This window comes from Trachypithecus francoisi, unplaced genomic scaffold (assembly GCF_009764315.1).
Source record: "Trachypithecus francoisi isolate TF-2019V2 unplaced genomic scaffold, Tfra_2.0 Lachesis_group2, whole genome shotgun sequence".
NCBI lineage: Eukaryota > Metazoa > Chordata > Mammalia > Primates > Cercopithecidae > Trachypithecus > Trachypithecus francoisi.
The window spans coordinates 4,442,718-4,514,806 of NW_022681465.1; positions in this window are offsets into that span (position 1 = coordinate 4,442,718).

Genomic DNA, 72,089 nt, shown 5'->3' on the forward strand with positions numbered 1-72,089 from the left:
TCACAAACTGCAATTACTTTTGAAGCAACCTATTAAGCCTGTAAGAAGTCTTCCCTCAACCTCACCAATTTCCATTTCTCAACTTTGTCCCCAATATTTACTCCTAAGTCTGAGCCCTAGAGCCCTAAGTAGAGGGTCCTATCCTCATAACACTTGCACTGTCTTATCAACGTAACGTCACTTGACTGTGATCCTGCAAGATTGTGTACAGCTTTGGGGGCAGGAATTATGTTATTCATTTCAGAGTTTCCAGTGCCTATACCAGACCCAAGAAGAATATGTTTTCACAAGTCTGTTGAATGGTAGAACAAATGACTGATTGATGAAAACACAAATTACTTGATGGAAGAAAAGAGATAAGAATTTAAAAAATATAACCAGCTCATGCAACAGCTTGACTAAATAACTGTAACATATTAACCCATTCAGAATAAATTATATACTTTCAAAGATAAAGTAGAAGCTTCCACAGCCAAACGTGCCACTTAGACTTCTAGGATGCATTTATCCATTTTACAGAAGCATCTACACTACACATCTCCTCAGGACAGAGACCACACCGCTTGATGACGCGCCCGCAAGCTCAAAAAGTGGCCTTCAGAAGTGTTAAACAAATGCTTCTTGATGTTAAAAGTTTGTTCTCCAAATAAAATAGAGACAGGCAGCAGCACCAAGAATTCCAGGGCAGTTTATTTGACAGAAATGTTGCTTCTGAGTACAACTGATGTGATAAAACCAACAAGGAAGACAGCAATTGTATCAGGCTTTTACTCAGTATTGCTACTTTCCCGTGACTTTGTACTAGCAGCCTGTCATCAGTTTATATAATTAAGAACTGGAAATGATTTTGGGGCTCAATTACACCTACAAAAGAATAATCCACCCTTGAACAAAATATTTGGCAAACATTGTATTATTAAGTTCAAGTAAAAACATTCTAATTTAAAAGTTTAAATATTTTAGGGTAGATTTTCTTTTGTTCTTTCTCTTTTAATTGGTGTGAAAATATTCTTTCCTCAAACTTTTTTTTTTTTTTTTTTTTTAGCCATTGGAGCATGCCCAAGGATCATCATTAAATACTAAAAGGTGAGAGGAAGCCATCTGGTCACCTCTGAGGGACTTCCAGATCTTGATGGCACTCCATCTGCATCCGTAACAATTTACTCATTACATCAAGGGCATGGAGAAATTCGAAAGTGGACCTGTATAGGAGAAACTCAGGTCTGAGTGGCGTGATGCCAGGCATACCATGCTCAGACCGCCTTCTCTCAGCTGAGCACACCTAGACTGAGTTAAACATTTTAAACATATTGCTACAGCAAGTAATACATTCACCTAGTAATGCATTCTTTTTTTTCTTTTCCTTTTGAAAAGAGATTCTCTACAAGATGACATCACTTGCTATGCAAAACAGACATGAAGAACGTGTTTGCTCCTTTCACACATGGAGCGTCCTATATCAACATCACACAGGGTTGTACAAGGATTTTTCTTGGATGTTGAAATGGAAAAGCACTCATGGCTTCCCTGAATTTTATGACCACTGTAAACTCAATTTCCAAATAGCTGTTCTCTATGTTAAGACAATTACACATCAAGTGTGGCTACTAGACTTCTGCTGTGCATGTCCACTTCTTCCGTATGTCACGCCACTGCTGCCCGCTCCTGCACTTCAGCTTAGAGTCTCCTTGCATTGCTCTGTTGAAAGGCACCTGAAGTTCACGTCGTTACCCAAGGTTGGTAACCTGCCTCAGCCCAGTGCATAATGGTAATAACAAGAACAGCTCTTCCAATTTTGTGTATGCAAGTCTGCCTAAATCTATAATTTTCTAACCACCCTTCTTTCTGCTTTACTCCAAAATCTGCTGTGAATTAATTCAGTAATCTTTACTTTGCAAATTAATGCTATAGATGAAAAGAGTCTAGCAACTTGCCTAATAGTTCATAACCAGTAAATGGTAAACCATGAATCCAAACCCATATCTATGCAATTGCAAATGCTGAGCTCGTTTGGTTACATCATTGAAAAGATAATGAAGCCTGGGCAGATCGTTACAATTTTAAAATTTACTTAAGCTGTTCAAAGGCATACCATTAAGATAATTAACAAGAGATTTCCTGGAAGTCAATACCTTGAACAATTCATTTTCAGATTTAATGTGTAAATATGTCCTGTTAATAATTAAAGGGGAAAATGAGCAATTATTTCTATCAATCTCTCTTAAGTGACTAAGAATTTTTGCATGTGTTCCAATCACTCTGATTCTTGTGTGTTTTCAATCATAAATATCATTCACATTTATAAGTTGCCGATACTGAAATCCTCCAAGAGTAAAAAGATGTATGTCAGATCAAGGTATTGATTTTTAACAACACTGATTCTTTTTATCATGATAAGTAAGTCTTATCCAATGTTACCTTAAACTTGAAAAGAACCACTGGGCCCTTTGTTCTGAAGAGTCATCATGGAAAGTTGAACTTGACAGAGTTCCAAGAGAAACCAACATCCCAGAGTTGAGGGCAGCTCATATAGTCACCCAGAGTGCACCCTCAGGTGAGAGCCCCTGACTCCTCACAGGTGCCCCTTCTCTATCTCATCCTCAGCATCCCTACATACCTCCTTCTACCAGATGAGGCCTTAGAGTGAACAAACACTTGGGTGTGTGACTTTGAAAACTGCTGTCGGCTGAGTGCGGTGGCTCAAGCCTGTAATCCCAGCACTTAGGGAGGCCGAGACGGGCGGATCATGAGGTCAGGAGATCGAGACCATCCTGGCTAACCCGGTGAAACCCCGTCTCTACTAAAAAATACAAAAAAAAAAACTAGCCGGGCAAGGTGGCGGGCGCCTGTAGTCCCAGCTACTCGGGAGGCTGAGGCAGGAGAATGGTGTGAACCCGGGAGGCAGAGCTTGCAGTGAGCTGAGATCCGGCCACTGCACTCCAGCATGGGTGACAGAGTGAGACTCCATCTCAAAAAAAAAAAAAAAGAAAAAAGAAAATTGCTGTCAGTGTCAAGCCTGTTTATATATATATAAAAATCAGTTTATGCAGAAATTATATTTTTAAAATAATGTCAGTGTTGTAGAACACAAATAACAGGCATACTCCCTTTGCAAATCATTTTACTTCAATGAATCTAAGGAAAAAAAGCTATTATATCATGGTAGCTGTGGACCAAACAGGCTGGAGAAAATGTAGTGCAATGTGGACCTCATGTATTTTCTTCCTTCCCATTGTCAGTGCATTTTTCAAAGCCTGTATATCTACATAATATACATTGGTATATATCTATCACTAAGGCAATCAGCATAGCTTGATTACATTAGCCAACAGACTTTGTGTTTTATAGTACTAAAGGAAAATAATGGTATAGATTAAAAGTGAAATAATAGCAATGTTTACACATAATGGAATATATAAAAGCATATTTCTCAGAGTATATTTGTGAAATCAATCAATTCTCATTTTTATAAGCAATAATTAAACTAGGGGAACTGAGGTGATTATAACTCTATAGAGAATTCATGACAGTCAAGGAATCTAAATTTTGAAATCACAGCTTCCCTAAGACGCAGATGATGGTGGCATGCTCTAGAACTTGACTTCCCTGTCTGTGCCTCTCCACACAGGCCAGGACTACTGCTGAGCTAGAGGGATGCACCCATGCAGGCTCCATGCACTTCTCTAGAGCACCCTTCTGGGGCTTCCCTTCATTTCATTCCCAACCATGTCACCTAGCTTATTTAACTCACTGGCACACAGCTGTTCATAGGATTCCATTATAATACTTCTGATTTCAATAAGGTCAATAATAATGTCTCAGCCGGGCATGATGGCTAACACCTGTAATCCCAGCACTTTAGGAGGCTGAGGCGGGTGGATCACATGAGGTCAAGAGTTCGAGATCAGCTTGGCCAACATGATGAAACCCTGTCTCTACTAAAAATGCAAAAATTAGATAGGCATGGTGGCGTGTCCCTGTAATCCCAGCAACTCGGGGGGCTGAGGTGGGAGAATTGCTTGAACCTGGGAGGTGGAGGCTGTCTCATATAATAATAATAATAATAATAATAATAATAATAATGTCTCCTCTTTCATTCTCGATTTTTGTAATTTGAGTTTTCTTTCATTCTTTTTCTTGGTCAGATTAGGTAAATGTTTATCCATGTCATTGGTCTATTCAAATAACTAACTTTTAGTTTCATTGACTTCGCCTATTTTCTCTTCTCTGTTTCATTTGTTTCTGCCATCTTTCAGCTTTCTTATTTTTGCTTGCTTTGGGTTTCCTTTGTCTTTTTGTTTAGTTTGGTAAAGTGGAAGTTTAATTTATTTATATGATTTAAAAAAAATACTGTAGGCACTCACAGCTACAAATTTTCCTCTCACAGTCCTTTAGTTATCTGCCATGAATTTTGTGTGAACATTATGAGTATTGTGTTTCTGTTTTTATTCTTTTCAAAGTATTTTTATAATTTTCCTTTTGTTGGGGACAGGTCCTAAGAAATATGAATTTCTTTAGAATTCATTAAAGAGAAAATATATTTGTCATCCGATGCTGTGAAAAATCTGCTTATCAGTTTATTTGTCATCTCAAGTTTTAAAAAATAAAATTCAAATATATGGGAAATTTAAAGAATTATTATCAAGATCTTTATAGTAATCAAACATTGTGTTTTTCTTTCTCACTTTCTTGCAGAGCTCTTGGTATAATAGCGAATGCATATTTATTATGTTCACACTATATGTGCATGTAATTATGGCTGCATTATCATGAAAAGTGTTCCTTTACATGCAGGAGAGTTCTAACACTTCTAGAGACTCTGAAGGGAACTTCTTGGGATAGAGTCGGAAAGTTCGCTTTCTTACAAGAAAGGTTAGTACACACATTCTGTTCTGGTGGAATGGCAGCACCTATGGCCCCTTTGTCTCTGATGAATTACAGCTTTATACACCAGGAATATGCCTGGTGGCCCTATTTTATATCTGTTCTTAAAATACGGTAATCACCTTCATGATATACATAAATTTATTGTCTATGTTGTAATAAGACACAACATAGAATGACAGGCCAGTCATGGTGGCTCACACCTGTAGTCCCAGCACTTTGGGAGGCCAAGGTGGGTGGATAACCTGAGGTCAGGAGTTTGAGACCAACTGGAACAACTTGGCAAAATCCCATCTTCTACTAAAAATACAAAAAAAATTAGCTAGGAGTTGGGGAGCATACCTGTAATCCCAGCTACTCAGGGTACTGAGAGAGGAGAATCGCTTGAATCCGGGAGGTGGAGGTTACAGTGAGCCGAGATCCCGCCACTGCACTCCAGCCTGGGTGAAAGAGCGAGACTTCATCTCAAAGAAAAAAAAAAAAAGACACAACATGGCATGACTAAAATCTCAGCTTTCATCTCTAGGAAGACCGCACCAGCTTTTTGACAGTGTTAAGTTTTCATGGTGACAAAGTCTACAGAGTCTGTCAACACTGAAGGATGACTTTCTGAGAAGGTCACAGCCTCAAATGCCTTAACAAAAAGATAAGGGATATTGATAGCATTACATTTATAAATCAGAAGAAATGTCTCAAATCAATAACCCAACCTTCCACCTGACAAAACTGGAAAAAAGAAAAGCAAACTAAATGCCAAACAGCAGATGGAAGGAAATAATAAAGATTATAGCGGAAGTAAATAGAGAAAAAAAAAGCAATCAAGAAAAATCAATGAAACTTGAATTTGATTCTTTTGGAAAAGATGAACTCGTGTCATGGACCTACCAGTTTTCTGTTAGTTCTTTTTCTCCAAGACTTCCCATGGTTTTGACAATGTCCTTAGCAATTAACAAGAAAATACAGATACTAAAAATAAGTTAAAAAACAACACCTTAAATAACAGCAGACACATCCATTAATAATAGGATTTCCGGCCGGGCGCGGTGGCTCAAGCCTGTAATCCCAGCACTTTGGGAGGCCGAGATGGGTGGATCATTAGGTCAGGAGATCGAGACCATCCTGGCTAACACGGTGAAATCCCGTCTCTACTGAAAAATACAAAAAACTAGCCGGGTGAGGTGGCGGGCGCCTGTAGTCCCACCTACTCGGGAGGCTGAGGCAGGAGAATGGCGTGAACCCCGGAGGCGGAGCTTGCAGTGAGATGAGATCCGGCCACTGCACTCCAGCCTGGGCGACAGAGCAAGACTCTGTATCAAAAATAAATAAATAAATAAACAAATAAATAAATAAAAATAATAGGATTTCCTACTTAATTGAAAGAGGTTAATATTCTTGACATTTATATTAGTCCTTTCTTGCATTGCTATAAATAGCTGTCTGAGACTGCATAATTGATAAAGAAAAGAGGTTTAATTGGCTCACTGTTCTGCAGGCTGTACAGGAAGCATGGGTGGGGAGGCCTCAGGAAACTTACAATCATGACAGAAGGCAAAGGGAAAGAAGGGCACAATCTACTGGCTGGAGCAGGAGAAAGAGAATGAAGCAGGACATGCTATACACTTTTACAACAACAAGGTCTTGTTGGAACTCATGCACTATCTTGAGAACAGCAAAGAAAAAATATGCCCCATCATCCAATCACCTGCCTGCAGATCCCTCCTCCAACACTGGGAATTACCACTTGATATGTTATTTGGGCAGGGACACAAATCCAAATTATATCAACATTAAAAAATCAGTGTCCTTTTCACACTCTTTTGCAAATAATGAGTCCAATCAGGCAGAACTGTAGCAGGAGCAGTCCTTATGCACTGTCTTTCCTCTGGCAGAATCTCTCCTGAGCAGGGCATGCTCTTGTCATAGACATCATCTTTACTCTATGTGTAGGTGCCAGCATTATGATAAATAATGTCATCCTGGTCTTTTCCTTTGTCTTTCCTAGTATGGGAATTTCTACTCCGCAAGGGAGCTGGGCAGGGGAAATCAGAACCCAGTAATCTCAATCTGCCATGCAGAGTGTAGAATCTGTGCTGGTAGGAGAAAGGTGTCCCAGATCTTTTGGAAGCGGGTATCTGGAATAAAACTTCTGCAACACAGATCTGGAAGAGATGTGAAATCATAATGGCCCGCCTCTTCTAGGGTAAAACCTCATCCTGAAGAACCGTTCCCACACCTTCCTGAATAACAGCTTTGCTATAGTTTGGCTCTGTGTCCCCACCCAAATCTCATGTCAAATTGTGATTCCCAGTGTTGGAGGAGGGGCCTTGTAGGAGGTGATTGAATCATGGGGTATACTTCCCCTTGCGATTCTTGTGATACAAGTCTTTCAAGATCTGCTTGCTTAAAAGTGTAGCACTTCCCTGCCCTCTCTGGCCAGCCAGGTGAAGAAGTGCTTGCTTCCCCTTTGCCTTCCACCACGATTGTAAGTTTTTGAGGTCTCCCTAGAAGCAGAAGCCTGTACGGTCCACAGAACCATGAGCCAATTAAACCTCCTTTCTTTATAAATTACCCAGTCTCAGGCAGTTCTTTATAGCAGTGTGAGAAAAAACTAATACAGAAAATTGGTACCAGAGAAGAGTGGCATTGCTATAAAGATACCTGAAAATGTGGAGGCAACTTTGGGACTGGGTAACATGCAGAGGTTGGAACAGTTTGGAGAGCTCAGAAGAAGACAGGAAGATGAGGGAAAGTTTGAAACTTTCTAGAGATTTGTTAAATGGTTGTGATCAAAATGCTGATAGTGATGTGGACAATGAAGTGCACACTGAGGTGGTCTCGGAAGGTGATGAGAAACTTATTGGGAATTGGAGTAAAGGTCACACATGCTATGCTTTAGCAAAGAGACTGGTGACATTTTGCTCCTGCTCCAGTGATCTCTTGAACTTTGAACTTGAGAGAGATGATTTAGTGTATCTCACAGGAGAAATTTCTGAGCAGCAAAGCATTCAGGTTATGGCCAGGCTGCTTCTAAAAGCCCATACTCATTTGCATAAACAAAGAAATGACCTGAAACGGGAACTTATATATAAAAGGGAAGCAGAGGATGTAAGTATAAAAGAATTGCAACCTGTTCACGTGGTAGAAAAGGAAAACCTATTTTCTGGGAGAAATTCAAGCCAGCTGCAGAAATTTGCATCGCTAAGAAGGAGCTGAATGTTAATAGCCACGACAATGGGGAAAATGCCTCCAAGCCATTTCAGAGACTTTCATGGCAGCCCCTCCCATGACAAGCCTGGAGGTCTAGGATGAAAAATGGTTTTATGGGTCAAGCCCAGGGCACCACTGCTCTGTGCAACCTCAGGACATGGCACCCTGCATCCCAGCCACTCCAGCTTCAGCCATAGCTAAAAGGGCTCCAGATATGTCTGAGGCCTCTGCTCTAGAGGGTAAAAGCTGAAAGCTGCCAAGGCTTTCATGTGGTGTTAAGCCTGCAGGTGTACAGAGGGCAAGAGTTGAGGCTTGGGGGCCTCTCTCTAGATTTCAGTGGATTTATGAAAATGCTTGGATGTCCAGACAGATGTCTGCTGCAGTGGGGAGCCCTCATGGAGAACCTCTACCAAGGCAGTGAAGAGGGGAAATGTAGAGTTGCAGCTCCCACACAAAGTCCCCACTGGGGCACTGCCTAGTGGAGCTGTGAGAAGAGGGCCACAGTTCTCCAGACCCCAAAACAGTAGATCCACTGACAGCATGCACCATGTGCCTGGAAAAGCCTCAGGTGGTCAATATCAGCCTGTGAAAATGGCCACAGGGACTGTACCCTGCAGAATCACAGGGGTGGAGCTGCCCAAGGCCTTGGACTTTTGAGTTAATTAGTTGACTTTGGGGTACAGCTGAGAAGGGATGATTACATTTTACAATGTGAGAAGGACATGAGATTTGAGATAGGCCAGAGTGGAATGATATGTTTGGCTCTGTTTTCCTACCCAAATCTCATGTAGAATTGTAATTCCCAGTGTTGGAGGAGGGGCCTTGTGGGAAGTGATTGAGTTATTAGGGGGGACTCCCCTCTTGTTATTCTTGTGATAGAGTTCTCCAGAGAGCTGCTTGTTTAAAAGTATGTTGCACCTCCTCCATCTCCTGCTGGCCATGTTAAGATGTGCTTGCTTCCCCTTCACCTTCCACCATGATTGTAAGTTTCCTGAGCCCCACGCCAGAAACAGAAACCTGTTTAGCCCACAGAATCATTAGCCCATTAAACCTATTTTCTTTATAAATTACCCAGTCTCAGGTAGTTCTTTATAGCAGTGCAAGGACGGGCTAACACAAACTCCCATAGGGGTTTCCATGAAATAGAGCTTGGGGTGGGGAGGAAGTATGCAGAAACTCTGTTGTTGGTCAAATGCTGTAGACTCTTGCCATTCTTCCCGACATTTAGTAAATGTTCTTGAATAAATATTTCTCCATTTGCAGTAGGCATTTAGGTCAAATTCTAAAGATCAGAACTTATTTGTTTATATGTTTTCCTCCAGCTAAATGGTTGTCTGTTCCAGAGAAGGAGTTGATCCTGTTACTCATGCCACGATTCTGGAAGTCAGTCTCACCATTGCATTTAAAAAAAATAATTGATTAAGGGGCCCTTTGAGTGGAAATGTCCAAGGTCACTTTGATGCTCGTCTCCCGAGTCATGCAAATTGTCATGAATGATTTCTTTTAGAAGCAGAAGTTGAATACAGCAAATCAAAGAATATTTTAAATTCAATTTACCTCCCTGGAATTTTGAGTCCCACAGTAACACTGGCATACTTTTCAAAATTAAGGCTATTAAATTACCTAAATATGTCTATCTCTAGTCATTGTTCCTTTTTCAAATTTGATATTCAGTAGGAAATCAGTGCTTCTCTTTCCCAAGGTACTTACCCTGCCATGTCAGGCCCTGGGAAGGAAGTAGACCAGTTTGTATAAGGAATCCAGGCACCAACACTTGTTCCAAGATTCTTATTCAGGAAATTGTTTCCTGAATCATGATAAATTCAAAGAAGCAGAATTGAGCCAGAAAAATCTATAAATAAACCAGGAAAGCTGTGTGGTAAACCTAGTAGCAAGGAGAAAACCCAAGTGTCTGAAATAAATGTAGCTTATGGAAATAGGCTGTCTACACTAAGACGCCTGGATTGACACAAGGAGAAATGGCCATGGTGGAAGCCTCGCTGAAGTGACTGGGGATGCAGCCATTCCTGAGTGTGTTATAGGAGCACGATGGAAACACACAGAATTGTGCCCATAGACCCTGGAGACCACTTCCAGAGCAGCTCAAGTGTGGGTGTGGCTGCACCAACAGCATTCTCCAGTAGCTTGGCCTGTGGACACAACAGCCTCATACTCCTTCCCTTTGATCTGGATCAGCTACAGGATTTCAGGACACTTCAGATTGAGGGACAGAGTCGGTTCATTCAAAGTGAGATTCTGCTCTTCCTAGCAGAGCATGGGCAGACTTTGCCTGGCTGAAATAAGATACAAGCAAGTGACCATGCAGATAGTGCTAGTATCTGCTGCATTTCCTGCCGGTTACCAAAACAGAGATATTATATATCCATGAATTTAATCCATCTATATATGTACACAAATATTGACTTTAAAATATATGGCTATTTACTGCTTATCCTGGATAATTGCCTGATGTATTTCAGCACAAAATAGCAAACAACAGAAAATTGCTCAGGTTGGAAATATTTAAGTAATTTTATAAACTTGATTTTGGCAAGAACACAAGTCCTATTATGGAACTCATACAAATCACAGAGAGGCAAATAGAACTTAAAATATTTCTTAATAATTGAAAGCAATTCAATGAATAATTAAGAGTCAAGTTGTACTAACTGTTGACCTTCAGAGAGGCATAAATTGGCCATCATTTTTTAAATTAATATTTTAGAATCTTGAGATCATGTATTAATAGAGTCACATGCAATTGTAACTAACAATACAGAAAGATCCCATACAGCTTTTATCAAGTTATCCAAAGGCAACATCTGACAAAATCATACTACAGCATCACAAGGAGAACATTGACATTGACACAATCAACAGGCAGAATATTTCCGTCTCCACAAGGATCCCTCAGGCTGCCTGTGGATAGCCATGCTCACTCCTGCTTGTCCTGACCTCCTTCTCACACTTAGCACCCACTAACCTGTTCTATACATCTGTAATTTCATTGTTTTAAGAATGTTATAGAAATGGAATCACATAGTATGTAACCTTTTGGGACTGTCTTTATGTACTTATTCATTGATTTGTTGTTTGTTTGTTTGTTGTTTTTGAGATACCACCTTGTTCCTGCAAGAATGGCCATAATTAAAAAAATCAAAAATTAATAGATGTTGGCATGGATATGGTAAAAAGGGAACACTTTTATGCTGCTGGTGGGAATGTAAACTAATACAACCGCTATGGAGAATAGTATGGAGATTCCTTTAAAAACTAAAAATAGAACTAAAATTTTGACCCAACAATTCCACTACTAAGTATCTATCTAAAGGAAAAGAAGTCATTATATGAAAAAGACACTTGCACACACATGTTTATAGCATCACAGTTCTCAATAGCAAGAATATGAAACCAGCCTAAATGCCCATCAACCAACGGGTATATAAAGAAAATATTATAGACAGATAGATGATAGATAGATAGATAGATAGATAGATAGATAGATAGATAGACAGACAGATAGATAGATGGAATACAGCTCAGCCATAAAAGGAACAAAATCATGGCATTCACAGTAACCTGGATGGAGGTGGAGACAGTCATTCTAAGTGAAGTAACTCAGGAATGGAAAACCAAACACTGTATGTTCCCAGGTATAAGTGGGAACTGAGCTATGAAGATGCAAAGGCATAAAAGGGATATAACAGATTTTGAGGACTTAGGGGGAAGGTTGTAGGAGGAGCAAGGGATAAAAGACTACACACTGGATACAGTGTGCACTGCTCAGGTGATGGGTGCACCATAATCTCAGAAATCACTACTAAAGAACTTTTCCATGAAACCAAAGACCACCTGTTCACCCCAAATTATTGAAATATAAATAAAAATAAATTTGAAAAAAAGTATTACAATTTGTAGAAGTTTTACGTCTATTTTATTGTTTTAAATAATTGTGTACTAATATTATTTGCAATGTTTTAATTCTTAGAGCCTTATAATCAGAGATGACATGAAAAATACAAATTGGCATTGACTTATATAGTTTCTGTTTTACATATATTAAACATAGATACACCTTGGTAAGATGACCTCTAAGGCACTATTATGATAAATATATTTTTTCATAAAAATTCTGGGAAACATGTGTAATGGATTTGTTCAAGGTGGGAAATCAAAGGTATCAATCACTGAGATATCAAACAACATTTACATACATTTTTCTTTTTTTTTTTTTTTTTGAGACGGAGTCTCGCTCTGTCACCCAGGCTGGAGTGCAGTGGCCAGATCTCAGCTCACTGCAAGCTCGGCCTCCCGGGTTCCCACCATTCTCCTGCCTCAGCCTCCGGAGTAGCTGGGACTACAGGCGCCGCCACCTCGCCCAGCTAGTTTTTTGTATTTTTTTAGTAGAGACGGGGTTTCACCGTGTTAGCCAGGATGGTCTTGATCTCCTGACTTAGCGATCCACTGGCCTCCGCCTCCCAAAGTGCTGGGATTACAGGCTTGAGCCACCGCGCCCGGCCTTACATACATTTTGCAAATGAGTATCACATCAAAGCGGCATTTGGATTTTATCAGATACATTTAAATATAGTGTGCCATTTTATTTTTTCATGTTACTATCTGTTATATGCTAAACCACTGAAATGTATACAATATTTCAGATGTCAACTTAAAGTGGTGTGAGTAGATTTCGAATTTCTTTTGTGTTTCTGTGTGCAAAATCATTAAAGGGCAATGGTCTATGTTAAAATAAATATCCCATCTCTCCCTCCTCAGCTGACTCCATGTAAGTTACAGCTTCCTTGGTTCCCTGGGTTATTCTGGAGCTAAGGACTTTCACAAGTGAAAAGATCGTGGTTTTGCCACTGGCCCAGCATAGCCCAGGGAATGGGAAGCATGGCGTTCTTCATAGTTCCTTTCCTGACAGCATGGAATGCCTTCTCAAGTATCACCTTCATGATACCAGATGCAATGGAGAATCATCAGGTTCTTGTTGCATCTTAAAACATGAGCCCTAAGAGTATGAAAGAGCTGTATATCACTTGCAAAATCTGACCAGGAAAATATGTTCACGCACAGTCACTAAGGGACCAGTAGACATTCTCATGTGCAACTCACTATATCCTTCTCCCCTGGAAGCCCTGTGTTTTCTTGCCTGATTATCTTTGGTAGTGGTTGCTTCATCATCTTCCTATCCAATGTTTGCCTTGGAATATACCATTATCCCATTGGGTCCCTATCCTTCGCTACATAGTGGAGCCATACACTAATCCTTAAGACAGTTCATTACCTTGAGAGACCACCCACTGTGGAAATAAATAATGGGTGTTGTCATGGTAGAATTTACCAGGATTTCTTGCTTATTTGTCCTGGAAATGCGGAGAAAATTTTGTTTAAAACACCTATGTGACTGGGAAATTAGATACCGTACAGGCAATTGATATTTGGATAGATGTAACAACAACAACAACAACAACAAACAGCTCTGACGAATGAGAAAAAACAGAGAATCTCTGAAAAACAATTTAGCATATGTTATGAAATGCAAGGAAGGTTGAACCATTGGAATATATGATAGGTGATAAAGGTATAATTTTAAGGATACTAGGAGACTTCTTGCTAGAATACTACTTTTAATGTAATTTGGTTCCAGCAACTCCCAGCCTCTTATCATTTTCAGTTCAAAAATTGAAATTCCTAGGGGAGAGAATCGTCTGGTTAATTTGATTTGGAATAGGTGTCTACCCCTTAATGAGGTATGACTGTATCATAGGGTCATGTACAGACACAGTACTGAGAATGAATCTTCCAAACAGCAAGCTAATTTTAAATAAGTGGAAATTGCTGTGAGCAAGAAAGCTGACCAAATAGAACCCACTTTCTCTTCCTACCATAGATGTGATTAAGGAATGAAAAACCATTATTTGGTTTTGTGTAGGCAGTCATACCCAGCTCTTTTCAGAAAACGGAGAGGTCTGTGGACACTGATATGAGTTGCACTGTGTTCCTTAATATTTATATGTGAATTTCTAACCCCCAGCACCTGTGAATGTGACCTTATTTACATATGACATCTAATATGGTCTAGCTCTGTGTCCCCGCCCAAATCTCATCTTGAAATGAAATCCAAATTATAATCCCCACATTTTGGCAAAGGGACCTCGTGGGAGATGATCAGATCATGGGGACAGTCCCCCCACCCCAAGCTGTTTGCATGATAGTAAGTTCTCACAAGACCTGATAGTTTTATAATGGGGCTTTCCCCTTCTTTACTTCACACTTCTCTCTCCTGCTGCCATGTGAAGAAGTGTTTGCTTTCCCTTCTGCCATGATTATAAACTTCCTGAGGCCTCCCCAGCCATGCGGAACTATGAGTCAATTAAACCTCTTTCTTTTATAAAGTACCAAGTCTCGGGCAGTTCTTTTTAGCCATGTGATAACAGAATAATACAGGGTTTTTACAGAGGGCAATACGGTAAGATGAAGTTATTAGGGTGGATGCTAATCTGATATCTTAGAGGTCCTTATAAGAAGAAGAAATTGGAACAGAGACAGGCACTTGTAGAGGGAAAATTGTAAACAGACATGAGGAGATAGCCATCACTAAGCCTAGGAGAGAGGCTGGAGCCACACCTTACCTCAGAGCCCTTAGAGGGAACCAACCCTGCCAGTGCCTCCATCTCTGACTGACATCCTCCAGAACTCTACAACAATACACTGCTGTTTCTAAGTCACCCAATTTACAGTACTTTGTGACACTCCTAGGAAACTACTACAGTCACTCACGGGCAAGAGTGAGTTCTCAATTCAGGACCAACTGCTTCTGAACACATGTGAGTCTTTCTTCTCTGGGAAGAAAAGATGTTCCTGAGTTCACACCAACGATGGAACTAAGCATTGCTCTTCAATATTGAGCTAAAGGACATTTTGCTAAATGGAGGGCCATAGTTATTAGTTACAGATTTATCCAGTAATCACATCCTTCAAGTGCACTAGTTATGCCATATTGCAGTAAAATTAATGGATTGGTAAGTATTAACTTTAAACCTGTGATAAATAAGTCTAATCCCAACCACAGCATTTCTGATTTAAATGAAGATATAGGCTATTACTCTTCAACCACAGCTTAAATAATTTAGTCAATGGTCATTTCACATTTGCTTTCTTGAATATGCCACATATTTTATGATGTCTTCCTAGGGACTTGACTCACTTCCTCTACAATGAAGTACATTGGCTTGATTCCTAGCAATATCTTTAAGTAGGGTATTAAGAAAAAATATTCATAGAAAACAGAGGTCAGTACTGGGCCTTTCCCCTTCCAGTTAAATTAGAAAGAAGAACAGTTCTGAAATTCATCTATTATGTCAGGGCATTTTCTTTTAAGATGTTCAGTACACTCTTCTAAATTACAGTTACCAACACAAACATGATATATTATGTCCGGAGTATATTTGACATTTTAGATTAACACATTGGTTCCTTTCCTCATTTTCTGATTCGAAGTTAAGCAATACATACATTTTTATTTGAGACAGGGTATCTCTGTGTTGCCCAGCCTGGGGTGCAGTGGTGAAAATATGGCTCACTGTGGGGTCGACCTCCCAGGCTCAAGAGATCCTCCTTCCTCAACCCCACAAATAGCTTAGACTACCAGCACATGTAACCACTCCTGGATAATTTTTATATTTTTTGGAGAGAAAGGATTTCACCATGTTGCTCAGGTTGGTCTTAAACTCCTGGGTTCAATAAACTCACCCACCTCAGCCTTCCAAATTGCTGGTATTACAGACATGAGTCACCATGCCCCGCCTAGCAATACATTTAACAACAAAAGCCCAGACATGTTTTTTTCTCATAACTAGTGAGACAGGCTAAACTTTCTGGGACCTACACATAATTGAGTGATTTAGGGAGGTTTTATGCAGGTTTGGATTAAGTAACCTGACATATAATGTCACCAATAAGTTACTATGTAAAGTCTTACTGTGTACATGTCCCTTAGAGTTTATCCCTATTTTGTAATGATTAAGCACACAAGTCTCTTATGATCAGCTGCATTCAAGTACCCAGGTTGACTCTACCAGGAAATCCCTATCCTGACAGAGATCGCACTAAAGTGTTAGCTAAACCATGTCACGTCTACCTTTCTCCATCTGCTTTAGAAAACGGTGTTAGGGAGAGGCAGTTAGAAATGATGTAACCTTTATTCATTCAATTACATCTTTAACAAACGTATATTTAATGAATAAAGACCAAGTGTTCATAGTTACAAAAGGAATTGGGTTTGAATAGTCTGTAAAAATAGAGATTGGGGAAAGTTTGCAGGTCAGGCTAGAATTTTTGTTTCTAACACTCAGTGGCTTGCCTCCTGTCCACTGAAGTTGGACTTGTGTGGTAGTAAGAGTTGCTTGGTGACATCTATAGGTTTAGTAATTTATACTCACTAGAAGACAAAGAACAGCCACCAAGTCTGGGGATCAGTGTGGGCGCGTTCAAGAGCCAAGATTAACAAAGAAGACGGTGAAGCGGGTACCAAAACTAATGACAAGAGAAACGCCAGAACTCTCAGAAATTGATGTGACAGCACCTATGCTTGCCAAGCCTGTTAGATAATAATAAAAAAAATGCAAATCATTATCTTTAATCCAGGATGTCTCACCCAGAAGTGATGAAAAGTGCATACACTAAATAAAAGTTTTTTTCTTAACTAATGTCGAAACAACAAAGATGGATGATTTATAATATACTTTAAAGTGTACACAGTAGTTTATATAATTTTGTGATGTTTTATGACATCTTCATAAATGATAGCTGTTACAGGAATTGGTTAACGCTATAGTCATCTCAGGAAGGCAGGATGAAGCCCTCACCCCAAAATATCATTCAAATTTTGAGAAAATGATTACATACACAGACACACACATATACACACACACAAAGAGGATATAAAAAAGTATTATTACCTAAATAATGAGGCTTTCTGGGGGAATCAGGACAGACTGCCAGGCAGGTCCAAATATGACTTGAGACAGCCAAGTGGGCCCACGGGCACAGCTTTACCTGTGGTTAGGGTTGGGGTAGTTTGAAGGCTCCTGCTTCTGATTTGAGATTACTCATTTGAACTTCCCACTTTTGCTAAAGGAAGGAACATGGAAGCTTTTTATTGGCTTTGACAGATATGAGGAAAAGGGGGAGAAAGAAGGATGGAACTTAAGCTGTGAACAGCCAAACATTCAAATTAGAGTCAGATTCTTTATTTCAATCAATGTATGATGTTAAAGTACATCATATTTACAGTTTTTCTTGAGATAACTAACAATGTTCTTCAGTTATTAAACCCTAGTTGGAAGTCCTTGCTCCTGACAAGCTCTACAATTTGATCCAGATGATTCCAACAGAAACAAAAATGTGTAAAGTAAGTGCAGGCAACATCATCAAATCCAGAGTGAAGGACTGTTATCCAGCAGCCACAATGAATGAGAGATGCATTTCAGTATTCACAGAGAACTTTCATAACTGAGAAAGACACCGAATAAATAAAATTCAGTTAAAATAGATAAAATTTCTCTACCCAGACCTTTGTTTTTATCAAAATAGTACGATAAACCTAATCAGAGAAAGATAATGGCATTCTGATGGCAGAGGTACACTACAAGACACCTCACATTTTCTCAAGTAATGGTATTGTAAGAGCAAGTAAACAAAAAACAATAAATAAAATTCAAGCAAGTAAGAGAAATCATGCAAATCCAGCCCAGTAGACTTAGATGGTAAGCAAAATAAAGGCAGTCTCACAGCTCATTGAAATACCAAATACATGTCACTTCTAGTAGTGGTAGTAACAGTCAAGTTTTGAACTGGAAAGCAGTGAACAACTAAAGAAATTAAGCAAACTCCTGAGCTCTTCCTGCTATCATTTATTAATATGATAACATTCAGAGGGGTTATAATATAAATTTAAAGATGCAACATATGCACAATGAAGAATCTATTTAGAGAAAAATAATATTCCAACTGCTAAATAATTCATTAGATGTGGTTCAAATATATTAAAATATTTCTTGGTAAAAGTGGTACTTTAATTTTGTAAACCTGATAGTATAGTATAGACTTAAAACCCGTAGCCCATAAAATGCCACTGTGAATATTTCTGGATGGTATAGTAAAAAAAGGTTTGGAAGAGCCATAGCTAAAATAAATAGTTATTAAATGTTTAGTTTCAGTATGCCAGTTGTATAGCAAAGAAAAATTTAAAGTCACCTTTTAGTATTTTTATATCATTATTTAGACACAAATGGCCTTTAATAAATTTCAAACTAAGTAGAACAGTGGTGTGATTTCCAAACATAGAGCATCCATTCCCAGCCCACCACGTGTTCTGTGACAGTCGAGGCATTGCTCTTTCAAACCTTGGTTCGAAGGCTTTACTTTAACATATTGATCAATTAGACCACGTTCTAGGATCTAATTCAAAATCACTATGTAAATCCAAGGAATGCATGTAGGAATAAGAAATGATATGTGACAGGATTAAGGATTCCATTTTTAGTTACAGCTTCTAGTTATAACTTTCTCAGATTTTTGTCAGTCAATCCAAAATAATTTAAGTATGGCTACTCCTAAACAAACACAAGTTTACTCTGTGGAAGTATTCTCCATTGCCCTTTTATATTACTTATAATTTCCAGTGATACACATTTATTTTAAGCTGATTGATTTATTAGACCTTTGTACAAAACACAGAAATCAATACAAGAAAAATGGATGCAAAATGTTAGTGGCCACAAAAGATTGCATGTCTCTAAAGCTATTGTAGAGGGAAGGTTTGACATAAATTTACCTCAGCAGAAACTTCTGTTTTATTCCACGCTTCTGAAAACTTTGTCCTTAACATACAGAAGACAGTAAAACAATAGCATCCAGTAAAACAAAGAAAGCTCTTTAAAGAGTGAAAGCTACTTAAGCTGGTCCATTTGAATATTCGAGCATATTTACTTTTTAAATTAATCATTTCATGTTGAGATAAATGTAGATTCAAATGCAGCAGTAGTAAGAAATAATATAGATACTATGATTCTTTACCAGGTTTCCCCCAATACTAGCATCTTGAAAAAGTATCATACAATATCAATAGCCAGAATATTGACACTGAAATGTTAAAATAACAGGGCGTTTCCATCACCACAAAGATATTTCATTTCGTATTTTTATAGTCATAACAAACTTTCTCCCAATCCACTCTCCCTTCTGAAACATCAGCAACAACCAATTTGTTCTTCAGTTTCATAATTTTCTTATTTCAAGAATGTGATAAAAACGGAATTGTATACATGTGACTCTTAGGGACAGTCTTTTTTCCTTAGCATAATTCTCTGGAGAGTTATCAGGTTGCTGTGTGTGTTTCTATAAATAAGGTACCATTTCATTTTTAGTTTCAAGATTTTTGTCTTGTTTTTGAGATTTCTTTTTGTCTGTAGTTTCAATTAGGATGTGTCTTGGTGTGGATTTCTTTAAGTTGATCCTACTTGGGATTTCCTTGGCCTATATTCTTAGATCTATATATTTATGGCTTTTCTCAAATTTGGGAAATTTTCAGCCATTATATTCTTGTGAGCTTTTTATCCTCTTCATCTTGCACCTCTTCTTCCAGGGCTCTGATGACACAAATGTTGTATCTTTTGTTGTATTTTCACTATTCTCTGAGATAATATGCCCTCTTCTCTGTCTCTACCTCTCACTCTCTCCTCTGTGCTATTCAGAGTGGGTGTGGTAAATCAGTAATGCAGTTGCTGGAAGAGGTTTTCCCTTTGGGTAAGGATCCTGAACCTTGTCTTTGGAAAGCACCTACATCCTCTAAAATTTGAAGTAAATTCTGCATGTGTATGCGTAGTGGTGTGTGTTTGTGTGAGTGTGTGGGTGTGTGTGTGGTGAATGAGTGTGCATTGCATTTTAAGAGGGAAAATGAGCATAGCTCATTTGTTTCTCAAAAAGGTTCCCACTGTTTTCATCTGTTCACACAAAGCCCCTCTTTTCAGAATGTCTTTTGGTCTTCGTTCCTTAATTCCACTCCTAATGTCCCCTTCCATATCCATACTCCTTGCCCATCAAGATGTTGTTTGTTTGATATGCACACAGTGTTTTTTTTTTATTTTTTTATTTTTTTATTTTTATTTTTTTATTATACTTTAAGTTCTAGGGTACATGTGCATAACATGTAGGTTTGTTACATATGTATACTTGTGCCATGTTGTTGTGCTGCACCGATCAACTCGTCAGCACCCATCAGTTCATCATTTATATCAGGTATAACTCCCAATGCAATCCCTTCCCCCTCCCCCCTCCCCATGATAGGCCCCAGTATGTGATGTTCCCCTTCCCGAGTCCAAGTGATCTCATTGTTCAGTTCCCACCTATGAGTGAGAACATGCGGTGTTTGGTTTTCTGTTCTTGTGATAGTTTGCTAAGAATGACATGGATGCAGCTGGAAACCACACAGCATTTAAGTAAAGGATTTCTCCACTCCAGGCTAGATAACCTGTATGAGTGTTGCCAGTCATGGAAAAGATCCATATTTACAACTGAAATCATACCAAACACACTTTTGGACCATGGCACAATAAAAATAGAAGCCAAGACAATGAAAATCACTTAAAACCATGCAATTACATGGAAATTAAACATGCTCCTGAATGACTCCTGGGTAAATAATAAAATTAAGGTAGAAACCAAGAGCCCTTTGAAAATAAGGAGAACAATACACCAGAGTCTCTGGGACACTGCTACAGCATTTTAAGAGGGAAATTCATAGCACTAAATGCCCACATCAAAAAGTTAGAAAGATCTCAAACTAACAACCTAACTTCAAAACCTAAAGAATTCGAGAAGCAAGAACAAATCAACCCCAAAACTAGCAGAGGATGAGAAATAAGAAAAATCAGTGAAGAACTGAAGGAAATAGAGACACACACACACAAATGCAAAAGATCAATGAATCCAGAAGTTGGTTTTTTGAAAAAATTAATAAAACAGGCCACTATCTAGATGAATAAAGAAGAAAAGAGAGAAAATCAAAATCAACACAATTATAAATGATGAAGGGAATCTTACCACTAGCCCCACAGAAGTAAAAATAATCATCAAGAACTATGAACACCTCTATTCACTCAAACTAGAAGAGATGGCTACATTCCTGGACATACACACCCTCCCAAGACTGAGCCAGGAAGAAACTGATTCCCTGATCAGACCAATAACAAGCTCCAAAACTGAATCAGTAATAAATAGCCTACCAATAAAGAAAGCTCTGGATCTGATGGATTCACAGCTGAATTCTGCCAGATGTACAAAGAGGAGCTGGTACCATTACTACAGAAACTATTCCAAAAAAAAAAAAAAACGAGGAGGAAAGACTCGTCCTCAAATCATTCTGAGGCCAGCATCACCTTGATACCAAAACCTGGAAGAGACACAACAAAAAAAGAAAATCTCAGGCCAATATCCTTGATGAACATTGATGCAAAAAGTCTCAGCAAAATACTTGCAAACCAAATCCAGCAGCACATCAAAAAGTTAATCAACCATGATTCAGTAGGTTTTATCTCTGCGATCCTGGGTTGGTTCACTATATGCAAATCAATAAATGGGAGTCATCACATAAACAGAACTAAAGACCGAAACCACATGATTATCTCAATAGACACAGAAAAGGCTTTTGATAAAATTCAACATGCCATCATGTTAGAAACTCTCAATAAACTAGATATTGAAAAAACATACCTCAAAATAATAAGTGCCATCTCTGACAAACCCACAGTCAACATATACTGAATGGGCAAAAGCTGAAAACATTTCTCTTGAAAACTGGTGCAAGACAAGGATGCCCTCTCTCATGACTCCTATTCAACATAATATTGGAAGTCCTAGCCAGAGCAATCAGGCAAGAGAGAGAAATAAAGTGCATCCAAATAGGAAGTGAGGAAGCTAAACTATCTCTTCTTGCAGATGGCATGTTTCTATATCTAGAAAACACCATGGTCTCAACCCCAAAGCTCCTTCAATTGATAAACAGCTTCAGCAAAGTTGCAGGATACAAAATCAATGTACAAAAATCACTAGCATTCCTGTACACCAACAACAGCCAAGCCAAGAGCCAACTCGGAAATGAAATCCCGTCACAATTGCCACACACAAAAATAATATATCTAGGTATACAGCTAACCAGACAGGTGAAAGATCTCTGCAATGAGAATTAAAAAACACTCCTCAAAGCAATTAGATATGACACAAACAAATATAAAAACATCCCATGCTCATGGATAGAAAGAATCAACATCATCAAAACAGCCAGACTGCCCAAAGCAATTTACAGATTAAATGCCATTCTTATCAAACTTCCAGTGATATTCTTCACAGAACTAGGTAAAAGTATTTAAAAATTTATATGGAAGCAAAAATATTTATATGAATTTCCCTCTTAAAATGACGTAGCAGTGTCCCAGAGACTCTGGTGTGTTGTTCTCCTTATTTTCAAAGGGCTCCTTGATTTCTAACCTTGAATAGCCAAGGCAATCCTAAGCCAAAGGAACAAAGCTAGAGGCATCACATTACCTGACTTCAAACTCTACTGCAAGGCTACAGTAACAAAAACAGCATGGTATTGGTACAAAAACAGGCACATAGACCAATGGAACAGAATAAAGAGCCCAGAAAAAAGGCTGCACATCTAAAACCATCCAATCTTTGACAAGGATTACAAAAACAAGCAATAAGGAAAATATTCCCTAACTGGCCAGCCATATACAGAAGACTGAAGCTGAACCCCTTCCTTATACAATATACAAAAATACACTCAAGATGGATTAAATACTTAGATGTAAAACCCAGAACTATTAAAACCCTGGAAGACAACTGAGTCCATACCATCTTGGACATAGAAACAAGCAAAGATTTCATGACAAAGACACCGAACACAATCACAACAAAAGCAAAAATTAACAAGTGGGATCTAATTAAACTAAAGAGCTTCTGCACAGCAAAATAAACTATCATCAGAGTGAACAAACAATGTACAGAATGGAAGAAAATATTTGCAAACTATGCACGTGACACAGGTCGAATATCTAGCATCTATAAGGAACTTAAGCAAATTTACAAGATAAAAGAAAACAACCCCATTAAAAAGTGAGCAGAAGACATGAACAGACACTTATCAAAAGAAGACATATTTGCAGCCAACAAGCATACGAAAAAAGTTCAATATCACTGATCATTAGGGAAATGCAAATCAAAACCACAATGAGATACCATCTCATACCAGTCAGAATGATTATTATTAAAAAGTCAAAAAACAACAGATGCCAGTGAGGTTGCAGACAAAAGAGAATACTTATACCCTGTTGGTGGGAGTATAAGTTAGTTCAACCACTATGGAAAGCAATATGGTGATTCCTCAAAGAGCTGAAAGCAGAACTACCATTCAACCCAGCAATCCCATTACTAGGTATACACCCAGAGGAATATAACGCATTCCACCCTAAAGATACATACACATGACTATTCATTGCAGCACTAATCACAATAGCAAAGACATGGAATCAACCTAAATGTTCATCAATGGCAGATCGTATAAAGAAAATGTGGTACACATACACCATGGAATATTGTGCAATCATGAAAAAGAACAAGATCATGTCTTTCACGGTAACATGGATGGAGCTGGAGGCCGTTATCCTTAGCAAACTAATGCAGAAATAGAAAATCAAATACCATATATTCTCACTTATAAGTGAGAGCCACGTTCATAAAGAGTTCACTTTATGAACACAAAGAATAAAACAACAGACAGCGTGATCTACCTGAGGAGGAAAGGTGGGAAGAGGGAGAGAAGCAGAAAATATAACTATTGGGTACTGGGTTTAATACCTCAGAGATAAAATAATATGCACAAGAAACCCCCATGACATGCGTTTACCTATGTCACAAACCTTCACATGTACCCCAAAACCTAAAATAAAGGTTTTAAAAATCCATATTTAGGAGCATATAATCCTTGAATTGGAAGGATGATGTATTGTGACTTTGGGAGTAGCATTGAGGTGGGGGTGAGTGTGGGTCATAGACCCCAAATGGAAATTCTCTACTAGTGAGGCCAGGCTCATGGCTTTTGGTTCTCCCTCCCTGCGGTGGCTCCAGCCTTACTGAACTCCCTGCAATTCCCTGTGTGCATCGCTCTCTTTCCAGGCCCTGCGCAGGCTGCCTCATCATCTCCCACTCCTATTTCTGCATTGCAATGTGTTGGAATGTGAATAAGAAAACCTTTGAATATGAAAGTTACTCTGTTTCTTGGTAAGTGAGATCAAATTTTGCAAACACTTATCTAATTATTATTCAAAAAGAGAGGCTATACACAACTTAGAATTTTATCTTGGTTTAATGTAAGGCATATCTTCACACAGTCCATCTAATATCCACAGAGAAAAACCGCTCCAGAATAGTCTTACATGTAATGTAATACATTTACTGTGTAGAAGTATATCTTAATGGGTTCAAATGTACAGCATTCATATAAGATAGTGGGATTAATAGGGCATGATTCATTCACTTATTATCCTGTGCTGCTATTTAGAAAATATTGGCTAACTTAGAATCTGAAGATTATTAAAGTTAATAAGGATTAAAAAAGACCTCTATGAAAGTAGATATTATTTTGAAGTTTGAAAATAGAATGGATGAAGACATTATAAAATAAAAGGAAAAGGGTAACCAATAAAATAAAGTATGTTTGAGTAAAGCAGAAGAAAAATAGCTGTTCTAAGCAAACCATTTATAACTGCAATTAAATAATTCAGTAATAATAATGAATTTTAGAATAAAGCTGTTTGGGGGGGGTAAGGGAGAAGGGAGGGTATTTTTCAAATTATTATGTGACAGTGCTTTGAAGATTTGCCATACATCAGTTGAGTAGGAAGGAGCTAATTATACATTTAATTTTATATCTATATTTATATCTATATCTCTTTTTCAAGAGAAGGAGAGAGCAAGAATGGACTTAATATATTCATTGTTTCCTTTGTCTATTTCAACTTTCTGTGATTTTCAAGTTCTTAAGTTTCCATTGTGCCCATATTGTTATTAGACTTAGAAAAGCTTATTTAAAAGTTTGTACTAATAGTTCATTTTTATAACTTGCAGAAATGCTGCCCATTGCAGTGATGCAGAAGTGGGTGCTCAAGATATCAAAGTATTAATGAGTGTGGAACAGAGAAAAGAGGAAAAGTAACTGCCTTTGGCATTCAAACTTCAACCCTGTCATAAAACAGAACATTCTGAAATCCTACAATGGGCCGAAAAGCTTGGCATCCTGAAAGCAGGCATGTTATAAATCAGCTAAAACAGGGGGCCCTTGGGTAGCTGAACACAGGGCCTCCTTGGATTCCAAGGTAACAGTTAGGAGTTAGAGACCAAGTTCAAACAAATATTGTAGAAGCTTCTGGAGTTGAAATTCACACTGAATAAGCACATCGGAAAGCCTGCCTTGGAGTTTGGCATGGTTTCTATTTTATTTTTGATGCTAAAAGAGATACAAATCCAATTGAATGATTAGAAATTAAAAACAAAACTGAAAATTTGATCTCAGTCTAAAAAGCACGACAGATCAGAACGCTCTGTCCATGACATTTACAGGTGAATCAAAGCTCAGATTGATCTATCTTCGGTATATTAGTATTATAAAATATTATAATATAGTTTTGTCATGTAATCATTTTATGGCATCTTCTTATAGTATTATAGCACATTATAGTAGACTATGATAGAAATATAGCCTGAGAACATGAAGAAATTGGAATCTAATGCCAAAATAGGATATTTTTTAGGTAAAACTGTGTTGAAAGTGTAAGTGGCACCCAGCAAAGGCAAAGACCCTCTGCTCTGGGAAGAGCTCCATCTTTGCTTCTCTGCTTCCCCATTTCTAGAATGAACAACCATGCCAAGTCCCCCACTTCCTTCACAAGCAGCAATCTGGGCCATGGCATAATGAATTGAAAAGTTGTTGAAACAATAAAATAAGTTAAAAATTATATGAATGGCAGTTTCATTATTTTCTCCAGTTTATAAAAGTAGATTGCTGTATAACATCAGCAGCCACAAGGAAAGAAAAAACGTTTAGATTCCCTAAAAGTCTATTGAGTTTCTTCTATGTGTGTCCATGGTGAAGAACACAATGGAGTCTATGGGGGAATCATACAAGATGGTTGAGAGCAGTGGAGGATAGGGGCACAGAAAAATCCAGCAGGTCAAGGAGAAAAATAGAAGACATCATCAGGCTTATTTGGGATTAACACTCGTAGAAAAAAAAAAGATACAAATGAATGTTTACTTTCATACATGTTATGAGAGAAATAAATTGATAATTTACTTTGATACATGTCAGTGATTGAGCACTTTGGGAGACCCTCAAAGCCTGGGGCCCCCAAAGGCTGGAGTCAGAGTAAAGGTGTTTGGGCATGGTCAGGAAGAGGTTTCAAAGAAGGAGGGATGAAGGTTTTGATGAACAATGGGAAACTGAGGATGGTTAGCTCAGAAAGAGGAATAGTTTGAGTATCAGAAAAACCATGAGATGAATTAGCCAGTCTTCCTGCTGTGACCAATACCTTGTTGGTAAATTTGGGAGGACGAGTCAGGTGCCAGTTTGGATGTTCAGGAAGCATTTGCGCTGTTAAGAGGGGCAGGTGGGTGACTGCAGTCAGCCCCGTGAGACTGGGACCATCCTGCTGGCTTGGTTGTTTCTCCTGGAACATTGAGGGCTACCTCCAGGGAGATGGGCCAGGCAAAGACTCACAGGAAAAATCTGAGTGAACTGGCAGGGAGGGCGCATATCTGGAGTCAGATTCTGAGCGGCCAGTAGGACAGTGCCGAGGTGTCCAGACAGAGATGACAGAGCCCAGACCTTGGAAAGAGGAGGCAAGCCGAGGGTGACCACTGCAAGGATGCAGGCAGGGCAAGGAGCATGGGCTGACGCTGAACACCAAGCACGGGAGGACCTTTCTGCTTCGGAAGCTTGGCGTTCAATGGACAAAGTAATTTATCGCAATGGTAGTTATGATCTGCTTTGGAAGCTTGTCATTCAACGGGCAAAGTAATTCATCTCAATGGTAGTTATGATCTGCTTCGGAAGTTTCGCATTCAACGGGCAAAGTAATTCATCTCAATGGTAGTAACAATTTTACCAGAAATGTAATGAGCTCTTGTGAGTCAAACACTACGCGAAGCAGTTCACAAATCGTTTCGCATCTTCTCCACCCATGATGAGGGGGATACTATTTCTATTTTCATTTATAGCTGAGGAAACAGAGGCATTAGGAGGTGACTTAACTTACCAAGTTACAGAAGTACCTGGGGGTAGAGCTGTGTTTCAGCTCAGATGCTCCCGTCTAGCCCTGGTCTTAGCCAGTAGGTTCAAGAGTGATGCAAAGTAGAGAAGCAACAAAACCAGAAAAGGAAATAGTGCAGTGTTTGGGGGCTTCTTGTGGCATGGCAAGTAAACGAGCCTTTGATGTGGCTTCTCTGGGTTAAGTGCACATGGAGCAAGCTGAAGGTCTAAAGCAAAGGCAGCCCTAGGCTCAGTACAAGGAGGCCTGAAAAGCAGGAGAGCAGAAGCCAAAAGCTACATGACAGCCTGAAGCTACCTGGATTTGGGCTGCCCCTGGGTTTGGCTCCAGGGGATCTGCGAGCATATTGGGGAGTCTACCTTAACCAGGAGAAGAACGCCAAATGAATGATGTAAAAATCACAAAACAATTATCTAGGAAAGTCCTATCAACATAAAACTATATACAGACGGATCCCTAAATAAAAAGGTTTTATTTAGAACAATGTACAAGAAGTAGGATTGCAATCCAGGACATCCATACAGATCAGGGTGGTCTCTGGTAGGTGCAGAGGACAAAGGAAAAGGTTAGGGTTTATTGGGGAAAGAGGAGGTCACCCAAATCGTTTGGAAAGGAAGTTCATTGGCTCTGGCGGTGATTTCTAAGGGCTGGCAAGTGCTGACTGGCCACAGTGAGGAGTCACTGGGTGGGCCTGTTATCCTAGTGTTAGGGTTAGGGCTTTGTAGTTTTGCATTGCGCTTGTGAGACAGTGTGTCATGCAAGTGTTTTTGTCTAAGTGGCTGGCTGTCCTCTTGTGACTCATGTAGTGAGCTGTGATTTGGGAAAGTCCCTTGTGATAGTTCCTGTTATCAGGCAAATGGTGCATGAGACTCCCCACTTCATGGCTTTCCCCAGCTCCATCTGCCAAGGTTTGATACAAGTGACTCCATTTTGAATCTGACAACTTGCAAAGCCTAATGCTAACAAATAATACAAAAGCAGAGATGAAAGGGATAATTTTCAAAGCAAATACAATTGACTAAAATTTTATAAACTATAAATGGAAAACACAGATAAACAATATACCAAAAACTATTGCATTAGTTTTCTGTTGCCATGGCAACAAATCAACCCAAACTTCTTGTCTTAAAGCAACACGGATTTAACATCTTGCAGTTCTGGAGGCCAGATGTCTGAAATCAGTTTCACAGGGATAAACGGAAGGTGTTGGCAGGGCTGATACCTTCTGGGGACTCTGGAGGAGAGTCATTTTCCTGTCTTTTTCTAGCTTCTGGAGGCCTGTGTTTTGTGGCTGATTGCCTGTCCCTTTCAACGGCACAACATTTTTATCATCATGTCACCTGCTCCTCTGTAGGCAAATCGCCCTTTTCCTCCTTCTTATAATGACACTTGTCATTACACTGAGGGCACACCTCAAGAATCCAGAATAACCTTCCCATCTCAATACCTTAACTAAACCATATTTGCAAAGCCCCCTTTGCCATATCAAGTAACATTCACAGGTTCTGTGTATTAGGATGTGGATAAAATGGAGTGTTATTCTTCAACTTATCATAACCATGAAAGAAAATGAACCAATAATATGATTTTTACCAACCCCTCTTCACCCATTCACATCATGAAAATGTATCTGTCCCAGATAATTTTATGGTCAAACATTTCAATCCAACTAAGGAAACCAATCATCCTTATTTCATTTTTAATAAATTTGAAATCTAGAAAAAAATAAAAGCTACTCAACTTGTGTTTTAAGGCTACTATACCTTGATTTAAAAGTAAGTATAACAATATAAGAAAAGACTATCAAAACTAATGCCTGCTAAATAAATTCTAGCTTATGAATATAGATGCAAAAATTAATTAAAATGCAAGCTAAGTCAGATATATCTTAGAAATGCAAATACAGTTAAGCACCAGAAAATCTACTTACATAATATCCTAAATTAGCAATTTAAGGAAAAATTACTTTTGATCATCTTAAAGATGAATACAACACATTTAAAATACATTTAATGGAATTCAATGTCCATTTATAACACAAACCATTAGCAAATTAGAAATGAAGATAGATTTCATAATAAAAAGTATTTATCTCATGATCTAAAAGACAAACATAAGGCAAAGGAAATTAACTAAGCAATTCATGCATAATAAACACAAATACTTAATGGACAATTAAAGAAGTTCAACCTTTCTAGTAATCAAGGAACCACAAATGAAAAACACAGTTTTATATGTCTACAAAACAAATTGTATAAAAATGCTTGTAGTGTATTTATTAAATAATAGCCAAACGATTTTTTGTTGTGGTCTCACTATAAATGTCAACCAGAACTTATTTTCATTTTTTGAAAATGGCAACATTTATACAAAGAAACCAGTAAGAATCACCATAAAGTTTGTGGGAAGAGATGAGAAGAAACTAGCCCATCAGGTACTAAGACATATTATTAAGTCTTAAAATACTGTGGTAGTGGCACATGAAAAGTTAGATACATTTTACAAAAGCAAATTGGCTAACATCACAGAGATAGACCAACATATGTAGGGACTTACTGTTTCACAAAGGCGAAATAATATGTACAACAACCCCCATGATGCATATTTACCTATATAACAAACTTTCACATGTACCCCAGTCCAAAATAAAGATGAAAAAAATGGGGAAAGGGAGAAAAATGGACTGGTGTTTAAACATTTAATATTAGGACAATTTAGTAGTCATATTTTAAAAACATACAATAAGGTTTGCTTCTCTACTTGACATATTACATCATAACAAATTCCACATGCATTGAATTTTAATTCACCTTAGAAAGTAAATCAGTTGTTCATTTCAAAATTCCCTTCTCAACAGATGAGCATAAAAACTAGGTAATTTCAACATCTTGATTCCAACTAGAAGTAGAAGAAAAATGTCTTAACTTAATATGGGATATCTAGAGATACAACTGATATGTTTGATGGCAGAATGATGTCATTCTTTTAAAAGTTGGTAGTAAGTCAGTGATGTTCATTTTTCCCTTCTGAATTCAATATTATGTGTGTTTCTTGCACATACAGTGAGAGAAGAAACAAATGAGTAACAAAAACTATGCAAATTGAAAAGAAAAACAAAAATTTCCTTGTAGAAACAATATTATGTCTATATACAAAACCTTGAGAATCTATAGATAACTTGTTATAGCTACTAGGAGATTTAGACCAAACTGTTGGATATATGATAAATATACAAAAATAAAGAACATTCTTATGAATCACCATACACAATTAGAAAGTGTATAGCCGATTAATAAGAATAATGATCCCACAGGAAGAGGTGGGCTGTCACTGTTGCTGCATCTCCCCACACGGCTGCAATCCCCTCCCGCTCTGACTTAAGTGACCTCCAAAGAATTTAAAGGGCCAGAACCGTTTCTCCTTTGTATCTCCTTCATTTTCCTCTTTTTTTTTCAAACCTTCTGGGAGCCTGACATTCAAATCTAAGACATTCAAAAGCAACTGCATATATAAAGAAAAGTAAAAAATGATTGTGCATACCCAGAAAAAGGGACAAGTTTAGAGAACACCTATGATAACTTTACATATACACGAGTCTAGTCCTTCGCAGTTATATCCTATAATAATAAATAAATTTTTAAAGAGACAAAATAGAAAACCCTGGAGTGGGGAGGAGAGGGGGGAATGGAATCTGATTTCCAGAGTTACCACATTATTTCATTCAAATGTCCAGTTTCCTAAACAAACAAATGAACAAACAAAAATCATAGAGCATACAAAGAAACAAGAAAGCATGGCCCAAACAAAGAAAATAAATAAATCAACAGAAACTGTGCCTCCCTAAAAAAAAAACCTGTTGGCAGATATGCTAGGTAAAGTCATCAAACAATTGTCTTTAAAAAGATGCTCAAAGAACTAAAGGAAGATGTAGAGAAAGAAAATAAAATGATGTACTAAGAAAATGGCAATATCAATATCGTGAAAATGGCCATACTGCCCAAGGTGATTTATAGATTCAATGCTATCCCCATCAAGCTACCAATGAGTTTCTTCACAGAATTGGAAAAAAAGGCTTTAAAGTTCATATGGAACCAAAAAAGAGCCCACATTGCCAAGACAATCCTAAGTCAAAAGGACAAAGCTGGAGGCATCACGCTACCTGACTTCAAACTATACTACAAGGCTACAGTAACCAAAACAGCATGGTACTGGTACCACAACAGAGATATAGACCAATGGAACAAACAGAGTCCTCAGAAATAATACCACACATCTACAGCCATCTGATCTTTGACAAACCTGAGAGAAACAAGAAATGGGGAAAGGATTCCCTATTTAATAAATGGGCTGGGAAAATTGGCTAGCCATAAGTAGAAAGCTGAAACTGGATCCTTTCCTTACCCCTTATACGAAAATTAATTCAAGATGGATTAGAGACTTAAATGTTAGACCTAATACCATAAAACCCTAGAAGAAAATCTAGGTAGTACCATTCAGGACATAGGCATGGTCAAGGACTTCATGTCTAAAACACCAAAAGCAACGGCAGCAAAAGCCAAAATTGACACATGGGATCTAATTAAACTAAAGAGCTTTTGCACAGCTAAAGAAACTACCATCAGAGTGAACAGGCAACCTACAGAATGGGAGAAAATTTTTGCAACCTACTCATCTGACAAAGGGCTAATATCCAGAATCTACAAAGAACTCAACAATATACAAGAAAAAACAAACAACCCCATCAAAAAGTGGGAAAGAATATGAACAGACATTTCTCAAAAGAAGACATCCTACAGCCAACAGACACATGAAAAAATGCTCATCATCACTCGCCATCAGAGAAATGCAAATCAAAACCACAATGAGATACCATCTCACACCAGTTAGAATGGCAATCATTAAGAAGTCAGGAAACAACAGTGTTGGAGAGGATGTGGAGAAATAGGAACACTTTTACACTGTTGGTGGGATTGTAAACTAGTTCAACCATTATGGAAAACAGTATGGCGATTCCTCAAGGATCTAGAACTAGATGTACCATATGACCCAGCCATCCCACTACTGGGTATACACCAGAGGATTATAAATTACTCTACTACAAAGACACATGCAAACGTATGTTTATTGCGGCACTATTCACAATAGCAAAGACTTGGAATCAACCAATGTCCATCTGTGACAGACTGGATTAAGAAAATGTGGCACATATACACCATGGAATACTATGCAGCCATAAAAAGGATGAGTTTGCGTCCTTTGTAGGGACATGGATGCAGCTGGAAACCATCATTCTTAGCAAACTATCACAAGAAGAGAAAACCAAACACCGCATGTTCTCACTCATAGGTGGGAACTGAACAATGAGATCACTTGGACTCAGGAAGGGGAAATCACACACTGGGGCCTATCATGGGGAGGGGGGAGGAGGGAGGGATTGCTTTGGGGAGTTATACATGATATAAACGTCATGCACATGTACCCTAGAACTTAAAGTATAATAAAAAAAAAAAAAAAGAAAATGGCAATATCGATGTAGAAATAGAAAATTTGAAGAGAAATTTAAAAGAAAAATTGGCGTGAAAAGTACAATGCCAGAAATAAAAAACTCACAGATTCAGATCTGAGAACGCAGAAAAAAAGAATCAGTGAACTTGAAGACAGAAGAATAAGAATTATCAAGTCTGAAGAACAGAAAGAAAACATATTGAAGAAATGGGAACCAAGTTTAAGGGACCTGTCAGGTACCATCAAGCAGATCAACATACATATTGTGGGAATTCCAGAAAAGAGAAAGAGAAAGAAGACAGAATATTTGAAGAAATAATGGCTGAAAAGTCTTCAAATGTGGTGAAAGACATGAACATAAGCATCTAAATGCTCAAAAAATTCCAAGTAACATGAAGTTAAAGAGACCCACACCCAGACATATTATAATCAAAGTTTCAAAAGACAAAGATGGCCGGGCGCGGTGGCTCAAGCCTGTAATCCCAGCACTTTGGGAGGCCGAGACGGGCGGATCACGAGGTCAGGAGATCGAGACCATCCTGGCTAACATGGTGAAACCTCGTCTCTACTAAAAAATACAAAAACTAGCCGGGCGACGTGGCGGCGCCTGTAGTCCCAGCTACTCGGGAGGCTGAGGCAGGAGAATGGCGGGAACCCGGGAGGCGGAGCTTGCGGTGAGCTGAGATCCGGCCACTGCACTCCAGCCTGGGCGACAGAGCGAGACTCCGTCTCAAAAAAAACAAAAAAAAAAAAACAAAAAGAAAAACAAAATAAACAAAAGACAAAGAGAGAAAGGCAAAGGGACAAAGGCAAAGATAAAGACCAATAGAGACAAAGAAAATCTTGAAAGCAGTAAGTCAGAGGTGACTTATCACACACAAAAAATCCTCCATAAGATTATTAGCTACTCTCCTATCAGAAACCTTGGAGGCCAAAGAATCTAATATGCGAGAAGACAGTCCTTCAACGTGAGAAAGAAACTTCAAACATTTCCAGACTTAAAAATGTTGAGAAAATTCATTACCACTAGACCTTCGCTAAAAGAAATGATCAAGGGAGTCTTGAAGGGTGAACTGAAGGAAGACTAGATAATAACTCGACACTCTATAGAGAAATAAAGATCTAAATAAACATAAATGCATGCACAATCCTAAAAGCTGGTATCATTGTAACAATGGATTATAACTACACTTTTTGTTTTGTACATGATTTAAAAGAATTATTAATTTATGTTTTGGAACACACAATACACAATTTATGATGTACAAAGATGTACCTTCCTGATATCAACAACCAGAAAAGAAGAAGAAACTGTTAAAGAAGCAGAGTTTTGTATGTTGTTGAAGTTATTATCGTAAAAATTCATTAGAGTGTTTGAATTTTGGGATGTTTGAATTTTGGGAAAATTAGAGTGTTATAATTTTGGGATGTTAAATTTGATCTTTATTGGAACCACAAAGAAAATAGCTACAGAATGTATAAAAAGAGAAATGAGAAAGAAATGTAAACATTTCACTAAGAAAAGCCAACTAAACATGAAAAAATGCAATAGTGTAGGAAACGAGGGACAAAAATGCTATAAGGCATATGGAAAACAAATAGCAAAATGATGGAAATAAGCCCCCCCTTATCAGTAACTGTTATCAAAGTAAATGGATTAAACTCTCAAATCAAAAGATATACATTGGCAGAGTGGATTAAAAACAGTAACAACAGAAAAACATGATTCAACTCTATGCCATCTACAAGACTCACTTTGTATCCAAAGACATACATTGATTAATAGTGAACAAATGGAAAAAGAGATTTTATGTAAATAGTAACCAGAAGAGAATAGGTGTGGTTATAGTAACAGACAAAATTAAATTTCAATCAAGAAAGTGTATGAGACAAAGGAGGATATTATATCTTAATAAAAGGCTGACTACAGCAAGAAAGGCGGTACTTAGAGTACGCAAAATCATAGATACATGAAGTAGAGGGATCATTGCCAAGGATTCAGGAAAGCAAAAAATGGAAAATAATGGTTTAGCGGGCACAGTGTTTCAGCTTTAGAAGATAAAAATGTATGGAGATGGATGATGATGATGGCCGCACAACATTATGAAGGTATTTGATACTGTACCATTGAACCTACACTTAAAAATAGTTAAGGTGGTAAATTTTATGTAATGTGCATTAAAAATAGGAAAAAATATTTTTTAAATGTATTGTCTCATAGTTCAAGGAGTCAGAAGTACAAGATCAACGTAACGACATGAGGCGGACGGAAAAGCCAGACAGGGACCCCCTCTTCATTTTCCCTTGTACACACCTGGCTACACTATGTGCATTGAACCTTTCAGCCTTGCAACCACAAACACCTCCCTTCACAAAACAGACCAATCACATCTGAACCAAATGGAGAACTTTCACCCCAGGCACCCTGACTGTCAACTAAAAGGGCTTTCCAAAAGACCCTCCCCAATTGCACATACACAGTGAAATCTCAGCTTGTCCTAATCTAACCTCTGCTTCAATTTAATAGCAAAAATTATATCCCTCGTTAGAGATTTAAGATAATAATAAGATGATGTTCTTGTGTTCCTTTCTGCTCAAGAGGAAAGCCCCAATGAACTGCCTTACTGAAGCCCATATCAGACTCTTGGTCTATTTCTATTTACTGAGGACAGAGAGTCCACTGCTGGTAACAGACGGGGTTGGTACCTTCTGTGGGCTTGAAGGAGAGTCTCTTCCATGTCTCTCTCCGGATTCCTGACAGCAGCCAGCAATCCTAGCATCCCCTGGCTTGTGGATGCATCACTCTAATCTCCCTCTCCATTGTTACATGACCTTCTTCTCTTTGTCTTGCTGTCCTTCCAAGCACACTGGCCATTGGAGTTAGGGACCATATAAATCCAAGGTATTTTAGTCTTAAAATCCTTAACGAATTATATCTGCAAAGATTATCTTTGTAAATAAGGTCATGTTCTGAGGTTCTCAGTGGACACAAGTTTTGTGGGACACTATTTAACCTACCACACTTTCTAACTATTCACTCATTGAATTCTCTATGAGGTAAAAATATTGGTATTCCTTTTTTGTAAATGAGAAAACCAAGGGTACAGAGAGTTTAAAACACTTGCTTCATATCACACATGTAGAAAGAAATGGGTGTCTGGCACCAAGTCCAGGGCTCTGTCCACTTTTCCATATTCACAAAAACTGGGGCAGCTGCCCTGAGTTCTTTCCCAAGATTGTCTCACATCCTAAATGGGGAAGTCACAAATGACTGACTTTGAAACACACAGAAAAAGGCATTGCTTCTTCTACTCCTTGCTCAGGGCCCATACCCACATGTATCACACAAACATGCGACTTTCACCCACACATGAACACAGCACAATGTGTTTTGCAGCCTGGCAATTTCAATGCTGGGCTTTTAAGTGATCAGTGCAATTATGCAGGTGAGCACTAGGAGTGGGGCCACAGTAGGGTCCAGGTGGCCTGAACATCAGGAATTTAGTGACAGTGACCTATTCTTGAATTAAATTAAAATAACCTGCTGTGTAGAAATCAATACGCAACAATATTAACTTACTTTTCGGGAGAAACGGGCAAATACGACCAGCAATCATCTCCTTGGAAACGTAAGTTTTTTAAACTTTTGTTTCAATTTGGTCTACTCCCTCCAGGACTGATGAGAGAGGTGAGTTTCCAGAGAGGATGTGGGGAGTTGGAATGGAGACAGGGAGGGCCACCTGCAGGTCAGGCTCAGCCTCTGCTCCGTTGGGGTGCTCCCCTGAACTCTTCAGTTCCTTCATCTGTAAGATGGGGTCTCAGCCAAGATTACAGGAAATACAACCCCCTGATTCTGAGCATCTTGGATGGGGTTGCGGTGTGTGAATTCATCACCTGTAAAGGAGGTTCTTCTTCCTCAGAGACTCAGCCAGACACCTAGTCTGCACCCTCCGCAGGCTCTCTGTAGGGCACCCCTCAGGGGGTGTGGCAATCGGGGGTAATCACTCCCCTGGGATTGGCTTCACAGCTGCAAGTCAAATCTTATAAGACCCAAGAGGCATGATTATCTGCTGTCATGGTTTAATTCTTAATTAAAACAAGAACCAGCACTAAAATAGGATTGGGGAGAGGATTATGCTCCTCTCTGCTGAGACGAGGGGTGTGTGGGCTCCCTGAGAGCTTTGAGTCAGAGCCCTGAGGATCCCTCCTTAAAGCATGAGCAATGGGCACTCCAGTAGAAATCTTGAGGCTGCATAATTTGCGGAGGATGCCCCAAAATACAGAGGTCTTGGGACTCTCTGATGTCAGCAGCAAGCCAGGGCATTTTCAGACTCACATTCTCTTAACCTTTTAAGCACACTTGTGAGCTGTGTTCTCATTAGCAGGTTTGTGTTGCAAGTACAGCAAGGGGGTGAGACTCATTATGCCTATTACGGAAAATTAGAATAGCTCAGTGTTATATTTAATACAAAGAGGCCAAACCTGCAATTAGAGAAAGTAATTTCAAACCATGGTGAAATATTAATATTGAAAGTGTTGCAAGGACAAGAATCTAATTAACACAAGTTAAAGAAAAGTCTTAAAGATTCTAATTTTATGATCTTTTTAAATAAAAATTAACCCGATTAGAGTTCTCTCTTAAAGGTGACATTTATAAAAAAAAGTTCCAAGCAATTTAACTACAATGGATTTCGACAAGACAGCTTCCTGTCTGCACTTGGCTCCCTATTTTTAAATTTTATGAGGCTCTTCTGGCAGAGTTTTGTAACAGTTAAGATGAAAATTCGGATGCATGGCACCCTTTAAAAGGAGGGTGAAGAAAAGAAAAGGAGGAAGAAGAGGAAGAAGAAAGGAAAATAATCAATTTGGTATCAAATTTATTCCAAAGCAGAGAAGTGCATATTTTTTTTTTTTCTGATTGTGGAAAAAAGACATGCAGAGAGGTCAAAGGTCACACAAAGAGGAGACAGTATTGTGTAGAAACTGTCACGCATCACCACCTATTTTGACATGCACGGGGCCGTTTGTTGTCTGTCGAACATGCAAATTAAGTGCCTGCTGTCATAGCCAGCCGATATCTGAAAGTGGAAAATGAGACCACCTGTAACCAGTGAATGGAGTGATGGACAAGCATTCAGGCCTCGTCATCTCCGAGGCCATTCACACCACCTTCGAATTGCATATGACATGTAAAAATCTTTTCTTAATATTCACAACCGGGAAGTTTGGGGAATTATGGAGGCTTCAACTGCTGCATCTAATGGGTTCTCCAAGCAGACAGCTGTGACTGTGAGCTGGCTTGATAATTAGGTGTCCAGGAAGATTTTATGCTACGAATCAGTTAAAAGGGAGAAAAGAAAAAGAAAATAATGGCAAGCAAAACTCGCTGGGATGGAAATTGCATTAACCCTTGTGTGTCTTCCTACTCGTAAGCTTTCTTGGAGCCAGGATTAATTTCCAGGATATGGTGTCATCACGCCTTCTGTGTGCGGGTTTAATTCGTAAACACGCCCCAGTGTGCCGGATAGAATAGCTAGCTAATTTGGGCTACCATCCAGGAAAAGGTAGCTCATCAGTCAATGTGATACTACTTTCCAGAGTCATGCAGTGATTCCCAACATGCACTGAAATTTTCCTGTCCCAATGAAATTTTTGAAAAGTGTATTCTATCAAAAAAGAAAAAAAAAAACACAAAAAACTAAGAATAGGGAATCATGGCTGCCTTCATGCAAATCAAAGTGTTTAATACACAGCTTCAGTCTTTGGTAGTATTTCTTCACCAGATCTTCATATTTATTTGTTGGGAGTTGGGGGCACCAAAGTAGGCCATCTATACAAAAAGAATCAGAAACTACATTCTGATTGAGAACACCGTATACCATGCCTTTAGACTGGAACTAAAATGTGGGAAGTATTGAATTATCCTTGAATGAGACTCAATAATATAAACTGGAAGGATGTTATTTACTGAAAATTGCCACCTCCTTCTTTCTTCAAACACAAACTTCCTGGTTCTAAGCTGAGCCTAACTGGGGAAACGCGATGGACATTTCCCCAGGAAACTGGCTGCCTTCCCCTCCTGAATCTCCTCCATGACAGGGACTCTGAAGAGCTATGCTAGGGGCAGCATCTCTGAGTCTGTGTGTGTGGGACTCGCCCGGCACTGAGCCTGGCCTCCAAGTTCCTTTCTCTTATGTCTCTGTATCAGTCTACCAAGAGCGCACTTTGTTCCAACCGGGTATGCACACAGCAAAAAAGTGAGCCTTCTTTAAAGGAAGTGATAGAGCTTACATTTAGTTTAATTTAGGGCTTAGATGTGGAAACAAGGAGCCGTGTCATGGTTAGGACAAAATGATTTCACTTTGTCCCATCGGAAGAGCACAAAGATGGAAAGCCTGTTTTAGAGTGGCAAGGCGACATCCTTTAACCCTCCACTCTGTACACCACCCTTTGTTTTGTGCACTGTTTGAGATAGGATTTGTACTCCTCCCAATCTTAATGGCATTAGTGTAGAAAAGTGACGTGTTAATAATTGGCAAAACTTTTTTTTGTCTGATGAGTGTTGATTGAGAGCCCACTCTGCCACTAAGTGCTGGGTTGCAGACCTCAGTGATGCTTCAAGGAACACGAGAGTAAAACTTTCTGCTCTCTCGACCCTTAGGTTACGGTGAAGGGGAGCTTTACATTGCAGAGATAATAAATGCATAAAATAAATTTTCCATGCACAAAAGCAATGGAAAAAAATCACAGTGTAGCAGGGTGAAGAACACCATTTAGAGGAAGGTAGGGAAAGCAGCAAAGGCATGCTATAAAGTCCATCATTCCAGAGTTACTTGCAATAGAGAGTTTTTGAAAATTAAAACAACATTATAAGCAGTGAGAAATGTCAGGAAAGCCTATTTCCAATGGCATGCGAGAGCCAGCTTGTACCAGTGAGGTGGTTGTTAAACACAGCCATGGTTGATATTTTAATTATGTGCATTTAAAATTCAATATATTCTATTATAGAAAAAACTGATAAATACTGAATGTATATCACTGCGGAATTACTTGAGTGCATTTTGTTATCACTTAGGGTCTTGGGGCTGTTCAGCCTCTTGCGTCTGAATGATGCAATACTGTACAGTGATGCTGCTGCCTAGCCTGCCCCACTCCATGTTCAGTGAGTCATGTTTGTAGATTGAAATTGACCGTGGTGGGAATGTTTACACCATGGATATTGGCAAATGAGACCTATCGGGGCCTTTGTCTCACCCCTCTGAGAACTGGCTGGTGGTTAATCATTTACCAGCACATCACTGTCCTTACCCCAGGTTGACATCCTGACACCTTGATGAGTTCTGCTCTGCGGGACATTTGCCACATCAAATAAAAAGCACATAGAGCTTCCAGGAGGGCAGGCGGAGTAGCAGCCCATTCATTTTTGATCCAGATGCTGGCCTTAGCCATGTTTTCTTTGTGGTGCCATATCCTGCTTTGTCAGAAGCCTTCCCTGTCGCCTGTCCTCTAGGTCACCTTGAGACTGTTCATGCAATCATCCTCCCCAGCAAAAGTGTTTCAGTTCCAACATTACCTGGAAAATCCTAGAAAAACAGAATCATTCTAACCTGGAATGACTTCTAACTCAGGGGATTTCAGAGTGTGGAAAGTTGAGCCTGCATGATTCTGATACAACAGCTAAGCTCCGTTTCTGACCAATTCACCTGCCTAACGCTTACGTTCTTGGACTGGCTGCAGGAAATGAGTTTAATCCGGGAGGCTGTGTCTTCTTCATCATGGTGTCCTTCATGCCTAATAACGGGTTCTTTTAAAAAGCCCCTGGGCTCTTTGCAGCAAAATCAAGCAGCATGGGAATCCCTGGGCCACTCAGAAGCTGTACCTCCACTATGGATGGGACATCCTTGCATGTAGCAGGACAGCCCAGGCAGCTGCTGTGGGCTCTAGAAGCCTGGGAATGAGGCAGAGAAAAGATTCAGTTAGAAAATCCTGCAGTATTTTAAATGTGATATTTCTACCTTAGGTTACATGATACAGCTACAGTCCTCCAAATCTGTTTCACAGTAATATTGTCTGGGAAAACATTTAACAGTGACTCGCATTTAGTTTGGAAAAAAATAGTGACTATTTTTATAGAAATAAATCGAGGCACTTTTATAAATAATAACATAGATTGATGCATTCATTCTAGGTTCCATGTCATGACTGAAAAAGACGCTAAACAGGAAAATTCTTACTTTCAGCAAATATACCCAAGCTATACCCCACCTGAGCTGTTGGGTTTGGCACCTTATCTTTGATCCATTCCAATTATAAGGAACAAGAAAACTGCATTTTTCAGTCAATTCAGAGGGGCACATCTTTAATGGTACCACTTACTTGTGACAGCTTGCGTCCAAATCGTCACAAAGTCAGCAGCTTCGCCCATGACGTGATTGTGTATGTGTGTGTTGTGTGTGCAGATGTGCAAGAGGGATGGAACAGGGAGAAGGGGATCATAAGTTGTACGTGGTTTAAGCAATGCCAACAGCACGAGTCTGTGGCAGGAGCTGGATGCTGGAGCTGAGAGACAAAGTCAGCCTACCTGAGGGATATAGACATGTTCTCTAGAGGTGGTGCCATGGCCGCGTCCTGAGTGATGGGCTGAGTTTATTTAACACGTCTTCTCCTGGCTAAAGGGAGATTTTGTTTCCTAGCAGTCAAACCAGGCAGAGGGCTGGAATTTGGGAAATGGGTGTATAAGAGGGAGGTAGGGAGGGAGGAGAAGGAAGGTGGTGTGGCTCAGGACATGCCTCCTGGAGCCATTAGGGAGGGGATTCTGCATGAGCCGTGATTGGCCAAGTTCCCCTTTCCAAAGTGGGCTTCCGGTGTCCCCACAGGTAAAAGCCAGAGCCCTGTGAGGTTGACAGTAGCTTGCATGGGTAGGGGAAGGTCCCTCTTTAAGCTTCAGCCTGGTCTCAGAATTCACAGTGGGTTTGAGAGATAGCTCCAGTCTTGAAGCATTCGGAGGTTTTACCTTTCTTTACAATTTGTAAAAGCATTTCCCTGTGCCATGTGATACACTAAGCAGTCATCAAGTGTTTAAAGTTCAAAACAAAACTGGAAGAAAGGCATTATTGTGCCCATTGTTTAGAGGTGTACGTCAAGCTGGACTGTTGTCCCATTGCTTATTTTGAATTTATATTTGATTCCTCATGCACAGTTTTGAATAATATATGACAGTACTGATAGTGGTGTATTTTTTTATTTTTAAACAATTTTATTTTATTTTATTTTAAGTTCCAGGATACATGTGCAGGACGTGCAGGTTTTTTTTTACATGGGTAAGTGTGTGCCATGGTGGTTTGCTGCCCCTATCAACCCTAGGTATTAAGCCCAGCATGCATTAGCTATTTTTACTGATGTTCTTCCTCTTCCTGCCCACCCCTACAGGCACCAGTGTGTGTTTTTCCCCTTTCTGTGTCCAAGTGTTCTCATTGTTCAACTCCCACTTATAAGTGAGAACATGAGGTATTTGGTTTTCTGTTCCTGTGTTAGTTTGCTGAGGATAATGGCTTCCAGCTCCATCCACGTCCCTGCAGAGGACATGATCCTGTTCCTTTTTATGACTGCATAGTATTCCATAGTGTATATATCACATTTTCTTTATAGTGGTATATTTTTTCTAGTAAACATAAGAAACTTAGTTCTAGAATTTCAAATGTCTTCATTAAAAAAAAAAATTTAGATAACCATCCAGATGAAGTGTTTCTTACTACCAGAAGTTAGCTTCTGATTTGTAAATGGGAAGCTACTCAGAAAGCATCTTTGACTTGCATTTTTGTTGTATTATGATAATTAAGCAGGACTTGAACACTGCTGTAGGAGCAGAAGTCAACTTGTCTATGTTAAATTCACACATTTGGTCAGCATTTGTTTGCTGAACACCTAGTGATACTCATATTCACTGTTAGTGCGCTATGGCAAACACTGGGTGAGAAGTCAAGTTGAGCTACCCTCAAAGTTCTTCGGCTCTGGTAGGACAGACAAGTAAAAAAGTTAGTTTTCTCTGCAAACATAGAGCCCTTCTTCCCATTCCAGCTCCTGGTGAAGGTGTTCTGTAAACTGCCAGCAATTTCACGCAGTGCTTAACCAAAACACAGTCTTTGCTCATATTGCCTTCCAGTGTGAGGAAATTCTAGATTTTAAAAACGTAGGTTCATGGTATCATTCAGTTGAATATAACAATATTACTTTTCATTGATGTGCACTGAACAAGGACTTAGCATCTCTTCAAGTCTCTTAAATTTGCCTTGTACAAGAGCAGTCTTTTTACTTAATCTTTTTAAATCTCTTGATAAATGATCAACCTCCACTTGCATCCCTACATCCTGGTGGGAGCCTTCCCAACACTACCCGTCAGTCAGCTGTAGTCGTATCTATTTCTGGATTCTGTTAGACGGAGTTCCACTCTGTCCCTTGTGGAGAAAAGCCAAACAATGATCATGAAAGATAATCACCATGTTTAAAACATGTCATTTTATATGTAAAGTTTTGCTTCAAGTTTAAAGTTGAACATTCTGGATTATAAATTTCTAGGAACATTTGGCTATGTTTTCAATGTGCAAGTGGACATGGTTATGATGTCACATTTTAGAAAGAATTTATGTTACGAACAGACAGCAAAAAGGAGCTCTAACACACCGGTCTGGCCTTTTTCTGTTTTCCCCTTCGAGGTTGGTTTCAGGTTATTTGTAGCAAATAGCAGGTAAACTGGAAAAACTTCTAAATGTTTAATCACACTTTCCTTCATCCTTTACAGAGAAACTCATCACCTCCTACCATGATAGTTCCCTTCAAATGAGGACTCCCATATTACACTAAAGTAAGTAATGTCACATTATGATTTAAAAATGAAAGTAAAAATTTACACACAACCTAAAAGTATGACCACTTTGTTTCCTACTAACCCTACATTGAAATTCTGATTAATCCTAAAGAAAAACGCCAAGATTTTTTTTCCCCTTAGGACTGCATTTAGATGGTCTAAAATATTAGTAGGGATTATTGCAATCTGCCCTCAGAGTTATCTTTATCTTCATTTTGCATTAAAAGAAGACATGACTGTGCTTGTCTTGGAATGGCATGAGAGTTGTGGGAGAGGTTTGCAAAATAAACATCACCCCTTATATTGTGGAGGGGAAGGCATACACACGGTGCCACAAAATGGAAACTTATATTATGCAACTTCATGGATGGCATCTGGGCAGGCATAGTTTTTAACCAAACCTTGCTTTAAGGAGAAAGAAAGCACAGAATACTCTTTTCACAGGAATGCTGGCAGGTGCACAATCAAGCACAGGTTGTCTCCATAATGTAAAGACTCAATATTGAGCAAAGTTAAACAAAATCTCCGCATAAGAGGTGTAAGAGCTATTGGATTTTTGCACCGACTTAATACAGAATGACACTTTTCTTGTGTTATAAACAACAAAACAGCACCAAAGCCTAAATAAAGGCATCTTATGGATCAAGCACGCACAATAACTAACGCGCAGTCTAACGGGTGTGAAGAAAGACCTACGGTGTGAGCAAGTTGGAAGGGAATGCGTTTTAATCCTTCACTAACAAGCTGCTTTAAAAGTTCTAGAAGGGCTTTTAGCATATCAAATTTACAATTATTATTCGTAGTTTGTGATTTGGCTACAGAAGTATTAAAAACACTTTATTCTTTCAAAAAAGTTGAATGTTTCTTTCCCATACATTCTTTCTTCTTATTTTGACAGTGACAATTAGTTTTTCCTTAATATCAAGTGCAAACATACAGTTAAGAACTTAATATTTAAACCCATGGCTTTATAGTATATGCAACTGATGATCACCAAATATATGTAAAAATATAAGAATTCAAGATTTTAGTTCCCTCTTCCTTTCGGAATTCTGGACTTCTTTCTGCATTTCAGTCTTTTTGACATTGAGGATCCAATTTCTTTCACACTCTTTCCATTAAAAAATTAAATATTATTTCCAAAATTTGTAATTTTTTGGAACCACATTTTTCCTTCTGTGTTCTTCCAGGGAAAGGCAGAAAAACTGGGATTGTTTCTCCCCTGTGGGAGTCTCACTTTGGTCCATGCGCTAGCCAGGGCTTCAGAGGATATACATCTTCTACCAAAAATACCTAGGGCTCCATTGCCTACATACACATATCAAATGCAGACACAGCCATATGTGCTTTCTATAAGGGTGTTAAGTTAGACCTTCAAAACAGAAGGTGGTCTGAAAATGGTCTCCCAGTTAGGATCAAAATACAAGATAGTTCACAGCCCTGCAACAAGAGGTTATACCACTCAGTCCACTTATCACTTAATACATGGTGTTCTTTTATGAAAAGCTATATCACTAAGTTTAGAAATATTTAGGTTAAATATATGGTATAATTTTTGTATTTTATAATTTTTGAAACTGTAATTTTTAATTGTTTTAATACTTCATTTTTAAAACACCAACTCTCCCTCTGTGGTTTACAAGAAAATTTTTAAAAGCTTTTCTTTCCTAGAAATGCCTTGTTTAAAAACTAACAACAACATGCTTCACACAGAGAGCGACTCAGAAGATAAGAATAAAACAGACAACTTATGTTATAACAGAAATGGCCTTTTTGTAAATAATATGATTTCAGAATTGACACATTCATTCCACTTAAAACTATAAAAACGTATTTTACATTTACTTTTGTATAATGAAATAAGCACATGGCAATGTGATTCTATCTTTGCAAAGCCTGTAGACTATATTAAATTACGGCAGCTACCTGTATTTGCGATCATCCAGCTCAATGTTAAGAATAGCTATTTTAAAAATCATTTCTGCAAATATTCCTAGTGAGCCATAAAATGTGCCTTGAAAACAAATACTACTAATGTCAAGTGTGTTTTGTGTATCTATCAGTCTTTCTAAAAATATATGTTAGTAAGGTTATTTTGATAGATAACTTCAGGAAACTTTTCTAACCTGTTTTAAAATAGTCCGTCAAAAACATTAGGAACAAAGCCCAGTATGAATATAAATTATTTGTCAACATATGGTAGCGGAGGGCGTTGCCGAGCTCAAAGTCCGCACAAAGAGCAGGCATTGTCCCTGGTGATGAAGTTCTCAGAGTGAAGTTCTATGGTGGCGGCAAGAACTTGCTCGCATGTTCTGGGCTACAGCACTTGGTAAAGCAAGGGACAGCTGCAGCAATTCTACATAATTAGTCAAGGTCAGACACTGCAAATGGAGGACATTCACCATTTGTCAGGAGAACAATGGAAGGAGACCTAAGCATTCTCAACTGGGAATGGCTGTGAGCGGATCGCATTGAATATGGGGTGAAGCAAGCCTGCCCTCTTTTGTGCTCACTGGAAGGGGGGCAGCCACTCAGGACAATTCAAATGTTAGCACTAGCAAGGCTAACCAATGTCACAAAACACAATCTTGTTTTAACTACCAGAAGCATATGTTCATTGACACAGCGTAATGTTGGTGACACTTGAAGAAAACAGTGAAAGAAGAAACGGGAGAATAAATGTATTTTTTACGTGTGCTTGGGATTTCATATTTCCTTCATCCATTCAATGGTATAATCTTTTAAGTTACCAGTTGATGCAATGTAATCCTTTAAATAAAGGGATGATTACTTTTAAATGAACAGTAGAGCTTTGGAATGAGGAAAAATATGTCGATTAAGGATGAAATGCTTTTGTCTTAATGGTTGCTTATAGAAGTGCTTTATTTCTAAAATGAAAAATTAAACACATGCAAATGGTCAACTAAAATAAATTTAGAGGAAAACTTTCGGTACTGATAGATATCTTAGTCCCATAAAACATTCTGATCTGCCCAACAAGCAAAAATATAGTGCATTATTTGTAAAGCTGAAAAAGTCTGGGCTAGTTTTGTGTAAAAGGGAAGAAGGAAATTGGTGTTTAAGTTGAGATTCTCAAAGGTTTGGGAAGGTAATTTATTTTTAAATGCCTGCATCATATCCAGTGAAGAGGAAAGCTTTCAGTTTGCCTCTGTCCTTGTTTTTGTGTTGCCCTTCCCAACTTGTGTAATGCTGAGCAAAGAGAGGGCCCGTGCTGGCCTGAGGCAGGGCAACCCGGGTCCGCTGAATGCTCACTGGGCATCCTCCGCCTCCTGCCCCAGAGCAGGCCCTTGGGGATGAGCCAGGACCACCTGGCAAGAGGGGCCACTGGGCTGTGGGCTGCAGAGATTGCTCATCAGCCCGCTCTCTCCGATCACAATTTCCAGGTGACATTCATTCTTTGGACTCGGGGTCCTCATTAGTGTCTCATTATAATGTCTTCCCACAAATCAGATTTATTTCAGTCCATGCACTTTGCAACAGAATTTTCTCCTGCACTGGGAGGCAAAAAAAATAAAATAAAATAAATAAAAAAGGCAGTCAAAGAATGACTAAAACTAAGAAGTTAGTGTCTCTCTCTCTCTCATTCTCTCTATCTCTCTCTCTCTCACACACACACACCATCTGTTAGAAATTACAGCGTGCATTATGTTTGTAGAAGACTCCAGAGGCGAGAGGTAGTTTACCACCTTTCAATTATACATTGCAGGAATTCATTATCTCATTATGTAACAAAACAATACATTTTAGCCTTTTAGCACACGTTCATTTTCAAGTGAATAAGTCAGAATAAGAAGAAACTACAAGGTCCTTTCCCACTACTGCAATCTAGGCAAGTGAATTATACATTATATATAAATTTCCAGGATTTTATAAGAAGAAACTGTAGGTGTGTGTATCCATGCAGTCATCCAGTGTACGCATGCCGATGCACACACACGCACAGAGAGTTTGGATCATTTTCTTCCATCCTTTCAGCTAAAAAAATAATCCTCAGCTTTCTCTCTCAGGAGCCCTTCTTACCTCTACATAAGACAAAAAAGGAAGAACAAAACAGCACAAAGTATGTCATCTCTAATATTAGAACCATTTCTCCCACATCCTTCACATCTTCCAGGTTTTCTCCTGTGTCTTCCAGAGGAAATGATAGCATCTACTGTGTAATTTAGGTAAATCCCCACATACGAGCAAACTTCACTCTCAGTAAGGTTAATAAAGATCATGATCCATTAACTTTTTTATTTTTCCACAGTGCCGTTTATCCGAGGGCATAAGACACTGGCAACTTCATGTAATCATGGCAAATTATGTTCTTTGAATTCTCACTGAAATATATTCAGCAATTAAAAATGAAATATACAATTAGATCAATTCTTCCTTTGTAGTATTTGCTTCATCACTCTTATTTAAATTTAGAAGAAATGCTGCTGTTTCTAAGGAGCAGAAATACATTTGTTGCAGTTTCTTTAGGATGACTTTTTAGAAAAATGCTCACAAGTGAACCCACTGTGCAGTACCACCCTGGTATCCATCCCTTCATCTACTAACTACTGTACTAAGTAGGTTCCTGGTAGTTAATCATGTCAGGGAAAATGATACATAAAGCACACCAGGCTATCCATTGTTTCAATTTAATCTGAAGGGGGAATAATAACTGCTAATGTGAGATTATGATTCAGCATGTTTATTACAATGCCATTATGTCTGATTATTTTTATTTCAGTCACTAACACATGCAATTAACACAGTCTCTAAGGACTTAAAGGCAGTTCTATATTTATTTCTGATCTGAAATGTGACTAGTATTGATTAAACTAATATCAAGAAATTATATTTATCATTAAACATCCACTAGTTAAGCCTCAGCCTTTGATAAATGAAGAACGGTTTTTACAGCTGGAGAGAAGTGCATTCAGACTAAACTAATTTAACCCTAAAGACAGCCATACACATATAATAAATAGATAACTCACTACTTCACAAAAGACAAAATAATTTTCACCGGTTAGTCTTCTTTGAATGGAGAGTAGAAGCAAGCATATTTCGAAGGAAAACGAAAATGACATTAGTACTGAAGACAGTTAACTTTGTGCCTAACTTTAAGTTTAGAAAAAGAAAGAGTACTTAATGTATTATTTATAATCTCTAATTATAACATATTGCATATGATCTCTATCCCTCCAGATGGTTAATTTTAGGCTTGTCTGCAACTGATCATAAAGTAACCCTAAAGCGAATTAACTAAATAATTCTGGACAAGGGATACACTGTGCTTTTCTCTTTCTAAATTTGGAAGTGCCTTAAAATTGTCCCTCCCTCCATTAACATATATAAAGTTCCTCATATTAACTGCAGAAGGAATGGGGGCTCCAAAGGAAAGGTGGCTCCTCTAAAGCTTGTTCTAATTTTTCAAATTAGTGCATTCAATTTTCAAATATTAGGTAAAAAAATTCTAAAAGTCTGGGAATCTGTAAATTTGTTCTGTGGTTTCAAAATGTCCTATTTGTGCTATAAAGTAATTGTTTTCAGCTTTCAAGTATCTTAAAGCAGTAATTATTATCATTAATCTTTTTTTAAAGACCAGACTTAAGTTACTTCCTGGTAGTGAATTTTAATGACTACTACAGTATCCCTAATGGGATCCTAGTGACCTAAAATAATTAATGCGCCTCAGAAAGGGCCAGAGTTGTAAATCAGGAGCATGCTGGGAAAATCCTGCAGATCCAGCCCCATAGTGCGGGACTGTACCAGCCACAGGCGGATGTGGGATTTTCCACTCTTGGGTTTACATTTAGCCCTCAGAACTGAATCTTTGCCTCTGTGGAGACAATCACAGAGTCAACCATGGGTCGATGATGCTTTATTGCTGCTGTTTTTGTTTCCTCTCCACTCTTGCATTTTCTCTATGCAAATCACTAACTAACTATTCATCCTGCCTGTGGTTTCTTGGGTTCACGCTCCACAAGCTGAGAAGATTGCAGCACTGATGAGGTTTTATGATGAGAAAGGGGGTTGTCTGTTTAGCTGAGAGCACGGCTTCCAAAGCACCTGCCTGAGAGAATAATAACCATGCACACGCAGACATCCACGTGCACCGCAGAGTTGGAATGTGCTTTTCCAAAGTCTAACAAATGCTTGCAATTCTTCATTGTTTCTTTAGATACTAACAAAGAAAGGGTTAATCATGAGCATAAAAATTCCACCAAAATTCCATAACCAAGTAATTTATTGTCTGCAAGAATGTGAGAACAAAAGAGAGAAAAGCTAACTTCTGCAGTTCTTCAGGATATGCTGATGCTGAAGGAAGATCTGGTATTTTACATTAGACAACTCCTTAACTATCACTTGAATTATCTCAACACGTGACATCACTGAAAACAGTTCCAGAATTCAAACATCCACAGAATGAGGGAGGTATGCACTTAAACAATAGTATTATTAGTGCTGTGACCAAATTGCTTCTTCTCAGTTAACTCTGATTTTTTCTCTCTTCTTTTAATTTTGTAATGACAGTCACTGTATTTCTTAGCTCCATTCCAAAATATTATTTGGGGAGCTGCTCATTTATAATAGTGCCAAACTTCTGACAGACAGAAATTTATAAAAGAGGCCCAAGAAAAGCATCAGAAAAAAGGGGAAACTTTAAAACAGAAATGGTAATTTGAAATACTGACCCTAGCTTTAAAATTTAGAAAAGGCCTCTTTTCTGGAGCAGGCGTGTGGACGGTCCAACAGCTCCCTCTACTCCTCCAAGAGGGAAATATGAAACGCAGCAGGGCTGTATGGATGTGTGAGCAGCCCAGGCTTGGGGACAGCTACATATGTCCGTGTTCCAGCCAGGAACTCCAAAACGGCCTTGTAAGTACAGCCTAGGCAGAAGACGAGGAAACCTCCTTCCCTCCCCCATAAACACTACCCAGGTAAAACCTGCCACAAGTTTCTCTTCATTAGCTGCCTTGATGACTGCCCGGAGGTAACAATTAAAGGGAGTTATTTTATGGCATTATTAGTCCAAAGAGTATTCAAAGGTGGCTCCATTTGTCATGCCTTATTACCAAAAGCATGGAAAAATATTAAAATAGCAATAAACTCAACCTCCCAATAAAAATTCTGCTGAATCGATTTGACTTTTCCATGTTTCCCTTTATTCCAGCTCCTTCCAGTTTGAAAGAAATGAGACTGGAGGGAATATATACATATAATATTATATATAACATTTGTGCATCTGTGCATATATTTATAACATTTGTGTATATGTGTGTGTATACATATATACTCTTGTATATACATATCAAACATTTATGATAAATTTATTTACCCTACTCAAAACCTTCCATGTTTTATTTGCCCCAAAGACCACTTATGGCAATTAATTACATGCTATATAATTCATATATTTAACATTTTCAAAATGTGTTTCCTCTGGGAAAATGATTATATATGCAATTATTACTGGTTAAACCACACTTATCACTTGAAATGCTTTTCCCAGGATACCTCTTGCTCACTATGGGTTAGCTTCCACTTTGAGTTCTTTTCCTGGCAAGTGTGGTATTCATTCATTCACCCATTCATTTACTCATTTAACATTACAAAGGACCTTCTGTGGTCTGAGTGGGCATGGGAGGGAGACATGCCTGGGAGCTCTGGGAAGGAGAAACACCTCCACTGCTCAGTGTTAGGCAGTGAGGAGAGCAGGCAGAGGCGACCACAGTTAGAGCTGCATGTCAAAGAAAATAAACATGCCAGCCAGGCATGGTGGCTCACGCCTGTAATCCCAGCACTTTGGGAGGCCAAGGCAGGTGAATCACGAGGTCAAGAGTTCGAGACCAGTCTGGCCGATATGGTGAAACTCCGTTTCTATTAAAAAATACAAAAATTAGTTGGGCATGGTGGCGCGTGCCTGTAATCCCAGCTACTTGTGAGGCTGAGGCAGGAGAACTGCTGGAACCTGGGAGGTGGAGGTTGCAGTGAGCCGAGATCGTGCCACTGCACTCCAGCCTAGATGACAGAGCAATACTCCTTCTCAAAAAAAAAAAAAAAGAAAGAAAGAAAGAAAGAAAAAGAAATGAACGTGCCTAGGAGAGGCACAGGCACACAACTGTAGCTTCACTTCTCTTGTACAAGCCAGCCATGGCCTGAATTAACTATATGTGTATGTGTGTGTGTGTGTGTGTGTGTGTGTGTTTTGGTAGTCTAATGTCTTCATGTGCATATTTAGGGAGTATTGACTTTTGCATACAAGATACACAACTATTACTCTAAGTTAAAAAAATGCTGTCTCCCATAGTGTAATCCTTTCTCATTTCCTCTTCACTGTACACACATACACATGCACACTCAATGTAATACAATCATTTATCAAATTAAAACAAAACCAAATTACTTAGACTTTGTGCAGTACTAACAAAGAAATAGCCTTGTAAAAAATATGAGTTTATTAGCACCCCATCCTCCCAATGTACATTGATAGGAAATATAATTAAATCAGCACTTTTTACTACTCATTCAGCATAAATTGCCGCCAGCTCTGCAAGACTGATAAAATGCATTGTTTGTGTTCAGGAAGACAATAGTCTTTGAGGCTGAAATCTTTCTTTTTCCTCCAATTTACAAAGAATCTCTCTGCCCAAACCTTGGCAAATGGAGGAAAAATGGTGACTAGCTTCACCCCTGCCATGCCACCCAGAGATTCTCCTCCTGGCAATTGTCAGTGCCCTGTGTTCGTGTCAATGAACCAAGAGCTGACATGTGGTGACTCTGCTAAGTCACCCACTAGTCATTTAACATCTAGCATTTCAGACATAATAAATCCCACCAACCGAGAAGCAAAAGACCACATATTGTATTGCCTGGTCCTGGTCCCTAAGCCTTCCAGTCCATTTGAACAGGCACTGTGTTGGCTTGAAAAGCTCTAATAAAATCCCACAGACTAGGTGACCTAGACAACTTAAATTTATTTCTCAGTTCTGGAGGCTGGAAGTCCATGCCAGCAGATTTGGTGTCTGGTGAGAAGGCCTCCTCCCTGGTTTGGAGATGGCCAACATTTCACTGAATCCTCACATGACCTTTGCTCAGTTCATGTTTTTAGAGAGACACAGAGAGATCTCTTCTTCTCATAAGGGCACTAATCCCATCACGGAGGCCCCACCCTCATGACCTCATCTACATCTACTCACCTCCCAGAGGCCCCACCTCCAAATACCGTCACTTTCTGAGCTAGGGCTTCAACATAGAAATTTTAGACAGAAACAAACCTTCAGCCAGGAACAGGTACTGTAATCCTTTTACATTAATATGACTTCTGAAGTTCACTTTTTTTTTCTTTTAGAATCGCAGACTGTGTCAAAATGGTGCAGAGTAGTTTTAAAAGACTCCTACATAAAATAAAGTAAATAAAAAATAAGACGGACCCAGCTTAAAAAGGTACCATGATTCCCAAATGTCCTCAGGACAGCTGGAAATTCCTTGGGGATAGAAGGTGCCCTCACACTCCAGCCCCGCAGGCCACAATGAGAGCAGAGGCTTGCCCAGGGCCTTGCCAGCACAGTGCTTGCTGTGACCTCAAGCTCTCCTCACTCATAGTTCACAGTTGTAATATTTTGGGCGAGAGCAGCCACAGCAACACTTTGGCACAGCCTTTTCCCGACCCCCGTGGTAATGATTTGCACGTTGTTTCCCCAAGCTCTCCCTGGCATTTCCACGGACTCCGCCCTTCGTAATTTTCTTCGAACCTCCTCGCTACACCGGTGATTTGCAGGTTTGCCTTGAAATCCCAATTTTTTTCTGTAGACTGAAACAAATTCCTTAATTCTGCTCGACTTTAGTTTATTCTTATATTGCACATGAGCTCATGCTATTAAGAAACATAATCGTGGTGGCGCTGGACTGAGGACAGAAGCACCCTGCGTCATGTACAGTCCCGCACAGCAGAGGCATTGCCCGCGCCAGCGTCCCGCAGAAGAGCCAGCAAAGAGAGGCGCGCGTGGAATTAAAATCCGAGGCATCCCCCGGCTTCTCGCTGAGCACCCGACCAACAACGCTCAGAAGTGGAAAGTGGACCAACCAAGAGGCAACCCTTCCTGCTGCCGCTTCCACAGTCAGAAGGCGAAGACAGAGAGCAAACCTCCAGGAGAGGGCTCTGCTCCACTTTCTCTGGGACATGGAAGGGGCGGGTGTGTGCTTCACACTGGCGTGGGACACATCAACTTCCATCTCTGCTTTACCATTTTAAATGCCCTACAGTGGAGCTTACTTGAAGAAACTGAAAATTTGAGCAGGTTGGGTCTTTGCGTACGTAGGAGAATCTTACCCACACTTGAAGGGTGCAGGTTGTCAGTGTTGATAAAACGAAAACTTCAGCCAAATCAAATGTAAAAGAGTTCAATTGAGCAATGAATGATTCGCGAATCAGGCAGCCCCCAGAACCACAGCAGATTCACAGAGACCCCAAGGGTGTCTCGTGGTCAGAACAAATTGATAGACGAAAAAGTTAAAGTGATGTACAGGAATCGGAAGTGAGGTACAGAAACAGTGAGACTGGTCACAGCTCGGTGTTTGCCTTATTTGAAGGCAGTGTGAATATTCAGCAGTTCGTGAGTGGTTGAAGTATGGCTGCTGTTATTGGCCAACACTCAGCCACTGTTACAGGTGCATACTATTAAGTTAGGTTTTCAGTTTTGTCTGACTATTAAGCTAGGTGGCAGTTCATCCAAAGGACTGATACAGAGCAGGATGGAGCCCTTCCCAGGCTCCGTGTAGTTTGCTTTAACAGTGTCAGTGGTAAGTGTGGGCAGCTGAACCACAAGCTTCCGTGCTCCAGAGCCTCTCCACGTAGCAGGTGAAAGCTGTGCTACCCTTTGTGACCACAATTTCTGAGCCTCCAATTCACAACCCAGACTCCAAACCCATCAGGAAACGCTTTCAGGTGAGCTTCTAAAAAATAAAAGTTCATAGATTTTAAAATAAAATGCGATCCTGGCTCACTGGGTGTCCATCTGCAAATTGACAAACGTGTTAAATAAAAGGTCTCCATAAGACATAAAGTATTTATTAGGAAATCCTTAATTCTCACAACTTCCTGTCCCTCCTCAAATGCTGTTCTAATCCCACTGGGTGCCTGTCTGCACATACGTGAAGCAGAGCTCTTCGGGGCACGGGTCTGCCTTTGGTGGCTAGAAACAAGTTCCGGGAAGCAGAGCCATGCTGAGCAGCAGGGACCTGTTTCTTGTCTGGTCAAATGACTCCCAATGAAACAAGGCCCAATGGGATAAACCCCTAGTTTTTCTTTTATCTTACCTTTCAGACTTCTGAAAAACTCCAACCTACCATCACAGGACCCAACATGTCAATGAAATAAATTCCTTACACTGAGACTAAAGGGATATTCTTTTCTTTTCTTTCCTTTTCTTTCTTTCTTTCCTTCTTTCTTTTCTTTCTTTCTCTCTGTATTTCTTTCTTCTTTTTTATTGCAGGATCTAATTTTGTTGCCCAGGTTGGAGAGCAGTGGCACAATCAGGGCTCACTGCAGCCTCAATCTCCCAGGCTCAAGTGATTCTCCCACCTCAGCCTCCTGAGTAGCTGGGACTATAGACATGTGCCACCACACCCAGCTAATATCTTTGTAGAGATGGGGTTTCACCATGTCACCCAGACTCGTCTCAAACTCCTAGAGTCAAGCGATCTACCCGCCTCGGCCTCCCAAAGTGCTGGGATCACAGGCCTGAGCCAGCTCAAGCAGCTAAGACCAGAGAGATTTTCTGTTAACATAAAGCTTCCTCCACTGTGTGACACAGAGGGATGTTGGGGCGAATGGGGGATGGAAGGTGAGCCAGGAGCAGGGTGGGGCGAATGGGGGATGGAAGGTGAGCCAGGAGCAGGGTGGGGCGAATGGGGGATGGAAGGTGAGCCAGGAGCAGGGTGGGGCGAATGGGGGATGGAAGGTGAGCCAGGAGCAGGGGGGGCGAATGGGGGATGGAAGGTGAGCCAGGAGCAGGGTGGGGCGAATGGGGGATGGAAGGTGAGCCAGGAGCAGTAAAGATGAGATTCACTCTGAGCATTTTCCTCTGCTAAACAGGGTGGGACACACAGCTGGCCAGTGGACCGAGACTGGCACTGCAGCTCCTGAAGGCCAGCAATTCTCACCCACAGTGAGCCTGGGTAGAACAGCAGAGAAAGCAAGTGAGCCAGGTCTGCCTCGCAGACTGCGTGCTCTCCTTTCTCCGTCTCTCTGTCTTTCTCCGTCTCTGCCTTTCTCTCTCTCTTCAGGAAAAAAAAGAAGGCCGGCGGGGGGAAATGTATTTACAAATCAAAATAGATAGTGCCTACATAAAGCACAGGCTTTATATATAGTTACAAAAATACATACTGTATGATTCAACTTACATGAAATCAAAGGACAGACAAAACAAATCTGTGCTAGTTACAGTCAGAAGAGTGATACTGAAGAGAGACTGATGGGAAAAGGGTGCCACGGCACTTTCTGGATGAAGGAACTGTCATATGTCTTATTTGGGGTGGTGATTATTTAAATGCATGCAATTGTCAATACTCATTGTCCTGAACACCCAAGATCTGTGCATTTTACTGTATGTAAATTACACCTCAACGACAACAATAGTAAACTTCGACGCTTTCTTTATCTGCTATATTACTAGACTAGCACTCAATAATGTTGATTTTTTAAAGAAACAAAATAACCTCAGCTCTGAAATCTGATGTCAGCAGGCAGCAGCTGGGCTTTCCTTTGCAGGTTTTTTGAGTGTTCTCTGTGCCCCGTGACACTGTGGAGTTATGTGTAAATAAATAATGGTGGAAGCAGCACATTGGAACACTCACTTAACCTGTGAATCGCAAGGTTATTTTTGTAGCTGTGTCCTGTCTTCCAGCGTGGAGGGTGATTTATGGTTTTCAGCCGAGCTTCATCATCATTGTTCTCACCTTTGTTTCCATCATAGTTAATTAAAGGGAAGGTCATTGTCACCTTATGTTTTAAACCTTCTTAACATAATATATCACCCTTGGTACACTTTAATAAGGGGATTTGTGAAGGAATGGTGTAATAGGAAAAAAGTTTACGGCATAATCCATCCTGTTCACAATTACACTTTGGCTATTGCACATAATGAAAGTTAATAAGTAGACAAAATGAAGGGTCTGTCTGGGGATTCATTCAAGTGTTGATTAATTGGCTGGGTGATGTAATGGAACAAGAAGATACCTCGCTTTTCTAAACTGCAGGCAAATGTGGCCAAAATAAACTCTATTTAAAGGACAATATCTCCTTCATTCTTCCATTGCGAATTGTCACCCCCAAACAATATGAAATTAATTAAACAACTGTTTATTGAATGCCTTCCACGTGCCAGGCACAATAAGAAACCCTGGCCAGAAAGGGTGAAGTAAGATCCTGCTCCCATCCCCAACGGGACCGAGGCTCATGTTGGTGAGATTCAAAGAAGGACAAATTATTTATTCTACATCGTTCCTCCTGAGGATACGAGAATTAGTTAAGATTCGTAAGGATGACTGAAATAATATTATGTACACCAGGCACATCTGCCAGGAAAATGTTAAATCCTTTCTCCAAAGCCATTTATTTTATTTAGCAAACACTTTAAAACTGAATAACAAAAGACATAAATTGTTTTAAGCATTTTCCAAATAGTGAGTCATTTGATACCCACAGCATCCCTAGTAAGGAAGATATAGATATTATTCCTGTGTTGCACATGAAGAAACCGAGGCAGAGAGGGATCAGGTAAATGACCCAAGGTTGTGTAGCTACCAGGTGATACAGCCGGGAGCCGAACCCATGCAGGCACTTTCCAGAATCTGGTGCACATTCATGAGGCTATGCTATCTTCAGAATAATGTGTAAGTTTCAGAAAATAATGTATTTTGCAAAATGTTATGTTTATAGGGATTATGTTACGTGAAGATCTTTTCTGTAAAATTTTCTGTATCTCCAGCAGCCATCGGTCCTATTAAACAACATAACTCACCTAAAGTAGAGAATCCACGGACTCAGTAGAAGTAAACTGCCGACCCAGTTAAAATCTACGGAGAATGTGTTCTACGGCATATCCCCCAATACACCTTCAAAAGGAAAGAGGTTATGTCCAAGCGAAGACGAGGAATATCTGAGGTGAAACTTCAAGCATCTAGAGAAACATTACAATGCTGGCTCAGCAGTGGCGTGATTGCTGTTGGAGCTATCAGCAAACCCACTTTTGATCCGCGTCTCTCCAGAATGAAGGTGGATACAAGTTTGCATCATGCAAAAGACAGATGTGAACTAAAACAAATCACAAATGGTCAAATAGGAATGTGTTGCGGAAGGGTCCGCCGCAGTTCCCATTCCAGAGTTGACACCCTTCTGTAATCTCCTGCCCTTAAAAGCCTCCTGGACCTGAGGACTCACTTCATGGAAGCAGAGTGTGGCAGAGGGGCTGGGGTGTTCATGGGCTCCAGAGATGCGGCTTCTGTCTCTGGCGTTTTCTTGCACTTGTTTATTCGGACGCAGGCAGATGTAAGGTTGTGAGCTACCCTGTGAAGAGGCCCATGAGAGAAGAAACCAAGGTCAGGCTCTGGCCGAAGCCAGCAAGGTACCGGATACGGCAACATTCTTGCTGCAACAACTGCAGGAGTGAGTTTGGAAGTAGAGCTTTCCCCTTCACAGGTGAGTTTCCAGATGAGGCCACAGGGCAGTGTGACACCCTCCCTGCAGCAGCATGAGGCATCTGGGGTCAGAGGCACCCAAGGTACACTTGGTGGACCTTGGTACACAAGGTACACAAGGAAGCTGCACCCAAGGTACACAAGGAAGCTGCACCCACCTTTCCACCCACAGAAACAGTAAGATGATATGGTTTTGGTTGTAAAACATTAAATAAATTTCAGGGATAATTTGTTATGCAGCTATAGATAAGGAAACACCTTTACTCCACACATTTATTTTCTACCAAATACCAATAAACTGAGCAAGACAGTAAAGAAAAATAGGTGAGCTAGCCTCTGCTTCCAGGAGTTCAGAATCTTGTGGAGGACAGTTGAATCCATGATCACAAAATTGTCCTGGTAAAAGCCTGCATCGTATCACGTCAAGAACATGGAGCCCCGGGGCCCCTGAGAACTTGTGGGTAATAGACTTGACACAGGAAGTCCTGACTGATGGAATGCAGGTGTGTAACACTGGCCAGTATCTTTACGCCTCATTTAGGGTCAGTGAAACAGAGAGGATTAGCTGCAGTGGGAACAGATGGCTTTCTTAATCTCGTAGGTGGACACAAGCCTGGTAAATCTGGGTGGGTTCCTGTAGATTGGAAAACGTTAGCATGCCTGCCCTTTTGTTCATCTCCCATTCCTTTACTCGGTATTTGGGCTGCAGTAACGCAGTGAAAGAATGGCACAGGAGGGACAACCTAAAGAAGGCCAGGGCTGCTCTTCCTCCAATAAATGCTTATTTAGCACCTCTCTGTACCAGAGGTGGTGCTGGTGCTGGGATGCATAAGAGAAAAGGCCTTGCCCTTGGAGAAAAGGTGATGCGAGAGAAAGAGAAGGGCAAAGCCGAATGTATTGAACATTGAACACCTGCTTTGTGCCAGGCAGTCAATGCTTTGCAAGTACAATCTAGTTTATTCAGTTAGAATTGAGGAAGCCAAGGTTTGGGAAGGTTGAGAAAATGACTCAAAGTTGCATAACTTAATTTTGGAATCAAGATCCGAACTCAGTTCTAATTAATCAATTGACTCTGAAGCCCCATGAGAGATGATAGCTGGAAGTCGAGCAACATATTTCCTTGAAGGTAGGGCATCCCCTGAGCACCTGCCCCCGCTGAGCCTCGTCTGTGTTTGCAGCAGGTGCTGGGACTGGAAAGGTCTCCTTCCATCCTTCTAAGTCCCTGCACCATCTGCCATGCAGAAGATAATCGGGCAAAGAAAAACAAAAAGACAGCTGAGGAAGAAAATGGAAAAAAAGAGAGAGAGAGAGAGAGAGAGAGAGAGAGTAGTTGGGTGGTGAGAGTTCCAGAGCACAAGGTGGCCTTTCGGTATGCTTTACACCTCTCCAAAGTCAGAGAATGAAATGACAGCCACACATAGGGAATCCACTGGGCCACCTTCTCTCCTTTCCCTGCCTCCTCTCAGCCAGCGGCTCTCACCTACTCAATGAGTGTCTCATCTCAGGAGAGGTGGGGACATTGCCTGCTAGTATCTGTTCAAGGTGATACTTCCTCTGCTTAGATCTGGCACCTTCCTTACATGCAAACAGAGCAAAACCCAAGCCCTTGCCTTGGTGCTGAAGATGGGGCTGCCTCCCTCCCTCAATACTGGGCCATATGGAAAACCCTAAGACTATTTTAGAGGTTAATGAAGTTATGATAAAGGAAACACATCTAAATTCAAAATACATCTTATGCACACTGATGACTTTTAGTCATCTGTTGCCTGTATGTGTGTTCTAAAGGAAGCTAAAAGATCTTCAAAGGTGTTACAAGCTCACTCAAATACCAGTTATTCATTCATAATTTGCATCTCCAACACAGCCTCCTTATATCAATTCTAAAAAGGAATAGGATGCTGGGTATATATCTGTTTATTTCTTGGGGAAATATTTTTACTTTCCAAAAGTAGGAAACAGGAATATTTTAATAGATATTTTGAAACATAAATCTGGTGGGATTCTTGTTCTCTTATTAATGTGGAATGCAGAACACATATTCATGACAAGGGCACTGCAGCTTTATCCATCCGAGGACACAAACTAGCCTCACTGGCTCCTGCATGACCTTCTTCCTTGCTGACCCGTGGGAGGGGAGTTGGACGGATGGCCCATAGGGCCCTGGGAACCTCTTCTTTGCTGGCTTGTGAGAGGGGATTTGGACAGATGACCCATAGGGCCCTGGGGGTGGTACTACGTCTCCATAGTTTATGGTTAAAAGTATCCTCCACTACTCACGAGCCCTGGGGCTTTGAGTAAGTGACAATCACTTTAAGCCTCCGTTTCATTATCTTCAAATGTATCAAATACCCACCCTATAAGCTGAGGACTTAAACAAAAAAGATAACTTTTAAGAAGCACCTACCAAGCAACTGTCACAGAATAGGTGCCCTGTTTATAATGATGGTTATTAGTTATGCTTCTTAAATTCAATGATCGTTATTTACATTCATGACGCATTACAATGGTGATTCCTGAATCTCTATGACAAAGTGAAAATGTTACACTGGTGCAATTGGCAAATAAAAAATATATAATCTGGCTGTGAAATCCTTGGAATGATATGCTTGTGTAATCAAAATGGCACACTTCAACGCCCTTCATCCGTTGGAGGGTTGAGCAAAGACTTCCCAAGGCCTGCAAGAGCAGAAGCCAGATGTGTTCATCTCTCTGCTCTGTCTCTGGGCGCTGTGACTGGCACAAGTAGGTGCTCAAAAGGACGGGATTCTGTAATGCCTTAAAAAATATTAGAGAAACCATCTGATACCGTTTGGTTCCATGTTCCCACTCAAATCTCATGTTGAATTGTATAATAATTTCCAGTGTTGAAGGAGGGCCTGGGAGGGGGTGATTGAATCCTGGGGCAGGCTTCCCCCTTGTTGTGTTCATGATAGAGTTCTCATGAGATCTGGTTGTCTGAAAATGTGTATAGCACCTTCCCCTTCTCTCTCTCTTCCTCCTGCTCTGGCCAGTGAAAATGTGCCCTACTTCTCCCTCACTTTTTGCCATGATTTTAAGTTTCCTGTAATCTCTGCAGCCATGCAGAACTGTGAGTCAATTAAAGCCCTTTTCTTTGTAAATGACCTATCTCAGGCATGTCTTCATCGCAGTGTGAGAATGGACCAATACACCATTTCTTCTAGTGTTTTGAGAATGCTTCAGGGTGGTGGAATTCCCCCGAATTCCGACCTGGAGGAATGTCTACTTCGTCTTTGAAGGTTTCATCCTTTCCTCTTTCTTGGCTTATATTGAGGAACGGAGGAATTATCTTAGACTAACTGCGTTTCAATTTGACTGTTTTTTATGGCAGAATCTCACAAGCAATTTTTCTTGTTCAGTAAGTACAGCACAGAGATTAGTGTGACTTTCTGTGATCCTAGTCCTTGAGAAATGTGGGAGTTTAAGAACATGAACATGCATGCATATATAGCAACTGGAATTTATAGATACTTTTTAGCAAGTCGGGGAGAAATGCTGAGTCAGAGCCACAGGAAGTTGAAAGCAGGGTTGTAGGTGATGAAGGTGAATTCACATTAATGAGGAAATCACTATGCTGCTCAGGCTGATTTAGTGAGTTATTTGTCCATGGGTTCCTTTAGTTTTATGAACATAGGTAAGGTGGGTGAATTAACATCTTTTCTAGTTAAGCCGAGTGCCTGGGATTCCTAAGAGACAGTTCCTATTAATTTTGTTTTTCTATAATCGGGCTATACTGTTTTGTTTCTTTGCATGCCTCATAGTCTTTTTATTAAAAGTTGGAATTGTAAATATTGTAAAGTGACAATTCTGTAAATCAGATTCTTCCCCTCCCTAGGGTTTGCTACCTGTGATGGCCTATTGTTGTCTTCCTTTCTACTGGCCTCTCTAAACTAGAGCTCCAGTTTTCATGTATGTGAAATGAAGACACCGGTCTAGTTAAATTTTGTCCTATCCTAAACTTTAGTGATCTGCCTTAGAAGCGATCATCCGTTCTTTCTTTCCTGACTCTGAGCAATAATTTAACAGTACCTCTCTCGTGTCTTCCATATCATTCCTGGGGGAGCGTTTCCCCTGCCCTTTAAGTCTCACAGCAAAAGGAATAGAATGTGCTCTGAAACCCAGAGGTCTTACCTCTGCTAAGTCAGACTCGGTGACATGGATATGCAAGCCAGTAGATTTTTGTGTTTGACAAACAGCAGTAAACCAAACAGCAATGTTTCCTTAAATATATTTCCAACTCTTCATAATCGAGTGTCCTTCTTTCCCTTACTTCCCTTCTCTAGCTAGCTCCACATTACCTGGGCTCACAAGACAGATCCACTGTGCCTTAATCTGCCTTTCAAAAATGCCCTCCAAACTCAACTCTATGAGCACTAAAGGAAGTCTGTAAAATATAGAGCTTGCTAAAGTTGTGCAAAGTGCTTCCTCATTTATCCATGCCATAAGCAAGCTGAGATTTGGTAAACAACGTTTAAGATCCAAGTAAAGGGGCCAGGTGCATCTCTCCCTGTCCCCAAGTGATAAAAAAAAAAATGCATGAGACAATGGCTACTATAAAATTCCTCAAGATGAACGTGTTGTTCATAAATACACCTTCTTGAGCACCCTTGCCCTTGCTGTCTTGTAAAGGTAAAGAATTCTCCCAAAGGAAGCTTCTCAAGGTGCCCCGGACTGCTTAACAGCCATGTGCATATCTGTCTTAGTTTAGGTTGCTATAGCAAAAATAGCATAGATTGGGTGCTTGAACAACACAAATTTATTCCTCACAGTTCTGGAGACTGGGAAGTCTAAGTACTAGGTGCCAGTCTGCTCAGTTCCTGGAGAGAGTCCTCTTTTTGGTTTCTGATGAGTGCCTTCTTGCTGTGTCCTCACATGGTAGAGAGAGACCATTTTTTTCCTGTGACTTTTTATGAGTGCTGATCCCATTTATGAGGGCTCCAACCCTCATGACTTACACCTCCATAAAGCCCTCCCTCCTCATATCATCTCACTGGAGATTAGGATGTCAATGTATGAATTTGGGGTAACACACACATCCAGTCCACAGTGTCATCTGTCTGTGTCTCCCCTGCAGCCACCTCAGCTGTGCCATCCCCAAGCTGCTTCCACAGGCTGCTGCACACAAAGCATAAAAACACCACTGTGTCTCTGTGACCCCAAGGATCTTGGTCATGATTTGACAGTAGCCCAAATCTCTCAGGAAATATTTTAAGTCATAATCAATGCATTTTTTCAGATTACCTGTGACTTTATTAAGGTACTACTGTAGTAAAAAATTGCATAATAAAATTTATGTTCCAAGATTATCAAACTCCTTTAACGGATGACTTGCAGAATACTCTCTCTTCTTCAATCTCCTGGTTCATTCCAAGGGACCAAACCTTTCTCCAGCTTTGAGCTTTAACTTAAAATTTCAAGCAGAATAGCCTTGTCAAGTTTATGCTCATTGAAACAAATAACAGCATTGTCGCTGTATCAGGACAAGAGTGTATTTGATGTTCTGTTAGAATGCTGCCCACTGGACCTTGCCTTGGAGCGCTGCTCACTGGACTTTCCGTCGGAATACTTCTCACTGGATCACAAGGCACTCTTCTCTGAGGTTTCTGCCAGGTCTACTCACTGAACACTGGGCTTTTTAAAACTTTCTCTTTGCAGAAGAAACACGCATTTCAGAGTGTCCTCACACAGTGGCAGATACGTTTCCTCTCTCTATCTCCACTGGCCAAAATTAGATTCTGCAATTTTAGCACTGCTCTAAATAAAGAATAGTTTGCTTCCTGGCTGAATATCAAACTTCATAAAATAATGATTAATAAGTAAAGCTGTTTTGTCGTATCTAAGGTTTCATGATATCTCCGGGTTTTAGCTAATATTTTCCATTTGGTAACACAACTTTGACTGGATGGAGTAGAGTCACCTGCTCATGTACATGTTTGGCTATTTTGGGTTTGAACATTCACACTTCTATCACCATAGTAGAACTGGATTGGTGTATTAGTCAATTTTCACGCTGATGATAAAGACATACTTGAGACTGGGAAGAAAAAGAGGTTTAATTGGACTTATAGTTCCACATAGCTGAGGAGGCCTCAGAATCATGGTGGGAGGTGAAAGGCACTTCTTACAGGGTGGTGGCAAGAGAAATTGAGAAAGATGCAAAGGTGGAAACCCCTGATAAAACCATCAGATCTCGTGAGACTCATTCAGTACCATGAGACCAGTATGGGGGCAACCACCCCCATAATTCAAATTATCTCCCACCAGGCCCCTCCCACAACACATAGGAATTATGGGAGCACAATTCAAGATGAGATTGGGGTGGGGACATAGAGCCAAACCATATCATTTCACCCCTGGCCCCTCCACGTCTCATGTCCTCACATTTCAAAACCAATCATGCCTTCCCAAGAGTCTCCCAAAGTCTTAACTCATTTCAGGATTAACCCAAAAGTCCACAGTCCAGAATCTCATCTGAAACAAGGTAAGTCCCTTCTGCCTATGAGCCTGTAAAATCAAAAGCAAGCCAGTTACTTCCTAGATACAATGAGGGTACAGGTATTGGGTAAATACAGCCATTTCAAATGGGAGAAATTGACCAAAATAAAGGGGTTACAGGGCCCATGTAAGCCCAAAATCCAGTGAGGCAGTCAAATTTTAAAGCTCCAAAATTATCTCCTTTGATTCCAGGTCTCACATCCAGGTCACACTGATGCAAGAGGTGGGTTCCCATGGCCTTGGCCAGCTCCACCCCTGTGGCTTTGCAGGGTACACCCTGCCACCCAGATGCTTTCATGGGCTAGCATTGAGTGTCTGTGGCTTTTACAGGTGAATGGTGTAAGCTACTGGTGGATCTACCATTCCGGGGCCTGGAGGATAGTGGCCCTCTTCTCACAGTTCCACTACTCAGTTCCTCAGCAGGGACATTGTGTGGGGGCTTCAACCCCACATTTCCCTTCAGCACTGCCCTAGCATAGGTTCTTCATGGGTGCCCTGTCCCTGCAGCAAACATCAGCCTTGCTATCCAGGCTTTTCCATACATCCTCTGAAATCTAGGCAGAGGTTCCCAAACTTCAGGTCTTGGCTTCTGTGCACCCACAGGCTCAACACCATGTAGAAGCTGTCAAGGCTTACAGCTTTCACCCTCTGAAGCCACAGCCCAGCACTATAGTGGCCCCTTTCAGCCCTGGCTGGAGCGGCTGGGACACAGGGCACAGAGTCTCTAGGCTGCACACAGCATGGGGACCCTTGGCCCAGCCCACAAAACCATTTTGTCATAGGCCTCCAGGCCTGTGGTGGGAGGTGCTGCCACGAAGGCCTCTGAAATGTCCTGGAGACATTTTCCCCATTGTCTTTGGGATTAACATTTGGTTCCTCATTACATACGCAAATTTCTGCAGCTGGCTTGAATTTCTCCACAGAAAATGGGTTTTTATTTTCTGTCACATTGCCAGGCTTCAAATTTTTCAAATTTTATACTTTGCTTCCCTTATAAAACTGATTGTCTTTAACATCATTCAAGTTACATCTCAAATGCTTTGCTGCTTAGACATTTCTTCTGCCAGATATTCTAAATTATCTCTCAAGTTCAATGTCCTACATATCTCTAGGACAAACACAAAATGCTGCCAGTCTCTTTGCTAAAACATAACAAGAGTCATCTTTGCTCCAGTTCCCAACTAATCCCTCATCTCCATCTGAGACCACCTCAGCCTAGACCTTATTGTCCATATCACTATCAGGCTTTTGGTCAAAGCCATTCAACAAGTCTCTAGAAAGTTCCAAGCTTTCCCACATTTCTTCCCTTCTTCTGAGGCCTCCAAACGCTTCCAACCTCTGCCTGTTACCCAGTTCCAAAGTCACTTACCCATTTTTGGGTATCTTTTCAGCAACACCCCACTCCCGGTACAAATTTACTATATTAGTCCATTTTCATGCTGCTGATAAAGACATACCTGAGACTGGGTAATTTACCAAAGAAAGAGGATTAGTTGGACATTCAGGTCCACGTGGCCAGAGAGGCCTCAGAATCATGGCAGGAGGTGAAAGGGACTTCTTGCATGGTAGTGGCAAGAGAAAACGAGAAAGATGCAAAAGTGGAAACCCCTGATAAAACCATCAGATCTCGTGAGACTTATTCACTCCCACGAGAGCAGTATGATGGAAATCACTCCCATGAATCAGATTGTCTCCTACTGGGTCCCTCCCACAACATGTGGGAATTATAGGAGTATAATTTAAGATGAGATTGGGGTGGAGACACAGGTATTTGATGTCCTTTGATGTTCTGTGCTTCATTTCAGAGACTGTATGATATTATAATAGCTACCACATAGGTTTAAAATACTCTCAAGTTTATATGATTCATATGTATATTTGTATAATCAGTTAATTAGGACTCATTGGTTTTCAGTTTGTTTACATCTAAAAAGTAAGTTATGTCCAGGTGCAGTGGCTCACACCTGTAATCCTAACACTTTTGGAGGCTGAAGTGGGCAGATCATTTGAGGTTCAGAGTTTGGGACCAGCCTGAAATCCTGTCTCTACTAAAATAAATAAATAAATAAATAATATAGATAAACAATAAACAAAAATTAGCCAGATGTGGTGGTGCCTGACTGTAGTTCCAGCTACTCAGGAGGTTGAGGAAGGAGAATCACTTGAACCCAGGAAGTGGAGGTTGCAGTGAGCCAAGATGGTGCCACTTCACTCCAGCCTGGGTGACAGAGTAAGATCCTGTCTCCAAGAAAAGTAAAAGTAAAAGTAAGTTACAATTTAAAGTAATTGTCGATTATGTTTTGATTTTTATTATAAGGTAATATCTTCATTAATGAGTAAAAATCATAGTTTTCCACACATAATAAATTCTATAAAAAGTTTATTGGCTGTTGGCTATTCTATAAAATACTTGAAGCCTAGAATATACAGGTTTCCACCTGAATTTCAAAAATATGTGAGCCCAATAGCATTTTCAAGAACACAGAAATTAATCACTAACCATGTGCACTACTTTTGTTTTGTGGCTGTAACAAATGACCACAAATTTAGGAGCTAAAGCAACATATATTGATTGTGTTACTGTTATAGAGATCAGAGAGTCTGGAGTGGGTCTTGCTGGACTAAAACCGAGGTGTTCCACAAGGCAGCATTCCTCTCTGGAGGTGCTTGAGGAGAACCTGATTTCTGGACTTTCTGGCTTCTAGAGGTGGCTGCATTGCTTGGCTCCTGGCTCCTTCCTCCATCAGCAAAGTCAGCAATGCTGGGTTGAGCTTCTCTCAGATCACATTCCTCCACCCTCCCCTTCTGCCTCCCATTTCCACTTAGAAAGACCCTGTGATTATATTGGGGACACCTGGATTGTCCAGGCCAATCTCCCCATCTCAAGCTCTTTAATTTAATCGTATTGGCAAAGTCTCTTTTCCCTTTTAGTTCATAGTCACAGGTTCTGATAATCTGGACATCTTTGGTGGTCATTACTCTGCCTATCACATTGTATTTATGCAAGACTTTATTATTTTTTACATTCTTTCAAAGTGACACGTAAACGCAGGTGAAAATCAGGGAAGGAGGCTCCCACCAGCTATAGTTAAGGTACATGGGATATTGGTGGCTCTGCTTGGACAAGTTATAATAGCTCCACAGTGGGGTCAACACTTGAATCAGAAGAGAATTGCTGGGATCATGACTAGCAGGTGCAAAGGAATGGCATGGCCATGCTACATGGCCACACTTGGTACATTGTAGGTAGCTTGGCCAAGGTGCAATAGGAGGATGATGAGGCCAGAGAGACAGGCCTTGTCCAGATCAGGAAGGAGCTTGTCGCATGTCCTGTGCAGGCTGACCTTTATGCACACTGAGGGGCACTCAAGAGATCCCAAGCAGTTTAAAACATGAACAGATTTTCATTTTGGAAAGATAACTTGGGCAGTCATTTGGAGGCGGGTCAGAGCAGTGCAAGGGAGAGAGCAGGAAATCAAGTAAGAGATGATCTCAGTCATCCTGAAGAGATGGAGAGCTACAGTTAAATCCTGAGAATGGAGCAGAAGGCTCAAGTCCACTTGAAGAGGTAAAAATGCATGGCTTGAGGATAGCTGTAACAGGAGTCATGAGGAGAGGGGATGAGGAGGGCCTATTGCTCAGACCCCTATCCTGGCTGGCTGGTGGAGTCAAGACCACTGGCCAGAATGGGGGAATAAATTTGGGGGCAAGGCTAGGAACTGGTTTGGTTATACTGAGTTTGAGACCCCTCTGGGACACTCAGGCTGAATGGATCATGAAGCCGCATCAGTGTGGGATCTGATGGGGTACAGACTTAAGAATCACAAAAGGGTCTCTGGAAAGAGAACAGGGAGCTTTAGAAATGTCCCAGAGGACTATGGAAAGAGGAGGCTCCGGATACTCAGGTGTCAGCCCTGGATTCTAAAGTTCAAAGTTTCATTTAGTCAGCAGGAATGAGTTCTGGAGATGCAATGTGCAGCACAGTGACTACAGTTAGCAATCCTCTGTTAAATCCTTGAAATGTGCTAGGAGGGTAGCTCTTACATGTGTTCTCATCACAAGAAAAAAAGAAAGGAAATGGTAGCTAAACAAGGTAAGGAATATTTTAATTAGCTTGATGGTGGTGACTATTTCACAATGTCTACATATATCAAAACATCAAGTTGTACACCAGAAATCTATGGAATTCCTATTTGCCAATGTGTGCCTGAATAAAAAAAAGAGAGAAAAACCATGGATTCCAACCCTCAAGGAAATGCACTTCAAGTGTTGACCAAACTTTCAGGTTGTCCCTAAATATTCTAAAGCCTGAACTACATAAGAATTTCTGTTTAAAGGTAACTGAATGTGTGTTATGCCTATGTGGGGCGAGAACAATTCAGCTTCCCTCTCAACGAGCAGTGTCTCCTGCTGATGGCTCGTTACAGAAACTGAGTCCGCAATGGAGACTCTTTCCGCGTGCATGTTATGCTTGCTGTGTTTAGGGCTCCTACCAGGTCAGCTCACGTTCACATTGAATTTATAACCATTAGCAGCTCAACATCGTAATAAAAAACTTTCACAGTAAAATAAAGCAGTGAACTGAGTTCTGTCTTCACTTGCTAACTTTCAAATCTCTCTGCATATCTAGTATGTTCATTTCCTTCCTGTTTCTCACAACTCCCTGCCACTCGCAACTTCCTGTGGATCACAACTTCTTCCTTCTTACAATTTTCTGTGTTTTGCAAAGAGTGGCTTGAAAGACCCAGGCCTTGTTTTGGCTTTGTGTCCACAGGATGTCACTAAGATACCATCAGCTTTGTTGGATGTCTGCTTTAGCAAATACCTGTCACATTGGAGCCCCTCTGCTTAATCCATCCTTTGTCCTTGCCTCCTCTCTGGGCTTTTTTCTTGTTCCACCCAAGACGTTTAGGATAATGCTCTAATACTTGGTTATTGCAGTACAGAACCCACAACAACAAAAAATGCTTCGAAGTTTTAAAAGTTGTTGAGAAACACGAATTTCCAATCTCTCTTAGCTGCAATAAACCTGCTACAGAGAAACAAATTCTACCACCTGAAAGGCAAGAAAAATAATCAGGTGCTTATTCAATCCATTTTTAAATGTGTAATCAATAAAACCTACTAACTTATTGTTTCTAGGTTACCTTTAAAATGGTACCAAGGAAAGGGCCTATGTACATTAATGCATGCAAATAATTCGGGATTTAACAACAGCATGAAGATTTTCTCAAAGGAAGAAACACACACACATGCTTTCTCATAGGCTTTCCCATTTATCATTGTATTCTCTTAAACTCTGGGTTGTTGCATTTTAGGGTTCTATTAAATAAATCAAAAGAGAATATTATCTGAAATTAGGAACCAGGCAGGACCACGGCTAAAATTAATTCACCATAGTAATCTCCTCCTAAGAAACTCCCCTGAGGGAAAACATTATATGCCCATTTCTGTGGGCAGAGATTTAAATATATCTCCCCTATGAGTTTTACATGCCTAAATCCCTATGCATTAAAATAAAAATATATCTATCCTCTCAGAAGAGAACCCTGGAAGTCGGTACTGACCTCTAAATGAATCCAATTAAATTTAATCAAGTTACACATCTATGTTTTAGAATCACATTGAATATTTGAGAGAGAAAACTGGTCTAAAGAGAGATGTGCTCATGTACATTTCCAAACATTTCAACCCTTTGCCTTGCCACTGAAAGGAAAACCCAAACGGACGGCTATCAACACAGACACACGCATGCAAAAATCCAATCATCCCAACCCCTTCATCTTGAAGCTACACATGCAAACATAATAACTGTGTTCAACAGAAGTGTTGTTAAACACTGGTACCAAAATTCCATTTCATTTCACCTCCAGTGGGTTTGGGGTGGGGGGCACTAAGCATGGTTGGGTTCGCTGAAGATAATATGATATGGAGCTAGAAGCCCTCCTCGGATTTCAAACAGGTCAACTTGTCAAAGCTTTATTTGGGAGCCAATTACATTAATTTTCCACAGCAGCCAAATACATATTTCATTTCCATCTCCCACCAGAGATAGAGTCCAGGGATCCTGTTTCGAAAGGCTCTTATCACTAAGTAACATTCATACCCCCAGAGGAACCCTTGGCAGCCGGTGGCCCATTGATGTGATTGCACAAGGCCCAGGCTGCCGGACGCTGCTGGGGAGCAGTCACAGCCTCACATGCTTAGGGACAATGGGGTTTCCACGTCAGCCACATTGTCAATAAATTTCAATTACGCTAATTGCCAGGAGTTCAATGAGTGCACTTTGAAAGGGGGGAGAAAGGAATATATAGAAAAAAGAAAGGAGCTTATGCCTTATAGGGCTAAAGAAAAGGAAGTAATAAATAGTGTGTGTTTTCTAATGGGGGTATTCAAGTATTTTTCAACATGGCTTAACCAGATTTTACAAGCTGTTCCAGCTTCAGGGATCCTGGCTTACATTTCTTTGCTACTGTCCCCCAACAACATATACTGAAACTCAATTATGTGGCATTGTATTACACAGGACATTTAATTTCTGCTTTTTCTTTTTTCACACATCGTTCTGCTCTGCTTGGGCAGATAGGACACTGAGTGAATTTGGGGAGGCCATTTTCACAAACAAAAGTGGGTGCTTTAAAAACAAACCCAGAGGATGACAGGAAAGTCAGGGTGATGTGTCCTGTTACACATCTTCAAAAACTGAGGACCTTGGAGAAGAAAACCCGGCAGTATGCTCATGGTCACATTTTCATGTTAAAGTCAGGTCGCTTGGCTGTGCACTGTTTTTGTAAGTTCCTGGGATCGTGATCTGTTTGTCAGGATCATTCATCATTTCTCACTCATTTTGGTCCTCCCAGGAAAAGAGAGAACAAAGGGTAGGAATGGTTTTCAAGAAGTTTGGGAGCACTGGTGGCTTTCCGAAGCCTGCTTAGCACCATGGAAACAACCAGGGCAGCACCCCAGGAAGGTCAGGACTGAAGGAAGCTCTCTCCCCGAGGCTGTTGAGCGGAGATCAAAGAACCCGG